The sequence below is a fragment of the Podarcis raffonei genome, chromosome 17 (assembly GCF_027172205.1).
Source record: "Podarcis raffonei isolate rPodRaf1 chromosome 17, rPodRaf1.pri, whole genome shotgun sequence".
Lineage (NCBI taxonomy): Eukaryota > Metazoa > Chordata > Lepidosauria > Squamata > Lacertidae > Podarcis > Podarcis raffonei.
The window spans coordinates 15,654,982-15,727,070 of NC_070618.1; the positions used below are offsets into that span (position 1 = coordinate 15,654,982).

General features: G+C 42.7%; 1 protein-coding gene across 1 annotated transcript; it reads right to left on the reverse strand.

Annotated features, from left to right (window-relative positions):
• Positions 1 to 14,916: 14,916 nt before the first annotated feature.
• Positions 14,917 to 50,090, reverse strand: UGCG (UDP-glucose ceramide glucosyltransferase). The gene is made up of 9 exons (XM_053371311.1): positions 49,652 to 50,090; positions 33,537 to 33,678; positions 30,809 to 30,911; positions 28,581 to 28,682; positions 26,460 to 26,572; positions 24,971 to 25,149; positions 22,831 to 22,917; positions 19,516 to 19,705; positions 14,917 to 17,497 (listed from the first exon to the last, which is right to left on the reverse strand). Exons 1-9 carry the CDS (start codon positions 49,747 to 49,749, stop codon positions 17,327 to 17,329), a joined length of 1,185 nt encoding a protein of 394 aa, XP_053227286.1. The 5' UTR covers positions 49,750 to 50,090; the 3' UTR covers positions 14,917 to 17,326.
• Positions 50,091 to 72,089: the final 21,999 nt, after the last annotated feature.

Consider the following 72,089-nt stretch of genomic DNA (forward strand, 5'->3'; position numbering starts at 1 on the left):
CTTTGCATAGGCTAGCCCAGGAATTCCTCTGCAGCCCAAATAACCAAAAGCCTACCATTTATTAATTTCTAGGGTTTAGCCACACACACACCTATAACAATACGTTCAGCAGAACCAAGCCATTAGGGGTAGGTTTTCCTGGGCAGTACCACTTCATGGATGGAGGGGGGATTTCCCATGTTTAAACACTCCTTCGTGGTTAAACCTCCCTCAGCTCATACGGTGAACTGGTGGTAGATTCCAAAGCATAATGCAACTGTAGCAACGATCTTGCGTCTGTGAAGAAGAATGTGAGTGTTGCGTTGTTCCGCGATGCACTGGACAGCACAAGAAGAGGAGGAACATGACATACCTTCTGCTCACTTTTCAATTACTGGAAAATGCAACCGACACTGTAAAATGACCCTTTCTCAGGGCTGCAATGCATTTCCACGTTGCTGTGAGGGGGAATTCAAGAGCGTTCTTTCCAGTACTGCTGACTTATTGGCCACAGGCAATTACTGGAATACAGTAAGAGCAGAAGTAATGGGATTGCTATGCACTCTCTCGCTCTCTGGTTTTCTCAGCTGGTCAGCAACAGCTGAAACACCACAGAGGTTTTCTACCAACGTTCTGGATAGGGATGAGTCACGGCGAGAGTTATCGGAGGGCTTGGTAAACAGGAATGGAGGGGGAGATGAGAGATAGCAGGGGCTAAACAAAACTTTGCTGCCACTTGACCTCTAACACTTGGCAGGAGTTGCACTTATTTTATGTAAAGTGAACCCCAAGAATTCATAGTGAACAAATCCACTTCATTGGAACTGGTGGCTGACAAATCTTTGGCATGATAACTTCAGGACTGACATCCACTTACAACATGGGATGGGGGAGAAATATGATTTGGTGCTTTCTTAAAGGCAATTCTACCTAATTTGTACTTTCCAAAACAGTATGTTAACTGAAACGCTGTTATCCCTCAAAATTTGTACTTCCATACACTAAGATAAAGTATGAATAGAAATGGGTGTGTTAGCGACGTTAACATGCAGAAATGCAATATATTGTGGGAAATATAAATATTAGAGAACTATGCTTTGTAAAGGATGTATTTATGTATATACATTTTGTATGTGTCTATGTGTATGTGTATATATATCAAAACGACAAAGGAAATGTGCATACTAGAATAAATCTGCACTAAAATGCTGGTGAATTTTGCTAAGGACTTTCATATAAGGCCCTCATCTGGAAGTATCTATTCTGATTGTGGCTACTTTTCAAGGGTGCTATCCAGCTAGCTCATTCCATCAGTGCAAAGATTTTCACTTGGGCAGCAGAATCCCCCCTCTCCTTCTCTTTCCCTGTGCACATCCTTTCCAGTCCCCTAATCTGCTGGGGGGGGGGAATCCAGAACAAATTTAGGGGGCATTGGATGCAGGAGGGAGAGGGGAGTTTCTGTTGCACAAGCAGAAATCCTTACGCTGGTGGAGCAAGTTAGTTGGCTTCCACCCCATGACTTGAGATGGAGGTCTTCTCAGCCCTTCTTCTACTTGTGATTTGCCTGACATGACATGAATTGAACCTGAGGCTTTCTAAAAGCAAAGCACGCATGATGCCACTGACCTATGACACCTCTGCTGGCAATTAAAGGATCCTTCCATTGCATTTATCTCTTTTTTATGCTGTCATAAAACACAATTTTGTTCTTTACGTCGTTTCCCATGCCGGAACACAATTTTGTTCTTTACGTCGTTTCCCATGCCAGCCTACCACGTATTGCGTGCTCAGCTCGCTGGAGGTATTTGGTGAGACTTTGACAGCCTCCGTGCATAATGAAAGCAGGTCCCATTAGCATATCAATGTTCCCATGCTGCACACTGGAAATAGTGGCTGGGGAAAGCATTGCACTCATGTTCAAAACCAGTGGCGCAAGCAGTTTCACTCATTGCAGTCGTGGATAATAAATGTCAACTGCTATTGCCCAGCTGAGCAATTTGTTGATTTATGGTTCCTGAGATAAAGACAGAGAATTAAAATTCAAAGGACATGGCGCTAGAAAGCTGCACAAATCTGCCAGTGTAGCCAAGCTAACTTTGTTGTGTAAACAAAAAGGCCAGCCTTATATTCTCTTTGCATCCTCCTCCCAGTTTCTTTTCCTACTCAAAGGATAGTCTGACTTGGAAGTCAGTTTAGCATATTGTCCTCTGTTGTCCCCTTCTCCTTTTGTCCTCAATCTTTCCCAACATTGGGGTCTTTTCCAGGGAGTCTTCTCTTCTCATGAGATGGCCAAAGTCTTGGAGCCTCAGCTTCAGGATCTGTCCTTCCAGTGAGCACTCAGGGCTGATTTCCTTCAGAATGGAGAGGTTTGATCTTCTTGCAATCCATGGGACTCTCAAGAGTCTCCTCCAGCACCAGAATTCAAAAGCATCAATTCTTTGGCGATCAACCTTCCAATCTTATCTTTCTTCTGCTTTTGCCAGGCACTGCCCATGTTTTAAAGCTCCATCTCTGAGCGCCCTTTTCTTGGCTCTGGAGCTTTCCCCAATATAGGAGTTTTTCAGACAGTAGAAAACAAGACAAACAAATTTGGTCTAACAGAATGCTTCCAGGAGGGCAAAGCAATCAACCCACATAATAAATCTATTTCCATTCTTATGAGAAGCTTATGTTACCCATACCAAGTAAAATGATTATGGGGAGGAAAGGCCTGTAAAAGTCCAATTTTTGAATTGATGGTGTTGCTTTGGCACATTATTATTATTATTATTATTATTATTATTATTATTATTAATTTAGATTTTGGCATCCTCGCAAGAAACTATTCATGCACACAATTCTTGACATCAACTGTTTTAGAGACATTATTAAAATGCATACAGCTGAGCTTTGATCCAACAGCCACCCTTGAAACAGAGCACTGAATTTTTATCTGAGGCAAGGAGTTCATAACATTGTTTCCTAACCTGGAAGTGAGTGTGATGTTTCTCCTGATTTCAAACCGGAGGCTTGCATCACTCTTCAGACCAAACTCCACTCAGTACAGGAAATCTGCAGTTGGATCGCTTGACTTGTTTTGAAACTCAAAAGCAGTCACAGACTCCCCACCTTGTCTGGCAAGGAGATGTAGCACTGCAGGATAGGCACTTAATCTTTCCCCTTTGCATTGTTTTCCTGGTTGAATTTGCCCCAGAAGCTGCAATTTAGCTCTGCGGGGGTGATGTGTGGGGAGATGCATGCATGGTGCTCAGCTTTGTAGCCCAATGCACAAGGTATCATTTTTATCACTAAGAGCATGCAGGAAAGGGGAAGACCCAGCCTCAATCTGATTCAGGGTTTGGTGTTGTTTTTAATGATAGGAGATTCAAGCCTGGCCCTCACATCTTAAATAATAATAATAATAATAATAATAATAATAATAATAATAATAATTTACTATTTATGCCCCTCCCATTCTGCTGGGTTTCCATAGCCACTCTAGGCGGCTCCCAACAGAATATTAAAAACACGCTAAAACATCAAACATTAAAATCTTCCCTAAACAGGGTTGCCTTCAGATGTTTTCTAAAAGTTAGATGGTTGTTCATTTCCTTGACATCTGCTGGGAGGGTGTTGCACAGGGAGGGAGCCACTGCTGAGAAGGACCTCTGCCTGGTTCCCTGTAACCTCACTTCTCACAGTGTGAATGGGTGAACCTGTCATTTTGCCTTTTCCTTTGCTCACATACAAGTCTCCCAGGTCAAATGCTGGATCAACCTTGCCCCTTCTTCTATGAGTGATCGCCAAAGAGAGAGATTCTTTCCTCCCTGGGCTTCATACAGAATGTCTGCCCTTTAACACACACGCACACAGTGGCAGATGCACATTTGTTCATTTATATGCAAATTCCTCATCATTTCTATTTAAAAAAAAAGACACAAGGTGCACTTCAAAGACAGTTGCAAAATTGTTCTAGGTATTGCAGGGTTTTTTGTGACATTTCAGGTGCTTCTCAATGGGCACACACCACGGTTGCCTTCCAATAAGCTGGAAATGTACAGAACTGTGTTGTCCCTCTAGAAGGCAGCGGATGTACCTCAAAATGGCATTGCTGTCATCATCCACTGCTAAACCAGTTTAAGTCTGTTTATCACACCCTCCAACCAGGATACATGTTTGCTCAACAACTTTTCTGTCTGGCTTTTCACTTGTAATATGGCAACCCTACCCTAGACCGGTGAATTTCCCACAATGACAAAAACACATAATTGGACATGTAAATGCATGCCTAAATTGTTCCTGGAACTTCTGCATCATGTAATGCAAGTAAACACCCTTCATTCAGCATTAAATTAATTCTGAGAAGTTATCAAATAACATCATCTAGCAAGCACTTTCACCTGAAAGCTGGATAGCCTAAATTTGCATCTCCACAATGGGGAAAAAAGAGTTATATCCTAACTGCATGCTGCGATTAGCCCAGAGACTTCTTGCAACCTCCTTGACACTCTCTGTTGCGTGATAACACACAGCAGCTCACTACCAGTGAGAGCCAGTGTGGTGTAGTGGTTAAGAGCGGTGGACTTGTAATCTGGTGAACCGGGTTCGTGTCCCCGCTCCTCCACATGCAGCTCCTCCACATGGGTGACCTTGGGCTAGTCACATTTCTCTGAAGTCTCTTAGCCCCACTCACCTCACAGAGTGTTTATTGTGGGGGAGGAAGGGAAAGGAGAATGTTAGCCACTTTGAGACTCGTTTTTTGACAGAATTACAAGCCTGGTAGATGAAGGGAATGCAGTGGATGTAGCCTACCTTGATTTCAGCAAGGCATTTGACAAGGTGCCCCATGATATTCTTGTAAAGAAGCTGCTAAAATGTGGTCTTGACTATGTTACCACTCAGTGGATTTGTAACTGGCTGACTGACCGAACCCAAAGGGTGCTCATCAATGGTTCCTCTTCATCCTGGAGAAGAGTGACTAGTGGGGTGCCACAGGGTTCTGTCTTGGGCCCGGTCTTATTCAACATCTTTATCAACGACTTGGATGATGGACTCAAGGGCATCCTGATCAAATTTGCAGATGACACCAAACTGGGAGGGGTGGCTAACACCCCAGAGAACAGGATCACACTTCAAAACGACCTTGACAGATTAGAGAACTGGGCCAAAACAAACAAGATGAATTTTAACAAGGAGAAATGTAAAGTATTGCACTTGGGCAAAAAAAATGAGAGGCACAAATACAAGATGGGTGACACCTGGCTTGAGAGCAGTACATGTGAAAAGGATCTAGGAGTCTTGGTTGACCACAAACTTGACATGAGCCAACAGTGTGACACGGCAGCTAAAAAAGCCAATGCAATTCTGGGCTGCATCAATAGGAGTATAGCATCTAGATCAAGGGAAGTAATAGTGCCACTGTATTCTGCTCTGGTCAGACCTCACCTGGAGTACTGTGTCCAGTTCTGGGCACCACAGTTCAAGAAGGACACTGACAAACTGGAACGTGTCCAGAGGAGGGCAACCAAAATGGTCAAAGGCCTGGAAACAATGCCTTATGAGGAACGGCTAAGGGAGCTGGGCATGTTTAGCCTGGAGAAGAGGAGGTTAAGGGGTGATATGATATCCATGTTCAAATATATAAAAGGATGTCACATAGAGGAGGGAGAAAGGTTGTTTTCTGCTGCTCCAGAGAAGCGGACACGGAGCAATGGTTCCAAACTACAAGAAAGAAGATTCCACCTAAACATTAGGAAGAACTTCCTGACAGTAAGAGCTGTTCGACAGTGGAATTTGCTGCCAAGGAGTGTGGTGGAGTCTCCTTCTTTGGAGGTCTTTAAGCAGAGGCTTGACAACCATATGTCAGGAGTGCTCTGGTGGTGTTTCCTGCTTGGCAGGGGGTTGGACTCGATGGCCCTTGTGGTCTCTTCCAACTCTAGGATTCTATGATTCTATTCTATGACTCCTTTGGGTAGTGATAAAGCGGGATATCAAATCCAAACTCTTCTTCTTCTGCCTGCCATTTATCACTATGACCCTTCTACCCATCCTGAACCAGATCACCCCATTGTTTCTGAGCCCACACCCTTCAAGAACTTGCTCTTCTTTAACTAGAAATTTCACAACCCCTCCATTGCTCAGCTATTTCACCACTAAGGCTATTCCCACCCAGTCCCTCAAGCCTTCTGCCCAGGAGATTGCTCCACACACCTCTTTTCCAAGATGCTTCACAGCCAAAGACAGTTGTGGGAGCTATTCTTGCCCCTCTTCCCTGTCCCCCTACCTCTAAATCATGCCTGTTGTTTACTATTTCTCAGGATCTTTGTGGGAAGCGCAAGCCAGCCTAACTAGAGAATATCACCCCCAACTTAGTCTTAACCGTATTAGGAGGGTGTCTAGAAACCCAAGGAAGTTAGGCTTGGCTTGTATAACCCTAAGTGAGCAAGCGAAGTCTGAAGGCTGCCTGGATGTTCTGAGCAGTAAGCAGAGAGATATTAAGCCATCTCTGCTTCAGTGTCAGGAATACCACCACCCAAAGAAACAGCCAGCCAGCAACCCAACAGTGACAATGCACCTTTAGGTCACGGTGGACACCTAAACTTAACTTCTTGTCTTTGTTCCTCCTTCCTCAGGCCAGGTAAAGAGAGAACACCACCCTCCTCACTTCTGTCTGCCTTACTTCATGAATCTCACCCAACTACAGCGATCCTGACAACTGCAACTCTGCTATTTGTATCTGAACTTGTTTATGTTATTTCCATTAATAAGTGTGTTTTCTGTTCACTTTCCCCTAATAGGCACATTTCTTGGCAAGAGAAGTGTGCTGCAAAATTCAGAAAAGTGTGAATTTCAAAGCATAACTGTGTTGGGGTGTCTTTTTTTACTCAGTGGTTCTGGAGAACAGATTCTACTTGTCCATTTCCCTTTCTATCTCTATGGGAGAAAATTTACTATCTCTATGGGAGAAAATTTACAAAATGAGACTGAAGTGTCACTGAAGTCGCCTGTCTTGTCCTAGCTATGGCAGCAGCTTTATTTCTGCACATGGCCAGCTAAGCAAAGTTCCACAAAAAGGTAACAACATCTGGCCTATGAGATTGCCAGTGAACTTTTCCGAGAGTGTTACTTAAAAGCGGACAGCTCCATTTGGTCCTGTGGTCTCCCAGAGGAAATAAGACATTAATAATGCTCCAGCCTACCGATTAAATCTCTTAACTTGCCAGGAGCCTTCACACTTCCGCCTCCAAAAATAAGTAGAGCAGCAGCGGCTGCTGCCGCCGCCACAGGATCCAAAGTTAAATTGTTACAACTCCAGATCTGAAGGGCATCGCCAGAGGCATCAGCTGCAAAGGGGAACGGTGGCATTGGCTCTGCTGCCTGCCTTTTCCCAGCTGCCTCCCCAAGGCAACACAGATTTCACAGCAAAAGCAGATTTCTGCTTCAGCTGCTAGCTCAGCTGTGGAAACCAGGAAAGGAAGGAAATGCAGAATGAGGAGTCAGAAGGGGCAAGGCGGGTAAGTGTCTGGAGAAACAAAGAACACGGCAGGAAAAAGGGCTAACACGATGGGTTGGAGTCTTTCAAACCTATGGATGGGCTCACGTATGCACATCACTTGACTGCAGGTGCATGCACATCTACATGTAATTGTTATAATTAACAAAAGGGATGCGGGTGGCGCTGTGGTCTAAACCACAGAGCCTCTTGGGCTTGCCGATCAGAAGGTCGGCAGTTCGAATCCCCACAACGGGGTGAGCTCCCGTTGCTCTGTCCCAGCTCCTGCCAACCTAGCAGTTTGAAAGCACGCCAGTGCAAGTGGATAAACGGGTACTGCTGTGGCAGGAAGGTAAACGGCATTTCCATGTGCTTTTGGTTTCTGTCACAGTGTCCCATTGCACCTGAAGCGGTTTAGTCATGCTGGCCACATGACCCGGAAAGCTGTCCGTGGACAAACGCCAGCTCCCTCGGCCTCAGATGAGCATCGCAACCCCATAGTTACCTTTGACTGGACTTAACCATCCAGGGGTCCTTTACCTTTTTTACCTATAATTAATGTTTGGATCACTAACCTCTGCATGTGTGGACAGATGCAACTGGAAAACCGTGCACAATGTGTTTTATTTACTTACTTATTGAGATGTTTCTGGATTGTCTTTCAGGATCACCCCCTCTCAAGGCAGCTCGCATATTTAAACACAGTCTATAACAAACTTTAGATCATAAAAAAAGCACAGACTTAAAAATATGCACTTATACGGTCCTTTAAAAAAAAAGAAAGCAAAAAGGTGCCCATATTCACTATGAAGTTGTTACGGTAAGTGCCACACTTTTAACGTTGGGGGGTGGGGTGGGGAAGGTGACAATACTACGTACTCTTGAGTACCCCCAGAAAAAAGCACTGCACTTCTAAAAATGTATATAGTCACAGCAGCAGGTTAAAAAAAAAAAAAGAGCGAGAAGAGTATCAGCAGAATCAAATAGTACCATTAAGAGAACATGAAAGATCTGCTTGCGATGTTATATGGGTGACGGCCTACCCACACATGAGTTTGTCAGGAAATAAAAGAGTGTGTGTGTTTATGGGTCAGGTGATGCTACTAAATTTGGGGCGCAGGCTTCCACACCACACAAATCATCAAGGTATGAGGCAGAAGCCATTTCAGTATTTACATTATAGGAGAGAACATTAGGGGGCTCTAAATGAAAGCCACGGGATGCGGGTGGCGCTGTGGTCTAAGCCACAGAGCCTAGGACTTGCCGATCAGAAGGTCGTTGGTTCGAATCCCTGCGATGGGGTGAGTTCCCATTGCTCGGTCCCTGCTCCTGCCAACCTAGCAGTTCGAAAGCACATCAATGTGCAAGTAGATAAATAGGTACCGCTCCAGTGGGAAGGTAAACAGCGTTTCTGTGCACTGCTCTGGTTCGCCAGAAGCGGCTTAGTCATGCTGGCCACATGACCCGGAAGCTGTACGCCGGCTCCCTTGGCCAATAAAGCAAGATGAGCGCCGCAACCCCAGAGTCGGCCATGACTGGAGCTAATGGTCAGGGGACCTTTTACCTTTACCTTTAATGAAAGCCACAAGCCCTACTTACCCAACTCCCCCTCTCCAATTTCAGTCAAATCATACCTTCCCTTGTAGTGTTCTAAAAATGCTGGCTAAGTTGGCCATCCCTGTAGTATCCCGTGGGAATTCCTCACTTTGTGAGGAAAACCTTACAATGGATTTGCCCTAATCTCGGGAAGTTGTATTTATTTATGAACAACGGAAAGGCAACTGAGCCTAGCAGCTAGAACTTGCTAACCAGGCAAGACTAAGGTTCCCAGCAGTTCCCCCCTGAGGTATGAAGGGAACCACACTCAAGAGAAGAGAGGGGAGTAATAAATGTATTCACAACAACACATCAGGTATGTCTCCTAAAGAGACTGCAATCACAAAAGTTAAGTCCCCACTGCTCCACTTGTCTACAGTGGATCTTCCCAAGGAACTCTGACAATTGTAGCTTTGTGAGGGGAAGCAAAAAACACGGAATTTGGGGAAGGGATAGGGCCAACCCAGACTTCTTTGCTGCACAGCAAAGGGGCATTTCCCCCTACCTGCCCCCTTAATCTTCTGCCTTGATCAGGACACTTGGGTTACAGATGCAGTGCTGGGTGTGCTGCTCTCTCAAGTCTCCCTGCTGCTGGCCAGAAGGTATTATTGCAGCATTAGACTTTTTACAGGGAAAACTGCTGGCAATAAGGCAACCTGCACATCTGTCATCACCACTCAGAAGCCAGTCCCACTCTGTTCAATTGGGCTTTTGCCCAGAAAAGCATGCGCAGGACTCTATAACCTAGGTATGTCATCGAACAGTTAAAACGAACACTCAACATTTTCCCAGGAATGTCAAGCTTTCTAGCTCCATCCTCCCTGCAGCTCAGGCTCCCTTTAGTCAAAGAGCCTATTGTTGTTTGCCATTATGAGCGAGCTCTTTCAGATAGCATCCTTTCTGAAGTCTGTGTTCTCAGTTACCTAAGATTCTTTTTGTGGCTACAACAAAGGCATATTGGAAGTGAACGATTAATATTCAGGCTTTCAATTCCTTTCCGTTTCATGCACTGAAAGCTGGAGCCTTAAGGTGCAGGAGCTGTAAATGCAACTGCTGGTAACCCTTCAATCGCCTTCCCATGGATCACTTTGCTTCACATACTGTACTTGCTAGTTATCAGTCATCTCTAAAGCCTGGCTAGCAGGATTACCTGTATCACATGGAGAAATGATAAAAAAGGTACATGGAAAAATGGTGTGTGTGGGGGGGGGATAATGGTGCACATACGATGGTCGTGCTTTTGTAGTTCAATTTGTTCTTTTCTGGCTACAATCAATACACACGTTCTTCACCTTTGGTCCTGCCTCTTCTTTAAAGAAACAGGCATGGAAAGACTGTATAAATGGCCCTTCAGGCATCTCAGGTTTAAGAAGGTTCTCATCTAACTGGAATGGGTTCAGAGGAGGGCAACAGAGATGGCCAGCAATAGGGAAAACAAGGAAAGGCTGGAGGAACTGGGCATGTTCAGCTTTGGGAAGACTGGGCAAGGAGGGGATAGCATTCTTTCAAATACCTGAGAGCTGCCATGTAGCAGAGGGCAAAGACTGGCTTTTTGCTGCCTCAAAAGTATGGGGTTAGCTCTCCATGGGTTTAAGTCACTGGAGGTTAGATTCCAGTTAAATAGGAGATGTTTGTGTTTGGCAATGGAACCAATTGCCTAGAGGGTTGGTAGGCTCTCTTCCACTGGAGACGAAAGAAAGGGGAGCCTATACCCCTCCAGCATCATAGCTAGCATGATCAAAAGCAAGAGTGCACTGGAGAGCCAGTGTGGTGTAGTGGTTAAGAGCGGTAGTCCCGTAATCTGGGGAACCGGGTTCGCGTCTCTGCTCCTCCACATGCAGCTGCTGGGTGACCTTGGGCTAGTCACACTTCTTTGAAGTCTCCCAGCCCCACTCACCTCACAGAGTGTTTGTTGTGGGAGAGGAAGGGAAAGGAGAATGTTAGCCGCTTTGAGACTCCCTAGGGTAGTGATAAAGCGGGATATCAAATCCAAATTCTTCTTCTTCTGCTTGTGGCTTCCCATAGGCCAGCCACTGTGGACTAGACGAGCCTTTGGTCTGATCAAGCAGAGATCTTTTAATGGTCTGCATCTTCTGAGGGGTTTTCTCTCTCAATTTATAGCATTAAAAAGAGGCAACGTCGGGGAAAACAACTGTGCAAAGCCAGGAACTTTTAAATAAATTTTTGTTTACACAGTGGTTACTCTCCCTTACAGGCCCCTGCTCACCCAATAGTTCATAGCTTCCTTAGCTCGGGGCAGGGTGGACAGGGAGAGAATGTCACTGAAAGCTTTCAGAGAAAGAAAATAATGCGTCTCAACAGCTGGCAGTCATAAGAGCCAGATGTGATGCATAAACTCACATTCTCTAGAAAGAGGAAAAACCAGGAAGGGTTAAACTTTCTCCAGAAGTCATTTAAGTCCCCTCAGAATTCATTATCATTTAAAAGCCATTAAGAAGAATGTTTTAAACACAACTGAAAGCTTCCAGTATCCAGAACAGTATCTTGTTTCCCTTTAAAACTTGAAGGAAAAAATTATCCCGACAGCTCTTACTGCATGTTTCCAATAAAGCGTAGCTGGCTTGCTGAATGCCCAAAATAATGACAGTCTGACTTCTATAATGCAGCCGTTCACTAGCTAGATCTAAGAACGGACACAGAAGGCCTCATTGTTATAGGCAGAATGTAACTTGGACAGATCTTAGGAGGGGTATTGTGTAAACGAAAAGCCCTACAGTACTTTAAGAGACTAGCAAATTGTATCATGGACTAGAGTCATGGAAAAGCAAGTAAGGTGGGACAAAGCTTTTAGCAGGGGAATTTTGCAAAGAGACAGACAGCCAATATCCAGAAGAGCTTAAGATCTCTCTTTTTCATGGCACCAGTCATATGATAATAGGTGCACAGGTTCCCTGTTTTTCTTTTACTAACAGATGAAATGATTTTGTATGCTTTCAGGCCATGGATGTGGATTTCTCCAAGTTGCGTCCTGCTTTATGGCCAGGGTTCTGGTCAGTCTTCACCCTGTTTCAAATTAAAAGGAAATACCAAAGATACGGCGTTTTCTTTACCTATTCCATAAGCCCTCCAAAACAACTATTGTCCTATGTCGGTTTGAATTTTGTTACTGTTCCCTATTGTTTGTAATTTGTTTTATGGCTTTCATACATTATCTGGTTTCATTACTGGTCACCAGCTTTAAGTTGCAAAGGCCTCTATGTGCTTCATAGAGATACTGGGCTCAGATCCAAACCGAGAGTGTTCTGCTCTCAGCTTTGACCTGCCAATTTACATCCAAGGCCAGCCAACCCTCTGGAGCAGCCCTGCAAGACGCAAAAAGGACCTCACGAGGAAGCACTTTCCACTCAGGCACATCAAGGTTGTATCCCAACTATATTACTGGACCCCAGCGCTGCCTCTCCTTGGCATCCTCCCAGAAACAAGTGCAAACTTTTAATTAGGTGGGCTTTTGATGCTGGGATAGCATGAAGTTGTCCCAAGTGCAGCATGGCTTTTTACGATTGCAGATTGAAGACAAGGGCCCTTGATGTACCAGGCTTTACAATATAGTAAAGGTAAAGGGACCCCTGACCATTAAGTCCAGTCGTGGCCGACTCTGGGGTTGCGGCGCTCATCTCGCTTTATTGGCCGAAACCTGGAAGTAACCCGTTCCGACACTTCTGGGTTCAGTGCAGTGCGCAACCCGGAAACACGTAACCTGAAGTATCTGTAACCCAAGGTTCCACTGTACACAACTTTTAGAAGACATCTGAAGTCAGCCCTGTATGGAGAAGTTTTTAACGTCTGACGTTTTATTATGTTTTTATATGTGCTGAATGAGACCCATAGTGACTGGGGAAATCCAGCCAGGTGGGTGGGGAATTCTTATTCTTATCATCATCATCACCACCACCATTCCGTCTCTTCCTCCCTGGTACTCTCCCCTACCCTCAATTTGCTCCAAAGGGTTGGAGGACTCCAACAGAACAGATTTTGAGGGTGCACAGTGAAGAGAGAAAGGGGAAGTCCCGTTGCTTGGGTGCAACTCTTATGAGTGCAGTGCTGGGTATAATGCACTTTAATAGATTTGCTTTGCTGCCATGAGTTGCAGCAGGCAAGTTGCAACACCATCTGCACCAGAAGCATGTCTATCCAATATGTTGCAACGCGGCATTTGATGTCTTTCACAAACACAATGCTGACTAGTCAGCATAAAGCAATTGTTAAGGAAGACAAGCCACTTAGCTGAAGGAAAATCCATCCTCTGTGCTGATGTGTGAATGTAAGTCCAGGCTGATGGAACAGAGCATGCCTTTTGTTAAAACTGTGTGTGCCCTTTCAACACGGATCAGGCCTTCTAGGCTCAGCCCCATCAGCCTCTATGAGGAGTTTTAAAATAAACAACCCTTCTCAACAGCAATAGCAATTTCAAATGTTAAAATACAATGGTGTGACTAAAGCCAAAATTGATCTGAGAGTGATCAACTGTCGTTCATTTTATATCTTTCCCAGTCACCTTTCTCCCTAGCATAGCTTCATAAAAGGAAGATGACTGGATATTCAAATACCAATTCAACCACAGCAGTCATTGAGTGGCTTTAAGCAAGGTGTCATCGTACTTTATTTAGAAATTACCTAACAGGCCTCTAGGTGCTGTGTACAACCAAAAATTAACAAAAACTATAGGACCCTGCCGGCAGGCTTACACTCTTCTCTTTGTGGCAAATCTTAGTAGAATGTTTTGCACCCTCCTCAAACCATCCCCCCCTTTAAAGATAACCATATGTTCTTCAGCCCTTATCTCTGCATCATGGACTTGTAAAGATAATACATGTTTGCTCCTTTGAAACCTGTTATGCTGCTACTTCCTTGAGATGCAACAACATAAAACCCCACAGCATTTCACCTGATGCTTAAATCAGAACGTAGATAAATGCCAAACTATGGAAGGGCACAGAATTAGAACAGGAGCTCACACGAACGCACACAAGCAATTGAAAAAGGTACAATCGTGAAAAATATCCACTATGAATCCCAATTAAGTGCAGATATATATTTAAATATAACAAATTAAATTAAATAATTGAAGGTGTGCTAATTGAAATACATCTCCCAGACAAGGTATTCAAGTGTTAGTATGGTGTAAGATGATCAAACCTCTCCATTCTGAAGGAAATCAGCCCTGAGTGCTCACTGGAAGGACAGATCCTGAAGCTGAGGCTCCAATACTTTGGCCACCTCATGAGAAGAGAAGACTCCCTGGAAAAGACCCTGATGTTGGGAAAGATGGAGGGCACAAGGAGAAGGGGACAACAGAGGACGAGATGGTTTGACAGTGTTCTCAAAACTACCAGCATGAGTTTGACCAAGCTGCGGGAGGCAGTGGAAGACAGGAGTGCCTGGTGTGCTCTGGTCCATGGGGTCACGAAGAGTCGGACACGACTAAACGACTGAACAACATGGTGTAAGAACAATAAATCATGTTTCTGTAGCAAAGCTACAGGGGTCCACCCATTCTGCAGCTGAGATGGGAAACAAGTGTACTCAGTGAAACTCCCAGAGTGCAAGACGCTTGTAGTGACGTATTTACAGGTTTCCAGCTTGTTGGGCTTCTAAGGAACTTTGAAGTTTTAGAGACAAACTCCTTGTGAATGGATATTAAAAACTCTAATTTGATATCAGAAAATGTAATTATCGGGAGTGCATTTTACAGAACAATGTAAATGATACAAGATTGGCGGGGAGGGGGGAGAGACACTAGGTTTTGGTCTTCAAATGAAACAGTCACACACATGTTGTATATGAAATGCATTTAAAAGGATGTAATGGAGAGAGAGAAAGGCGATAAATAGATTTACTTTCTCAAAACATTTGATTGTATTCAAAATTTATTTTTAAACAAAAAACAAGACAATGATTTTAAATAAACATGGTATTCTTAACATGTTGACAGACAGTTTAAATTAGCCATTGTGAACCGTTGCTCTGTTCTGTCACAGTGCCGTACTACAATATTTTCAAAGTATTTCCATTTCATAATCAACCCGGATTTCTTATATAAGAAATCAAGTTGTTCATCTGAGTGAAGCATCAGTTTCCTTTAATTATAAAGGTTTCACTAATGCAAACACACATATACACACACACCTATTTGACACAATTCTTCATAGTGACAACACACACGCGCACACACACACACTGAAGTCTGTCAGGCCTTTTTGGTTTTTCTGTTACACTGCTGACATGGTGATTAGCATCAAGCTAGACCAGCTAAGCTTCACTTTAGCAGTATAATGGATGGCATCAACCAAACTTCACACAAAATAACCCCACACAAACATTATAAGCAAAATTAATCAAGACAACAGTGATAAAACAATGAAGATGACAAAAACGCAACTTGAGTGGGTCATAACCAGACTAGTTTGCTGTGTGCAGCCTTCCTCGGGAATTTCTTCCCAATTCACATGTAAATAATGGAACACACATTAAAAAGCCTCTGTTTGTGGAAATAAGATGCCCTTCAAAACATATTCTGTAATGTCATAAGGCAAATAAAGAGAATGCAGGATGAAAGGTTTTGGTCTAGGGAATGTTTCATAGGATCTGTCTACACACAAACATGCGCGTTCACACACGCACATTATTATATTACACGGTGTGTGTACAGGACAATTAAATGGACTGGCTCAGTAAACTGGAAAAAATGTACTTCTATAAATGCTCAGAGTTATTGCTAATATGCTACAGAGTAAGCTCTTTGTCACAGAAGTACCAAAACTTAGGATTTAAAGCTGCCATACTGGAATACACATACTTTTATGGTGACAGCATGCCATGCCCATTTGGAGGAAAAAGCAACATAAATACGGTTATAAAAAGAAAACAAAGGCTTATGTTGTGCCCCTCTCCATTTTGCTTTGCAACCAGAGTCTGTTTTAAACAAGTCCAGTTCACCACATTAACAGCTACCCCACAGTGAAAAACAAGCCAACAGGAGGAAACAGGGTAAGAGACAGCATGCATTTACAACTTGCTTATAACCTAGTCTTTTCAGTTGTTACAACTTGAATATAAAAAACCCAATTGAGAGACCAGATTAACTAAAGGAAGAAAAAAAGCCTAGAGCGGACCTAGTTTGATAGTTAAAGCTTACCATTCCATATCAGTAACAGCAAACTCATCTTGCATTTTAATATACTGACAAGTATCTATTGCAATCAGAGATTTAAGGATGACTAGTGTAAGAGAGAGACCTATGCCCACTTAAAAAAAGATACTAAATACCTGCATCATGAAATTACATTCTTAAGAAGACACAGTGTGTAAGAAAATAGCTCGTATGTGAAATGTTTCTGAAATGCATTCCCCCTCTCCCCATAACTATCAAACGTTCACTCACACACACAAAAAAACACAAAACCCCCCACCCTTTTAAAAAAGTCAAAATGGGAATGAAGGAGATTAGCTTGGCTAATTACAGCACAGTGATTTAAAATGGTTCAAGACAGAACCGATTAGAGTTGGCCAAAAAATGCCCTCTAGGCATAGCTAACCATTAATTCATCCCACCCACAACATCAAACTCTGTCCACTTTTGGCTCATTGCGGCGAGACCAAAGTTCTTTAATATATATATCTATATACATACACACACATAGATACAAATTTCCAGCTTCAACTTGTAAGGCCTAGTTACCTATTTATACTTGCTCCGCAGCAATTACAAGAGGTAGGCATAGATCATCTAAAAGGCTTCTCTCCTTGTGCCCCGCCACTTGTGCTTCCCAAAGCTAACTGCACTTAAATAAAAATGCTGCTAGCCTTTCAGTGGATAAAATCCAGTGGCCAGAAGGCCCTTGGGGACAGAGTCATAGCTGCGCTCTTGCACAACTCCCTTTCATTTCCAGGGGACTAGTGTAGAACTTATTCCCAGTGGATTATGTCCTTTGATTAACAAAGAGTAGCTTTTACTATACTGAAGGATACTGTCTTTAGAACTTGCTGCAGAACATTCCCAAGAAAAATGAATCCTGAAACCAATTCTCTTGATTTGATTTTGTACATAAAAACAAGATACCATTTGGCCAAGACTACAGATGTACTTTTTCACAGATGCAAGTGCCATGCAAAATAAATTAAAGAACAGATATGAAAACATACAGGTAATAAAACTATTGAAGGTAGATTTTTTAAAAGCATTTTATATAAACATAATTTATAATACTTTCTTTTTTTCTCCTTTTTCTTTTCTCGAAATACACAGTCACAAAGCTATGGCTATACATCCAGAATTTCCTCTGCTGTGCCCCCACAGCGTAATCTGTAGCGTCCTGTCCTCCAGCTAATAGTAGGATCCCACAAGGCCGATAGGAAAATGTATATCGTCATAGACTCTCTGATGAACCATGCCACTGCATAGTCAAGTTTTGAAAAACACAGAGCACCACCCTGGGGAATAGACAAAACAGATGTTCACATTTACTGATGATGCCAACAACTAAAATAAATAATTATTTAATGAACATAACTTAATCAAAAATAACATTACTTTAACATAGAAAAACTTAAGCAATTGCTCTTTAGCTCTGCAACACTATGGTGCCACTATTCCATGCAAAACCCAAGCTAACACTTGAGAAACATAGGCTAGTTCACACATCACACTAAGCCAAACCACGGCACAGTGTGAACACATGGGCTCTGGAAGAGGAGACTACAATAATAGAATCACAGAACTGTAGAGTTGGAAGGGACCCAGAGGGTCATCTAGTGCAATGTCAGAATCTCAACTAAAGCATCCATGACAGATGGGCATCCAACCTCTGCTTAAAAATCAGAGACCACCACCTCCCGAGGGAGACCATTCCGCTGTCAAATAGCTATTACTATGAGAAGGTTCTTCCTGATGTTTAGTCAGAATCTCCTTTCTTTTAACTGGAATCCATTGGATCGGGTCCTAGCCTCCAGGGTGGAGAAAACAAGTTTGCTCCATCTTCCATGTGACAGCCCTTGAGATGTCTGAAGATGCTATCATCTCTCTTCTCAGATTCCACTTTCCCAGGCCAAACATACCAAACTCCCTCAACCATTCCTCATAAGGTTTCCAGACCCTTGATTATCTTGCTTGTCCTCCTCTGCACACATTCCAGCTTGTCAATATCCTTCTTAAATTGTGGTGCCCAAAATTGGACACAGTGCTCCAGGTGTGGTCTGACCAAGTGAAAATAGAGTGGTACTATTAATTCCCTTAACACCACACTAGACACTAGACTTCTGTTGATGAAGCCTAGAATAGCAGTAGATTTTTTCTGCATTATACCGTTGACTCATGTTAAGCCTGCTAGATTCTTTTCACATTTACTACTAGCAAGCCAGGTGTCCGTCCCCCCCATCCTATATTGGACACACTGTCTTCCCTGGCCATTCTACTGCCACACTGTTATGGCATGGCTTATTATGCTGTCTGAACTTGTCTGCCAGACAAACTATATGTCGTAACCCATACGATAAATTTTGGCTACATATCATAGTTACTCTGGAGAACAGTAAACCATGAGCTTAAATTTGGATGACACACAACAGCATCAGCACAGCAACACAACGGCACCGGAGGATAGCAGCCGCAATCTTCTCTCCCAGATCCCACACACTGACATGTTTGCAGTAAGCTATGGTTTGACTGAGCATGACATGCAAATCAGGCTAAACTCAATTTGATAAGGAATCTTTCCAAGGGCATACATGCATTTCATAATTGATGCTTACTGATTTTCCTTAGGAATAAACTATTGGTTTTTCTAGTTCAGAACTGTTCACTCTGAGTTGAGAAGGTCTTCAAAATGCTAAATACTAGTCTTTCAATCCTGCTACCAGAGATTCCTCTCAATTGGTGATAAAAAAAACTGGATTTGGGACCTTCTGCATGTATTCAGAAGTAGCAGGACTATGGCTACTCAGAGCAGCTAATCCTTCTATTGTTAGCTGAAGGTGAAGACAACAGGTGCCTGTACAGTTTTTCTAGTCAAGTAATATATAAAGCAGAGAGAAAGTAGCTGAAGAAGACATGAAGCTTCACAAAATTGTGTCAGAACTAACATCCCAGAGGGGTATTGGCATAGTTGAATCAGGTATTATGCTTTCAACAATGTTTCAGTGAGGCCTGCCAGCAAATTAATTTATCACTCTTGAAGTTTAAATATACTCTTGCCTGTCTAATGAGCATACCGTTTGGTCAGCCAGCCAATTCATTCAGTGAAAGGATTAATTACATAAGAGGCTGTCAGTGCAGTTTCCTCCAAGTGATGTCAGACTACAGCTCTCATTACCTCTATACACAGCTATTTACAATACGTCTGCTAACCAGGATGAAAAAGTTCTAACACATTTTTTAAAAGTTACGTCAATGATTTCAGTTAATTTAGAACAGTACACATGTTAAATATAATGCTCTGATCAATACAACCTACCTGGACACCCCTGAGTTGAATGTAGTCAAATATAAACCATGCCAAACAGTGACACATAAAAAACACCATTATATCCCATCTGAACACATGGTGAACTGCCCATCCAATTATCAAGCTTGCAACAAAGCACTCCGATATCGGCTCACAGATTATTGTGGCTGGAACCATGTTGATCCGTAGCTTGGCCCATCTATAATTAAAAAGGGGGAAATGTATTTTAAACCTGACAATACTTGTCAAGTTATATTAACAAGATGCTATTTTATTTAAGATCATTTATAGAATGCGTTTCCATTGCAAATACCAAGGTTGTTAACAAAATAAAATCAACACAATGCAGCGATATACAAACATATCCAAAGTTCAGTAGTGTTGGTATGAATGATCAGTGCCCGGAAATGTCTGCGTGAGGAGTTAGGTTTTTACCAGCCAGCAGAACACCTGCACCTTATTTCCCCATTGTATTTCTGTGTTTGGGGACTGAAGGCAATAGCTAACCTAGTATTTGGCATGCACAACACAAAAAATATCTGGGATGTAGAGACAAGCCAGGGAAAATGCTGGTACAGACTGCTAAACAAGTGAAGGAAAAACAGCTGGAATTCTACCACTTTGAGCATACAAAGGAATCAATATGGAAGGAGAGCTACTCAAAAAGAATGAACATTGTCTTTTTGAATGCCAATGTTACCTAGGAGGAAGTGAGAATAATAATTGAAGAACCAACAGGAGACAAATGCCCTAGTTTTGTTTGGTTTAATAACTGTTAAAAAGGACTTAGGCTACAATTATGCACACACTTTCTTGAGAAAAATTCCCACTGAACTCAGTGGGACTTGCTTTCAAGTTTATTTATTCTATTTAGAAGACTTCTCATAAAATAATTTATCCAGGAGGAGCATAAAAACCCACTATAATAAAAGCACAGTCAACATAAATACCCGAATGTAAAACTGGCACAATAAAGCCAGCAAACAATATTATATAGAAAGTACAAAGATAAAATGGCTCTCAAATACCTATGTACACTAAAACCACCAACAGTAGCAAAGGATTTAACACAGCATCAAAAAGACGTTAATGCAGGTACCAGCCAAGCTTCTCTAGAGAGAGCATTTCAGAGTTGTAAGGCCATCATCAAAATGCCTTCTTTTTTGTGTCCATCCTCTGAGCTTCAGATTGAGAGAGGATACAGAAGGGTCTTTGCACTACAGGTAGGTACATACAGGAAGTACTAAGTTCCCACACAGTGCAGGGCTTTATAGGTCCAAACCGGCACATAAACTAGGCCCAGAAATGAATCTGATGCAAGCGCAGGAAAGAAAGGACCAGTGAGTTGCATTCATCGTGCCTGCTCACAGGTAACATGCTCACTGCCATATTTTGCACCAGCCGAAGTTTCATATAATACATTACAGCAATCCAAGCCATTACCAAATCATGCATGGTGACAGGTATCCATCCCTAAATAGGCTTCAAGCCAGGATACTAGCCTAAAATGAGGATACTTGAGCCTCTAATGACAATGATGGATATTTCAGAGAGGGTGCGACTCCTCCAGAAGAGGTTGAATCCCATTCATGTTGAGTGGGAAGCCCTTAATGTAACATGGGTGAAAGCATCATTATTGATTAAGGTGTGTTTCACTCCTAAGTAGCTGCATGACCCAAACACTTTCTCAAGGTAGACATTTATAAAACAGATGCTTTCCCCATTTTGTCTTTGAAAAGCCTCATCTCTTTTGAAAAAATAAGAGGATTGAGAAGAGTGTCCTTTAATTTATTTCTCTCTCTCGGGTTTAACCTGATTCATTTCTATACAGTGACATTTTGCAATATGGCATTTTCACGTTTTTCAAGTGAAAATACCATTCTGGCTATATAAGGACTGGCACTGTCTCTTAATCAGTGGTAAAAGAGGAAATGGTCATTATGATACAGCATAACTATCTACAAATCAGGTTAAAATGGATTAAGATAGATTCATTAGTGTTACATTAGGAAATAAAGGGGGAAAGAGGCGGGGGGAATGGTGAGTGGGGGTGGGGTCGGGTGGCGGTGTTTCTATTTTACTTAATGTATGTGTGGGGTTTTGTGTCAGAGTCGCTTGTGCAGGTTCTCTTTACTATTCACCTGTGTTCCTTTGAACAAGACATCAAATGTATTTACCCAAGATCTAGTAAACTAAGAAAACTGATCACTTTGACAATGTCAGTATTAAGAGTGTGGAACAAAAACAAGGTTACTACCACTCTGTGAATCATTGTAATAGATCAGGCAGGATAAACTATTTAGAATAGATGACACCACCATCTATCAATGCACTTAGTTGAAGAAGGCAGAGTTACCTCATCAAGAAATAAGTGATTTCCTCTGTTCTAATTCTTGAGAATTGTTTACAAAATAAACTAAACAAGGGCTCATTAATGAAACTGAATTGATTTATCATTAGTTTAATGACTGCTACAATTTTAATCACACTATATTGGAAAAGGTAGAAAAAACCAGCAGGTTGGCAGTCAGAAATTGAAAACTGATCGTATTTATATGCCAATACCAAGCCTTCCCATACTCATGTAGCCGTACCACCACTAATACATAATAGAAAAGTACTAACAGACTCAAGGTAACTCTGACCTATGCCCAAGTACAGAAAAATCTGCCAGGAAAAAGCTAAGGGGAATCTCAAAGACTAGCCCCATGCCCCAATACAAGTTGTTGGGAATCACAAGTGTAGAGAGCACTGTTGCACTCAGATCCTGTTTGTGGGCCTTCCCATAGCCATCTGGGGGACCACTGTGAGAAAAGGATTATGTCAGGCTTTTGACCTGAACCAGCAGAGTTCTTATGTGTGTGGTTTTTTTGGTGGGGTGACAACTGGGTGGCTGGGAGGGGCATCAATGGAAGAATTAAATAAACATAGCCAAGATCAGACACAAGTCTTTCCACACAAACACACATCCAAAATGGATTTTAAAAATGATGACTCAACGATGACTGAGATTGCTCAGGGAGCACAGAATGCTACCTTGTTTAGGAGGAGAAGCAGGAATGTGGGGCGGGGACAAGGAAGGGGCTACAACCTCAAAGAGAAGCACTCCATGCTGCAACAGTTGCTGCAGGGCCCAGTTTGTAATTACTTTGCGTTAATGTTTCAAACAATCTCTTGTTCTATATTGCTTTTAATGCTAATTCCTGCATAAAACTTTGTGTGAAATAGTAAACTGGTATTTAGCACTGTTGCAGATTGGATCAAAACTATGATCTACAATTGAAGATACCAGAAAACGAAATAATAAAAAGTTCAAATTTTTACCTGATCATTCTGGATTGAAACTGGGAAATTGAATAGGAACCAGAGTTCTGCATTGCAACTTGTGTGGCCATACCAAATTTCCAGCCCCTGAAAATGAATGCACACCAAGAATGTAATCAAGATAACAGGCAACAGTTCTTGTGACCATTTTACTTCTGTACACTTGTCAAGGACAAACACTAAATTCGTTTACTGAATACGTCTCTTAAATGTTTATTACAGCTGTTAACAGTGCTTCTGAATGTAGCTTTTTACTCTCCTACTAGGGGTATGCAAAGATCAGAAGATTCTACTTGTATCTCTAGTTTAGGGAAGCTGTCCAATTTGTTTTGCAGTTACTCTCTGTCTTTTCAATTCAACTTATTATTTGGGACAGAATTAGATCTGTTAAAGATGAATTTGTTCTCCTTCCCATTCACTATAATGGAGAATTTATAAAACAGCTATAACTTTTCTTTTCACAGAAGCAGATATAGTTTGCAAGTGTAGCAGCCTCTCCAAAGCAGATTTAATCTGCAAAGTTGTAAGCAGATACACCCAGGAGTTTTCTGGTGAGCTCAGTTCAAAGTGCTGGTGATGGAATTGGGTTTGGCCAGGGAATCAGATGATTCTCCTCCCCCATCCTGTGGGCCAAACTTGATAGGTGGGTGAAGCCACTCACTTGCCAGTCACCTGACTATTTTGAAATCAAACAGTGTTGGTAAATGCACAGCCTCACAAACTGCTTTTCAAAGCACTCTGCAAGTTTACAACCGTCTCCGCAAGACCCAATAATTAGCTGATTGCAGTAGGTTTCGCAAGGCCCAGCAAAGTGCTCTGCAAGACTCCATTGTGGAAGGCTTTATCAAGATGTGCTATTCAGCTGATTGTTGAATGTTGTGAAACTAGTTTCAAAGCATTCTGCAAAACCAATCATCTGATTGTAGCACCTTTCACATGGGCACTTTGCACATGGCCTGGTGGGCCAAATAAGGCCTGCAGGCCAGAGGTTTCCCACCTCTACTTTAAAGACATACAGTCATACCGTGGAAATCAAACAGAATCCATTCCAGAAGTCCATTCAACTTCCAAAACGTTCAGAAACCAAAGTGCGGCTTCTGATTGGCTGCAGGAAGCTCCTGGATGTTTGGTTTCCAAAAGAACATTAGCAAACCAGAACAATCACTTCCAGGTTTGCAGCGTTCAGGAGCCAAAACGTCCAAGTTCCAGAGTGTTTGGGATCCAAGGTACGACTATATAATTTGAACTAAGTTAGAAGAAAGAGTACCTTCACCTATGTAAACTAGCCCATATGTTAATATTAGCTTTGGAGGCTCCGATTATAGGGCTGACAGCAACATCAATTTAAGCTGGCAGGCAGAAGAGAGAAAGTCTTTTCAGCTCTTGTTCCTTGGTTACAGAACTCCCTCCCTGCCAAATTATGTGGCCTCTTCTATACAACTGTTTAAATGGGCTTTAAAAACGCATTTGCTTGTTTGTCTTGAAGGTCTTAATTGCTGCTGGTTTTGAAACTGTTGATATGTTTAAATTATTTTTATATGAACCAACCAGACCATTTGCTACACTAGTCAAGAAGTTCATAGAATTATAGAATCGTAGAGTTGGAAGAGACCCAAGGGTTGTCTAGTCCAACCCCCTGCAATGCAGGAAACTCAGCTAAAGCATCCATGACAGATGGCCAGAGGGTGAACTCTTTCTTATAAATAGGTTTAGAAGAATGGTTCACTAGCTTCACTGAACATAGAATCTTTATTTAAATAGCTTACAGATTAGTTTAATCAGTTTAGCATTATATTGATGTGAGTCAATTATTACTCGTTCACTCCCTTTAACACTGGTAACTGTGCTCCATTGTACTACTTAGGCTTCAGAAGTCACTGGGTTGTATTCAAACAAATCATATTCAACAGCAGACCTGCTGAAATCAATGGCCAAGTTAATCACAGCTATTCATTTTAATGGGTCTACTCTTGAGAATGGATACAATCCAATAGGCATGAACCAATAACATGAAGGCTGTGGGTTATGGCTGAGCTTGACTACGTATGCAAAGAAATTTAAGCAAAGCATGCAGTCAGCTTGAAATAATGTACTCCAAGGAGAACTTGGATATCTGAATATCATCTGAATATCATCTTACCTGTCAGCTATCGCTTTGGCCATAAAGTAATCCTCAGCAATGTACTGTGCAAAAGCTATGAGTCCTCCAGCCTGGTCCAAGACATCTTTTCTCATCAAGCAAGACATTCCTGTTACACATTTGAAACCAGTTATATGCGCAGAAATATATGTCCTTGGATGGGAAGTGCCAAAATATACCTGTTAAAAGAAAAAGGCAGGGCTAAGTAATCATCTATGGCAGTTTTCTTTAAGACTTGCATTCTTTGCTTACCAATCATTATGAATTCTAATCAGTGCAGAGACAGATGCATAATTAGTCATCTTGAAATTCTGCAACTGTTTGTAAAGTTTTGCTCTGAAAAGAAACATCTTACCCTTATGCAACCATTTATAGCTATAGTAACATCTGCTGCAAGCACTGCAGGAATCCCAAATGCAACTTTCCTTACTCAGGAAATTTCCTTCTACGATCCATAAAGCTAGAGCATCAAAGATCTATCACATGCTAAAATGGCAGGTATAGATCTCTGAAGGTCAACATTATTCAGACAGGATAGAAGCTGTAGCACCTGCTACAGTAGCCTGAGCAAAATTTCTATAACAAGAGTTTTCTAGTAGAAAAAATGGAGAAGGATGACAAGGGATAAGATGAGGAAAAGAGGTATGACAGATAAGAGTTGGATGCAGACAAGGAAAGAAATGCCTCAAAATGTTTCTTTTCACTTAGTAACATTCATCTGAAATTACACTAAACAATACATTGTTTGACATAAAGTGTCAGGTCCGAAACAGGCTTTCCATGGCAAAAAGCGTTAAGACATAAAAGTTAGAACAGCAACACAAAAAGCAATGAAACATCAAATCAAGCAAGCAACAAATGCCCTGTGATTAGACCAGCAGCTGCTAAAGAAACTTTTGTTCCTTTACGGCTCCATGCCACTGCACATAAATTAAGTCTAGTATATTTGCCCCTGAGCAAAATCTCAGTCATGTCCGCAAATATAACAATTCACCTAAAGGAAATGTTACAGGCTTTGTTGTACTAACTACCAGTAGATCAGAATTCAAGAGTGTAGACTAATGGTCTCTCACCCCATATATTGCTTACACAAAAATACAGGGCGCAGAAGAACAAAACAAACGACATGTGGACAAGAGAAAAAAGACAAATTCTAATGTATTTCTCACTTAAATGTCATTTGAAAGCCCAGATGAAAGGGCTGCTGCTATTATCCTTTTTCTATATGGAATTGTAAGCAATAAAACATTTCAATGTGTTTATTCTTCAACGATAACAAGTAATCTGGAATTTGTTAGAATTTGGATTACAATAGAAGTGAAAGACCAAAAACCTGTTATTAGTCATGCACATTTTTCCTACTCAAATAGCAGTGCTTCTTCTATACTTTTTGAGCTTGAAAATGTGACTAACTCATGGAAATTAAGTATATAAAATAGGAGGAGTGGAACAATTTGGAAAGAAATGAAGAGGACAAAAAGAAACTCACCTGTTCTAGAGTGGCAGCAAAGCCCTGTCTATCTGCAACATAGGGCAGGCCATGGACCAGTCCAACTTTTTCAGTCATTTGATTGGCCATATCAGTTAGTGTATCTGGCGTTACTAAAAATGAAATGTGACTGTGGTTTACATCCATGGATTAATGTTTTTAAAATCTTATGGATTTACATCCCAATTGTGTCTCTTAACTGGCAGAAAGCTTCTGTCCACAGAATGGTAAAGGAAGCCATTTTCAGCTACTCCCCATCCCTAAATTTGCTCTGAAGGGCATCCAACCCTCTGCAGAAGATTTATGGGGGTGGGGAGCTCAGGGGAGAAGGGAATTGCTTAAAGTGGCTTCCCTCCCATTCTGCTGATGGAAGATTTACCATCCATTGAGCAACACCACTAGATACAATCCTTATATGTTTGGTAAAATATTGGTCTTCTCAATAATATCCAAGTTTTCAAACAGCAGTAGATTATTACATATTGTTTGCAAAATAGTAACAGGAAAGAGTGATAATTCCAAGAAATCCTTTACTCTTTGTTTATAGTTGGTGACAATATTCTGAATATGAGTATTAGGTTGAAATCACGGGGTGGGGGGGAATACTAGAATCAGGGTTGGGACCTGGATCCTTACCTCCCCCCACCCACCTGTCAGTCACCTGACATAATAAGTCAGGCAACAGCTTCAAAAGGGATCACTCTTGGCATCAACTACTGATCAGTGCTGACAGCATGCTGCTTCACAGGTATGCTGTCAGCACCAATCAGCTGACTGACAGTGCACACTTAAAGGCCCTCTTTGAAGTCCATCCTCAGGCACAGTTTGGATTCAAACTGCATCTGCAGACAGACATTTTCCTCTGTTTGCAGGCATGGTTTGAATCCAAATTACAGTTCCAAATGGACTTTAAGGCAAGCACTGATGATCAACTGATCTGTGGAACTTACAAAGCCCTGCTCTGCTTTTTGTAAGCACTGCCAATCACTGATCAGCACCGCTTTAGCCCATGTTTCCATGTCTCTATCTGCCCACACCTCAAATCCAATATGACATCAGGTGCAGGGCAGGTGAGGAGGCATGTGGGCTGGAGGTCTGTCCCCCACTGCAGTAGAAGATAAAGACAACCATTACAGACGCTTCAATTTTAAGAGTAAGAGGCAAACTCTAAAATTCAAATTCAACTGCTTAAAGTGTTGCTCAGGCCTGGAAGTGTTGGATCTAGAAGACTTTGTCAGATAGTTGGTTAAGTAATGTGTCTTCCAAAGCTCTGGCCAGCCTGCTGACACCTACCATAATGAGATCTTGATTGAAACAGCAATAGTAAGAAAGGAGGAAGCTTGCTGTTTATTTCTGAGGTGGATTTCAGTATCCCAGTAGCTACAGCAAAACACTGGGCCATAAAAAACATTTCACAAGATGCACCCGCTACACTAGATACAGCAAGCAAAAGGTGCAAGATGTTCTACTCTAATGCTGATTCAAGAAAATACAGGTTTATTACTCAAGCTTCATCCAAGTGTAATACATAAAGCAAAGCTGGCAGCAGAACTAATCCATGCTGCAAATTGAGAGAACTTATTTTCCATTTACATGCCATTCCTTATAATACCAGTTGCGGACGACTCTTCTGGCGAACCAGAGCAGTGCACGGAAACGCTGTTTACCTTCCTGCCAGAGCGGTACTATTTATCTACTTGCACTTGACATGCTTTTGAACTGCTAGGTGGGCAGGAGCTGGGACCTAACAACGGGAGCTCACCCCATCACGGAGATTCGAACTGCCGACCTTCTGATCGGCAAGCCCTAGGCTCTGTGGTTTAGACCACAGTGCCACCCGCATCCCTAAAGTCAAAATACTCTAAACTTAACAAAACTTCACTTGTTCACATTGGAACCACGCTATTCTTGCTTTTCCCTACCCCTTTCTGTCTATGCCCTACTATTGACCAGTTACTCTGAAATCTGAATTCTAAATTCTGCTGTCTTTTTTACCTGTCTTACTTTACTCTGTCAAGTGCTATGTACATGGATAGTGTTCAAACAGCAGCAAGATCTTTAAGAGCATGTAATTAGGAAACATTTTTTAAAAACCTACTACTGCTGATGGTACACACTTACCTCTTATACCACTATCACAGATCCATATGAGATCATACTTGGCAACTTCATACGCTGGCATTAAATTGTTGATCTTTGGGTTTATTCCAACCTTCTTCCCACCTGAAAAAAACAAAATTTTTGTTATTTGCACAAATCATGCATATGTTTTCAGAATATACTGCTCAGTAGTGCAGTGAGGGCTGAAAACTACGGCTCAGGTTGGGAGCCCTCCTAAATTACCACCAGTTTGGCATGTGGGGACAGCAACAAACAGGCCCTGTATCAGCAGATCCTGCATCAGCAGCTCAGCTGACACTAGGGCCCACCAGGACTACAGCATACTTTTGTTCTTTCATAGTCAGAGACAGAATTACAGGTGCTCGTTTCATTCTTTTTGGTTTAAAACATACCACCCTTTTCTGCAACAAAATGGTGCTTATTCTCAGGTAAGCATATTTAGCACCAGGCAGTGCTTTTTTTCTAAAAATAAATGTTTAGAGGTGCTCTCATTTTTCCTGCCCATATTGAAATACTGCCCCTCAATGAGGCCAAACTTAGTTTCACAAAAATGTTTAGGGGTGTGCGTACCCCTGCATCCCCCCCAGAAAAAAAGCACTGGCATCAGGGCACCAGGAGTAAGTTCCAGGGAATCAAGCAAAGGGCCTTCTCGGTAGTGGTGACTGCCCTGTGGAATGCCCTCCTATCAGATGTCAAGGAAATAAACAACTATCTGACTTTTAGAAGACATCTGAAGGCAGCCCTGTTTAGGGAAGTTTTAAATGTTTGATGGTTTATTGTGCTTTTAATTCTGTTGGGAGCCGCCCAGATGGGAGGGGTATTATTATTATTATTATTCTGTAATCAAGATGGTGCTATGATTTAAAATGTGAAACTTTTTCTTTCTTTTTACAGGGTTAGCAAACTGTTTTACATTTCTTTCTTTCCTCTAATATATGATGGTGGGGGACAGGGTGAGAACAGAAATGCTAAAATTGTGCTTCACAAGCAAACTAATTAATATGTACGGCTATCTAAACCACCACCACTCACCCAACAAAGCCATTAAGTCTTGGTTTAAAATTCCCCAGTTGCACCAGTGATACTACTTTGCAAACAAAAATGGAGATGAAAGGATACTTCTCAGCTCAACGTTAATATGCTCTGCTATCTGACCAGGTTCTCAACCTTAATGTTACATTTTGATCTAGCTGAGGAGACAATAGTAGGCCAATTCCAACCTCAGCGTAAAGATGGGTTGAGTAAGACTGGGATTGGGAATCAGTGATAGAGCTCTAGGATGTTTCTGCATAACCTGCAGACGTCTATGGATACCTGCAGCAAGCAACACAGGGACATAAGCATGGATAAGATGGCATCTCACTAAGTGCATCCACATCTCTTAAATGGTGCTGCTGTACAAATCAAGCCCATCATCTTCTATTTACTAAACAGCTCAGCTGATACTACAATAAGCAATAAGGGGCATGGTCAACTTCTCTATTTTGCCACTAAGTGTATTTTGTTGGAAAGCTGAGAATAATATCATCCTTTACAGCAAACATGCTTGCAAACACCTTTGCTGCATTTCCACAGCTGATTTCCACATATACTTGCAAGACATTTTACAAAAGGAGTGGTTAGAGAAGAGAAACTGCAGATCAGGTTCCCTTCCTTTCCCTTTACAACAGAGAACTTGCTGTTACAAAACTTAAAGAAAATTTAAAATGTAAAGAAAGCAGCCATTGTCAACACAGATCCAGAATTGTTACTGCTACATGGATGCTTTCCTGAAAACTCAATTTCTTTTAAAAATTGTTTTGTACTATTTTAATTATATAATTGTACTTTATTGTTAAATATCACTGTGAAATGTCCTGGGATAGATTGAAGGAAGGGCAGTATACACATACAAGAATGGATGGATAAATAATTAAATAAATAAATAGGGCATTCAAGCTATTTCCATTTGGAACAGTGTATGACAGAGATACATTTCAAAATGGTAGGAATCTTTTAATTCTAGATTTATATGGAAGGAGTCACCTGCACAGAAAAGTTATTTTCAGCGCTGTTTGAATTTGATTTACTGATCTTCAACTCTGCAGCAAGAATGCTTTACAAACTTCTTGACCAACAGTACTTGCATATTAACATATTAAGCTTTTTTTAAAAATCTTTTGGGTTCTGTGCCAACTGGTCCAATCTATTCAAAGGCAACAGCATGACAGAACTCTTTCCTCACTCACCTATAAATAGCCTCGCATCAACATTGGGATATTTGCCAAGGAGCTTTTTACACACATCAATGGCAGGATCATCATGATCTTGTACACAAAGAAGCACTTCAAACTGTGAAAAGAGATACAGTGCAAATTGAGATATATATATATGAGAAAACAGTTTAATGTTTAATGACAAGAATAAAAAAGGAGAAGGGTGTAAGATGTAAGATATTAGATATTACACTATCTTGTTTGTGAAAGCAATATTCTTAAGCTTTCCCCATGAGAAGATAACATTTGTTTCCTCTAGAAAACCTTAGACATGAGCTTTTCTATAAACAGAAATGGAACTTCACAGAAGGTTTACATTTCTGACAGGAGTTCTATGTGCGCTGCTGCCATAATTTGCCCAACAGTTTCCCTAGTTGAATAAAAATAAATAAATCTGTTTTCCATGAGTCCTATGCCACAGAAATCCTAGAGCAGCAGCATTCAGATAAATTGATATAAAACAGAATGTGCCAGTGCTTCCCTTTTCTTCTTGATAATCTTTTATATGATGGTTTCACAAATTCAGCCACTAATAATGCAGCCATCAAGCCCTTTCCCCTTGCCCTCCAGAAACCAATGAAATGCATTCATTCATTTCAGGATGTGACTATATCTTTTGTTCCAATTAGGAAAAATAATCAAGAGACATGGAGTAATAGTGCAGACTTAATTTTACTCAGGATATAATTCAACTACTTTCCCAGAAGAGAGCTCAGGTGAGTAAGATTTTAACATAAATATCACTATACAGTTCCTGCTTACCCAAAAAGCTGCTGAAAAAATAATAATCATACCTAAGATGGGTAAGCTAACGAGGCTAGATATATTCTACATAAAGTATATATTGCAAATTATCCTTAAGTATTTATTTTGCATAAATGTGAATGGGGATGGGGAAGGTTGATCTTAACATTCTGAATCAGCATTTTTGATAGCAGACAATAATGTTTAACTGACACACCTTTCTAAAATTCTACCATTACAATAAATGTCACCATCACTTGGATTTGAACTTAGGTCCAAAATACCATAAAGACTGCTTGGGCCCTTCTATCTTAGCTCAGTCACTGAGATTATTTGGAGGAGTGCTGTTAGTCCCCCCGCCCCCCGCCCCCCCCAATGTTACAAAGGCCCAATTAGCCTCAGCCAGAAGCCAGGAATTTAAAGTCAACAGTCCCATACTGTGGAACATTTTCCCAGGAGATTTAGGAGAAACCGTGCATTTGACTTTCAAGCTAGAAGACTTTATGCTAACAGGCAAATATAGCTGTTTTGAGTAGCCAATCGTTTTAATTACTGTTTTCCATTGCTTTTAGTGTTCTTTTAAATGTTTTTTATATAGAGGGAATTATATAAATACTTCCATTTAAAAAACAACAACCCTGAAGAATGTTGTTCTAAGAATGTTGATTCTTACATTGAGGGGGCTGGAGTAGATGACCCCTGGGGTTATCTACAATTCTATGAAGCTTGTGATGCAATAAATAAAAGTTTAGAATCTGGGCCAAATATAATACAATATCTAAAAAAGAAATAAAGTATGGCTCTTCTCATACTGCACTTATTCAAATTAGCTCTTCATGATATTAGGACTTTCCCCCTTCTCTTAGGAAACAAGCCAATCACTGCTACCGCAATTTTAATCACTAGAGAAAACCAAGAAAAATAAAATTGCAAAGAAAGGGAAAAGACAGATGAAATTAAGAACAAGACATCTGTATCCCAGAAAATGAATTGAGGGATTGTCAGATATTGCCAAGATTCCGGGTAGCACATTGTAACTTTATATGCTACAGTGCTTAGCTCATCCAGGGGAATTCCTTCAGTTCATATAGGTCAGTATCAGCTAAGACAGATGTGAGTAAGAGCACTTGGCCAGCAAATTACAGTTCAAAGCATATAGTAGGCAGATCTGAACAAGTTTTATGTAGTAAGGGAAACAACTGACCCCGCACTCACATCTCAAGTTCTGGGAAGACACTGTCAACATCTGTGAGCTTACATAATACTGTACTTATATGGAATTTATTCATCTACAACATTAGCTATCTTATCAAGCACAAATAAAAGTAAAACATGGATTACTGGTGCATAAAGTCATTAAAATTCACTGATCACTTTTGCCAGACCCACTGAAATGAACTGGAGCTGGATTGGCAAAAACTCTATTCCTAGTGCTTCTGCAAAAGATCTTTCTGAGAAACACAGTATTCTGTACTGGAGGAGAATACTGAAATGAAAGTAGCTCAAGTCCAACAAACCATGCAGGAACAAGTGTAAGCTTGTTATGCGCTCCGACTCCAAAGGCCTGTTACCCAGCGGGGGCATAGAAAACAAATCGTTCAGTCCATTTATCGGTATGGAATTAGATGCGTGCTACAACCTATTTTGGTTATCGTTACAGATGCAAAACGTCTGACAGTAATCCGCAAGGGTTACAGGACACACAAACACACACAATCTCTGAAGCAGCCATCCCTACCTAGTGTGGTGCCCTCTAGATGTTGCTGGTCTACAGTTTGCACCAGCCCAGCCCATTGGCCGCACTGTTTGGGGCTGATGGGAGCTGGAGACCAACAACCATTGGAGGGCACCAGGTTGGAGAAGGCTGCTTTGAAGTATTATGCATTTTAGTATTCCATTAGGCAAGAGAGAAGACCAAGAGGATAGCTTTAAAAAAAAGAAGACTGTTGATACATACTTTGGGATAATCCAATTCAAAGAAGGTTTCCAAATTGTTGATAAGGTTTGGATCAACACCCTTTAAAGGCTTCAGAAGTGAAACACCAGGAAGCTTGCTATATGGCTGTTTGTCTGTCGCTTTCTTGTTTAGGTGTAAGTGCCTAAAAAAAGAAAAATGCTGGTTAGGAATACTGATTATTTAAACATTCGTATTTTGCTGTTCATTTACAGTTTGATGTAAGGCTAATTACAGTTAAGTTTCTGCAGTAGAGTGCATAAATAGCTTTCTGCATGCTGGTGCGCTCTAAATAGCAGGTTAGGACGCAAGGGAAACACCACATCCAACAATTCTACAAGTTTATGTACAGCACAGACACCTGACTGCACTTATCTGAATAGGACCCCAAAGGGCAGAATGGATGCACAGGACCAGTCGAGGTCTCTCTTTTTTCAGTGCCCACCAAGCTATAGAGTCAATCAGTGCTATGGGACCATTGCTCTTCAGTCCCAACAGCTGAAACAGGAACTGTTTGCAGAAATAAGAACTGTGTTTGCAGATCACAATTGTTGTCCAAGGAGGTAAGAATTTTAAACCAATTAGATTGCTCCCATGTTGAATCCCTCTTCTGAGTTTTTTACAGCAATAGATATTTCCTCTCTATACAGTGACAAATTTCCCCCAAAAAAATTTCTACTGGTTTCAGAAAAGGGTTTTCCCTCAAGTCTTTAAGCATTGAAGAAAAGTGTTAAATTTCCTCTCCACACCTGCTCTGATAATTAATTATCAGCCCTCTCCAGCTGACAGGTTTTTTTTTTAAAAAAAATGCACACTTGGCATTTTATGTCGCATCTAGTTTGGTACAAAATCATCCTAGTGATCCTAGTAATCATGAGTTATTAATCCATATCTATACTGTACTTTAAACAGGCTCACACTAAAAAAAGGAGATGTTTGTAAGTCCTGTGTTTTTAAGTTGCATGCACAGAGGCTGGTAACTTTCTAGAACAGAGCACAAAAACATCTGGGGAGTTGCCATAAATTAGATGTCTGTACAGTTTATACTGCAAAATAACTGTTGAGGTTTCCTTATAATGTAGCAGAAGGTTAACTATGAAAGGACCCGCAAACCCAACCATTAATTTACCCCCACCCCTTTTACACACTCTCCCTGAAGTTATTTCTACAGCTAAGTCAACTTTCCAATAATATTTTCCAGCTGCTTATAGAAACTCATCTAAAAAAATGGCTTTATCACAATAATGTACACATTTATTAATGTATTTTGGTTTTTAGAACAGCTGAAATGTGGAAAACAGAATCTGAAACTGAGATACGAGTGCCATTTCCCCCCTCGTGGTCAAAAGAAGGTAATTCTGTGCCAGATTCATGAGATGGTCTGTTTTTAAAAGTATTTTATGGTCTTTCTGATACTGTTTTATGATTTTTATGATATTTTATATTACGTTATTTTTGAATACCACTTACAGATTTTTAAATAAGTGGTTTAGAAATGCCTTCAAATAAGTAAATTTGAGGCAAAACTGTTCCAGCAATTTGGGATGCGGAGAGTTGATGGAGCTTAATTAGTAGACTTGCAAGTAGGTTCACAAATAAGCTTAGGTTACAAACATTTTTAGCAGTCCTCCCACATATTTCTGCCTTAAAGGATTTGAACCAAGTTGCCTTAAAGGGAGTTGCCTTAAAGGAAAAGAACCAAGTTTCATAAAGCTTCCATCACAAATCACGAAACCCAGCAAGCCCAACATTTAAAAACCTTTAATACAGTGGTTGGAATATCAACCCTCTTTCATGCACCCTTTGTAGCAATGTCCCTGCCAGGAGTGTCTCTTTCCACAAGGCTATCCAAGAGGAAAAGAGGAGCCACATCCTTGTCCATTTAAGTCAGCACCAAGTGGCTGGTCATTTATTCAATGTGCTCAATATGTTTTGGAGTGGAATTGTAGATCAGAAATGTTTAAGAAAGAAAAAAAAGGTTGCTAAATATTGGTGACGAGAAATGAAGCATTTGTCCCTTTTGCCAATATCAAACATTCATTAACACACTTTTCCTTAAGGTCTATTGCAAGGGCCGGGAGAGAGATTAATGCCAGAAAAGAGTTTTAGAATTAACTAAAACTCCCTCATTACTAGGTTTGCCATGTCTTAATTCTATGAATGGGGTGCCTTATTTAAACTGACTATCTACTCCTAAATACAGGGTGGCCCAAAAGTAGATATGCTGCTTTAGGATCCACTTTCTTTGTTCTTGACTCAAGTTCGCTGTCATCATTCACAATATCAGTTACGAAAAATAATCATTTTATCTGACTCTACCATTCTTTGCAACTGCCAGCCTGAAATTTAACTGCCACTTTGTCGTGCGTCAGTTATGTGTACATCTTTTTAAATGCAGTTCATACTGAAGAATCTGTTTATCTTTTCTTATACAGTACAGTGGTATCTCTAGATGCGAACGGGATCTGTTCCAGAGCCCCGTTCACATCTAGAAGCAAACGTAACCCGTGTCTGCGCATCTGCTTGTCACGTTTCAGCGGTTCTGCGCATGCGTGTGACGTCATTTTGAGTGTCTGTGCATGCGCAAGTGGCGAAACCCAAAAGTAACGCGCTCCGTTATTTCCGGGTTGTCACGGAGCGCAACTCCAACGCGCTCATCCCGAAGCACATTCAACCCGAGGTATGACTGTACTGGAGGACTCTTCAGTCAAAGGGCAAGTTGCAAAATTCCTAAATGCAGCTATTTCACTTGGATAATCAAATATTCCCTTTTGATTTTGACTTTTGATCCCCACCCCCTGCCTTACAACTTTATTTTATTGGTGGTCAGCTGACCATACAGAAATTATTTTTAGATTGAAAATAAATATGGTGCTCAAATGGCCCATCACAAAGTTTAGCGTGCAGGCATGTTAAGGTACAAGAGGTTCACCTTCCTGATACATTATATAAATGGAAAGCACACCTTATGGTGAGGCAGAAAATAGCAGTAAAAATCACTTACACCTATGGAGTTTGCATTACTGTTCCAATTCTCCAAATAAGTCAGATTTGTACACAATGAGAAATGATGGAAGAAACTGAGAGAAAGCACAGGAAGACTGGCTAATACTTGGATGATGTAATGTGGATGCCTAATAAACATTAGGTGCAGCAGTTCCACACAAAACACTAATAGAAGCATAGCTACTAATGAAGTTTTGTTTAGACAGGCTGTTCTAACAACAGAACATCTCATATTTCTCTAAGGCTTGGCACATTGTTTGCACAATACTGCGCAAAGAGGGCAGTATTTCAACCAAGTTTATTTCAAGCAGATTTACTAAAATGAATGTACATGGCCAAGCTGTGTCCACTAATTCCAACAGGTCTACTCTGAGTAAAACCTATATGAAAACCATTCATGGTTTGTAACCTCGAGATTCTGCATTTTAAGCATCATCTAAATTTCCAAACATCAGCAGTTCAGCCATGTTCTGAAGAAGACAATTTTCCATTACGTGATGCATGCAGACTCCTCAACACAAAAGTTAATAGGGCAAGTCTTCCCTTGTGTCCATGCTGTACATGCCATTGCATTGGGGGTGAGTGACCAACGGACCAAACCTAACTACAGAAAGCAGCACTTAGTTACTGCTGTTCCAAACTCTGTTCAGGAGGAATTTGAAATATACCACCATTGGTGTTGGCTAAGTTCCACTGCATTGCTAAGTCACATCACAGAGCTGAAAGGGTTTAAAAACAGGTGCAAGTCGCTCCTGGCCCTACCCACAGAATGCCCTTTCAGAAATTAAGGCCATGTTCTGCTAGTGCTCAGTTCCATTGGATGAGCAAAATTGAGGGATTTATGCTATCTTAGCCCCAGTTTAGCCAGGCAAGCCCAAGACCCAAATACAAACTCACTCATCCTGGCAGAACTTGGGTTTGGATTGGACTGAAAGACTCACAAATATAGGAATGTTCAAGTCACCACCCTATACCCTATTATGGTATATTCAGAACAGCTTAATGAGACACCCAAGTACTTGCCATCATTCTGCATATTGTGATAACCACAGTCCAAAGTCAAGTGACTTTGTGAGTGTGTGCACACCTTTATGATAAGCCGGTCAGCCCACAATTAAAATTATTTTAGCAAACAATATCAGGGCCTTTTCTGCGATAGGCTTTGGATTTGAGATGGGCTCCAAGATAAAGTGCAGGGATGCACTTTTCTCATTGAAAGATATGCAAGACTTAGCTGGCCAGCTTTTCCAAGATTTGTATGGTTCGTAATGTTTAATTTTAAGCATTATGTTTGTGATTGCTTTTTATTATGTTACTGTTAATGATTTAACAAGATGCACTGAGCAGATGGAGAAGGCATTTATGATCTCATCTCACTTGCACCATATTTCACCCACTACAGAGATATAAACAATTTTAGTCCAGCTTATTTTTCTTGCTAGCAACTTTGGTTTTGCATGACTAAACTGAAATCCTGTGTATTAAGATGATGTTGCAAAGTGTACAAAGGAGGTGACTATCACATCTTTTCACCCACACAAACTTAAAACAAACCCTGTCTGGATGACAGTACATACAAAAAAGACCTATATTTTGAAAGGATTTTTTAATTACCTAACTTTACCTAAGGGTCAGCTGGAAGAGTCAGTGACCCATTCCCATAAGTAACCTCTTGAGTAACAAGGAGAGGTGGAACCAAAAAATGTTCTATATTGGGGTGGGAAATCTATAGCCTTCCAGATTATATTAACCCCATTTCTCATCAGTCTAAGCCACTGTTACCAATTGTCAGGGACGATAAGAGTTATAATTCAATAACATCTGGAGGACCACAAACTCCCCACCCATGCTCTATAGCTTGACTAAGAACCTTTGCATGAGGGACAAATGCTTATTAGTAGTAACAATATTTCTTGGCCACCCCCCTCACCAGAAAAATTCCAGGGCAGGTTACAGTTTATAAAAGTACAATAGAATTAGAACAGCAACAACCACCCCACTCAAATGTAATTCCATACGAAACATTAAAGGGAGAACACCAAAATCAATGTTTAATTCTATTCAGAGGTAAGGCCCATTAAATGGGGAAGGGCTGTGATTCAATAGTAAAGCACAAACTTTGCATTTTTCAGAAAACTGGCATTTTTTCCACCCTACAGTCAGCCTGGACTGGGAGTGAGGACAAAGGGAAGCAAACATTTTAGGCTTAGCTGAAAAGGGATTATCTTTTAAGACACCTGTCGAATGCTCCCCAAAGCTTTCTAAACTGTAAAGGACCAATCCCCTTCAAAGGTTAAGAGCATTATTGGAGATAAAGTTTTGCCATAGAGGATCAGTCCATCATAATCTGTAAACTACAGCAGGGCGTGCCCCTTTAACCAACAGGTGAGGTGGATAGCATTGATCAAAGGTGAATTTCGTCCAAGGGCAATTTCTCCCTTAACCAACGCTGTTTTCCAAGGATCCTCACTGTGTACTCAAAGCTGCCAGATATTTATAAATAGCAAAACAGACACAAGTGTACACAGGTGCACTTTTCTTAACCGCACCTATATTGGAAAAGAGAGACATGTTCAAAAGAGCCCAGGAGAGTTTCAGAAACAATTTGTGTTACAGCCTGAGGACACAGCATTCCAAAAAGGGAAGAAGTGCCTATGGGGTCATGTTAGCCCTTGATGTGATGTGATCTAATGCAACTCTCCAGTTGGTATTTAAAGACAACAGCTATTTCATGCAACTTTGGTGCATATATAAGATATAAAAGGAATGGCATAGATATAAAACATGACAAGTGGTAGAATAACAGAATCTGGCATCTCAACACACTGTCAGCCAAACTGAGCCCCCTGAAATTTTTACCCTTGCATAACACCAATAACCTAGGATGGTATTACAGAGGTTTGAAAAACCCAAAATATTGTTCTAAAGCCCCTATGCTGCTTCTTTATATTCTGGTAAGTAGATCATACTTAGGGTACTTGTGTATGAAATATGCAAGCAAAATTCCATTTTAAAAAACTTCCTAAGCAGCAGGTTTCTGTAGAAAACAAGCTCATCTTCATTATAATATTTTTCCATAGAGCTGGTGCATGCAAATGAGGAAGTCCCTAGTGAAATCACTAGGGAGCTTAGGCAAGCCACTATTCTCAACCTCCTCTCCCGATTTGCAGCATGGGGGATAGTAACAGTAATGTATCTTATGGAATTTTAGTAATGCGTGTGAAGCTATTCTGAAGGTCTGAAAGCACTATATAAATTATATTGTTATTGTATAAGTTGTTTCCAAAAGGTCTGCCAGGTTTTGAATAAATCTATATTTGAAGCTGCATATGCTAAATTATACCCACATGGAAAATTACAGCATAAAACTAATGCAGTTAGGACTGGAATCTTTTTAATTATCTCAAGAGAGAGAAAATATTACAGAATGTGGAAAGAATGGTACAATACTGGGATTTATCTAGTGGGAAAATATCTTCCCAAAAAGTATTACACTACCCAAAGGCCAAAGTTTAAAAATAGTGTTTAAAGTGTTTAGAAATATGCTAGAAACAAAGGAAGAGACTAGAGAATATACTGGATGGTTAGGTGAACTGTAGGGAGCTGAAATGCTGAAAAGAATGAACAGTGGACTCTCACCTACTTTGGTACATCCTTTACAAAAGAACACTAAGAGAGAAGCAGATGATCATGAAATGATAAGGACATTTGCATCAGGAAAATCTGAATTCGTTTAAATTGGAATCACTATTATGTATATATGATACCTTAAAGAGTCTCAGGAAAGGGTTTTAAAAACAGAAAAGCCAAAAATTGCAGACTTGGTAATTTTATTTTACTTTAGAAGATACAAGGGAAATATTAATATTCAAACACTGGATGAAACTGAATACTAGTAATCAATACCATTTGATATGACGGACTAGCCCATTTACCTTACTTGGAAAAACAATTGGTCCATTATGCAATTCAGTTCCTACAGTGTGCATAGATCCCAGTAAGTTTTTTTTTATTGCAGTTCCAGATATCATTCTCATAAGCAAGCTTGAGAAATTACAGAGCTGACCAAAATTACATGAAGATGGAAGTACAGAATGTAATACACAACAAACTGGGAAAGAGGAATGTGGGAATATTAAGGATTCAATGGTATTCAGTATCCTTACCAATAACTTGTTGAATTAATTAAATGATGCTTGCCAGACTTGCAGAGTAAAAGTTAGAAAATGAAGTGTAATATCTAAGATTATCTTTTTTTTAAAAAATTAAAAAACACCTATCTTGGATAGATTTGCAGACAGTAAAAACTATACAATGACATTAAAAGGAAAACACCAAAATGCACTAGGAGAGAACTAAAAGCCAAACTGCTCAATCTGTGGGAGCAAAATCAGCTATCTAATTTTGCATTTAGAAACAACTTTGAAAGCAGCCACAAGCGTATGAATGTGACTGGAGCAATAGTGCTGAGCAAGAGTGTTTAACCTTTCCCTGATGCTCTTTTATGGGTGTAAATAAACTCCAAAACTTCCATTAGCTCAGCAGCAGAAAAACAGAAATAACTAGAACCATAACCCTGTCTCAGAAGGAAATAGAAACTGTACAATAAAACCTGAAAATATGCTGCTCTCTTATGCCACAGCATCCTAGAAGACATGGGAAGTCGGGAAGGAATGGAAATGCCAGAAGTGCATAATCCTGCTATAGAGAGAGTGTACAGCCTTCTATTCTTACTACCAGGAAAGAGACAGAAAGCAAAACATAGCCATCCAGGCCTTTTTGTCTCTTTCACTCTAGCAGGAGGTGAGAGGCAGAAAGAAATAAAGCAGCCAGCTCCTCTGTGTCTGTCTGACTGGGTGAACAAGTGGGTCTGGCAGAAATTGCATCCTCTTTCTGTTCCTATTGCAGGGATGGAAAAGGAAGACAGCCCTGCCAGTTGGCATATTGTATGTAGAATTCTACTTAAAATGGAGCTCTATTCTGGAGGAACCATGTAAGAACATCCCCATCTTCCACAGCCCAGAATAGACAGAGGGAGCAAGCCCTTTATGCAATCTTCAGGGGGGACTCTAAAGAAAACTCACTTAGTTATTTCTCTCACACTTGCAAGGAGGGAAACATGCTCATCTACCTAATCCAGTTAAATAGGAGTAAGATTATCCTCCAGGCAGTTCCCCCATTTCTAAAAGGGGGGCTGGGAAACGGGGGGTGGGGCTGCACAAGAGCTATCTCACTTGGCCACCTAGAGAAAATTAGCAGAATCCTCAGAAGCAATATTAGAAACTAGATATATAAGCTAATCACCAAATGGCACCCTAAACAGAGTTTGTGGTTGTCACAATGAAATGTCTAGGCACCTTTTATTTTTATTGTTATTCATTTCGTTTCCATACTGCTTTATATTCTAAAGAAAAAAATCTCAAAGTGGTTTACAACACATTAAAACATCAAATAAAGCAATCCAGAATAAAACAAATTCAAGCTTCAAGAAAAAATATTTCAGATCCTTCTCCAAGGGACATTTTGCTTTCTCAATATTTATTTACCTGCTTAATTTATATAGCTGCCCCATAGCAGAAGAACCCTAGGAATCCAGTGTGGTAGAGTGGCTAGCGTGTCAGGCTAGGACCTGGAAGATCAGCCTCAACCTCACAGAGTTGTTGAGGGATTAACTGCAGAGGGGGAGGGGTGAACCATGTACTCCTTGGAGAAAAAGATGGGATATAAATGCAATAAATAAGCTCTTCTGCTTACCTGCTTAAGAAAGCTGGAGAGGCCAGCCAGATGGAGATGTCAGTTACCAACCTGGCATCCAGAGATCTCCATATGGTCGCAACTGGACCCACACTAGTCACAAAGCACACCTGGCTAATTTCTAATGCTGCTCAGAGGGCTAGGCAGTTATTTGCAAGCCTACAATACTGCTTACTCAACACAAGTTTGTTACTGAATTCAGCTCAAGGAGAGTTTATCACTGGTGGCCAAAACTGTTCAGCAATACTTTTTAGGGTGATGGGCAGGACTGCTCCTCTCAGCCCTTAGGATGCTATTCGGAGACTCTATCCACCTTCTACTTCCTCTACACCAAATAAAGCTCCTTGCATAGTATGTGTGCAATAAATGTAACTTTTATTACAATTTGGATACAATAAAGGAACTGGAGGCCTCTCGACTGTCCTCGGGTCCAGTATTGGACCACTTCGACCGGATATCCCCAGCCGATGTGGACAGACTCCTCCGAGCTGGAAAGCCCACCACCTGTCCTCTTAACCCGTGCCCGTCTTGGCTGATTAGAGCATGTCCAGACGAGGTGCGGGCCCTCCTGGGGGATATCATCAATTTGTCCATTGGCACGGGGACATTCCCAGGGGAACTGAAGGAGGCAGTGGTGCGCCCGCTCTTAAAGAAAACATCATTAGATCCTTTAGATCTATCCAATTACTGCCCGGTTTCGAATCTTCCGTTCCTGGGTAAGGTGACTGAGAGAGCGGTTGCTGAACAGCTTGGTGGGTTTCTGGATGAAACATCGGCTCTGGATCCATTCCAGTCCGGCTTCCGCGCTGGTCATGGGACCGAGACGGCTCTGGTTGCCCTAACAGATGATCTTCGTAGACAGCTGGATCGAGGCGGGTCGGGGCTGCTGATTCTTCTAGATCTGTCAGCAGCTTTCGACATGGTCAATCATGACCTTCTGGACCACCGCCTTGCCGACGTGGGGATCCAGGGCACAGTCCTTCAATGGCTGCGCTCGTTTCTCTCTGGTCGGGGACAGAGGGTGGCGCTTGGGGGGGGGATTGTCATCGCGCCACTCCTTGGTGTGTGGAGTACCTCAGGGTGCGATACTCTCCCCGATGCTTTTCAACATCTTTATGCGCCCCCTCGCCCAGCTTGTTCGGAGTTTTGGGCTGGGTTGCCATCAGTATGCCGATGACACCCAACTCTATCTGTTGATGGATGGCCATCCTGACTCGGCCCCAGACACACTGACCAGATGTTTGGAAGCTGTGGCTGGATGGTTACGTGGGAGCCGGTTGAAGCTAAATCCTTCAAAGATAGAGGTCCTGTGGCTGGGACGGGGCGATATGGGATTGGGGGGGCAACTCCCATCTCTTGCAGGGGCGCAATTAGTGCCAGCACCGTCCGTTAAGAGTTTGGGTGTAATCTTCGACACCTCCCTTTCCATGGAGGCGCAGATTGCAGCTATAACAAAGGCGGCATTTTTCCATCTCCGCCAAGCTAAGCAGTTGGCTCCTTACCTCTCTCGCCCTGACCTAGCCACTGTGATCCACGCGACGGTCACCTCCAGACTGGATTATTGTAACTCGCTCTATGTGGGGCTGCCCTTGAGACTGACCCAGAAACTCCAGCGGGTGCAGACTGCTGCAGCGAGACTCCTTACGAGGTCTTCGCTGCGAGATCACATTCACCCGGTGCTATACCAGCTGCACTGGCTCCCGGTGGAGTACAGGATCAGGTTTAAGGTGCTGGTTTTAACCTTTAAAGCCCTATACGGCCTAGGACCCTCGTACCTACGGGACCGCCTCTCCTGGTATGCCCCACAGAGAAACTTACGGTCTTCAAATAAAAACATCTTGAAGGTCCCAGGCCACAGAGAAGTTAGGCTGGCCTCAACGAGAGCCAGGGCTTTTTTGGCTGTGGCTCCGATCTGGTGAAACACTCTGTCACAAGAGACCAGGGCCCTGCGGGACTTGACATCTTTCCGCAGGGCCTGCAAGACAGAGCTGTTCCACCAGGCCTTTGGCCAGGGCACAGCCTGACTCCCTCCCTCGGCAATCTTCGCAGAGCTCTGGCCCAATGGCTGCCAGTGGCTTGAATTAATTAATTTTATAATGAATGATTTTAGAGTGTTGTTTATGCTGTACTTTTGTACTGTTTTATTGTTGTTAGCCGCCCTGAGCCCGGCTAAGGCTGGGGAGGGCAGGATATAAATTTATTATTATTATTATTATTAGCAACAACACATGCTGCTACAGAGGAACAGATCGGCTCAAAGGAAAGCAGCAAGGCACCCCCAGCACTGCAAGGTAGGCAACCAAACTCTGCTACCTTATTCATTCACTTCCATTCACTCCATTCCCACCCTCCCTTTCTCCAACACTCAGAGCAACAACTAAAAATCAGGTGCTTTAAGCCTCTAGACTGAACATAAATACCTTTATGGGGGGGGGGGGCGATTTGCTATAGAAAAAAATCAGAGGGCTGTTCACAAGTCCCACCTTAGCAAGATGTTATGCTCAGAAATATAGTTGTTTTATGAAACTAGTGATGTTGCAGTATATTACAGAAATCAACGTATTTTATGTAGGGAAGCACATTTTCCTTTCTTACAATACATTAGACATTCATTTAATGTTTCAAGAGCTTTACTGTTCAGAAGCATCTCCTGTCTGTATTAACAGCCTTTTGAGTCTGATAAATTAATATAAGTACCATTCTGGGTTTTTAAAAAATCTATTCTTCCTTAAAAACTATTCTCAAGCATTATTAATGCTAGGAGAGTTACCATTTTTATTCGGATTTCCTCCTAGATTTATATCAGCATTAACTTATTTGCCATCAGTAATTACCTCATAATGATAGAGAAATATTAACTGTAAAAGAAAACTGCAAGAGCAATCCATATGCTTTTTGACCAAATGCATATAGTGAAGCATAAACCCTCCACTTTTCTTAAATGAGAAGCTGAAGCAGGAGAATACAATCCTGAACAGAGTACCTTTGGGCAAGGGGCTCTTTCTCTCCAGGTGATTTTTTTCCTGCATAAATTGCATGCCTTTCAAGCTGCTTGTCTCCAGTCCCCACAGGGCAAAATACACTAAGATCTGTTATCTTTCTCCTACAGGGAAAAGCAACTGAGGGATAATACTGAGCATTTAAATGGCCTTAAGAGAAAGGATTAAGTAAACCACCTTCCCTTAACACTATTCTACTGTAGACAGTAATCACTACTAGCCACTTTTCATTGTTATTTTTTAAAGGGGGGGGTGCTCATTTGGAACTAGAGCTACTATCACCCCAATGTATAGTCAGCTCTGACATCAATGAAGGGGGATAAGTGGGATGCTCCTCATATCCCAAACAGATCAGTACTGCAAGCGCTTCTGATCAGCATGCATGTAGAGACCCAGAGCAAAGGAGTGTATCCATTCCTACAGAGGGACTACAGATGAGTGTTCTAATATTCAATTGTCTTTTTAGTATCCCTGTCCCATATTTTGTTTTAATTCAAGCACTTCCCCAATCTGTTATCAGTGAATCATAGTGTTAAATGGAAGGAATTCTATATAAAGACAACCCTATTTTTGCTTGCACACATCCTGTAGCTTAAAGTGCACAAAACTGTATGATGGTGGTTTTAAATGCAGCTTATAGGGCTGTGTTTATGTCATCTGCAAGCATGGTCTCCCAATTACCGGTATGCTGTTTAATGACAACACAATCCATGCACTATTAATATCAAATTAAAAGGATTCCAAAATGGGGTGACATTTAGAAAATGCAGGATCGAAAGGGTAGATAATACATCTAAATACATACAGTATAGAAAGAGTCACAATTTCGAATAGACCCACTATATAACTTAATATGTGAAAAGCATTTAAAACAAGTATTAGAAGCCAATATTTTTATTCCCTGAGCATTACATACCCATTTTAGGCCATTGTCCTACACCTGAACAACAAATTTATCCATTTTATAATAGAACCATTAGCTATTATAGTATGAGAGTGCTATGCTACAAATTATCTTAAAGATGTTCAAATAAGATACAGTTTTTGCTACAGTACTTGGCTGTATTATTGCAACAACCATTATTTCTGGAAACATTGTGCATATGTTTCTTCCTTGTAGACTTAAAGAAAATTCAGCAGAAGCAGTAGCAGATTTCAAACTGATTGGTAAACTGCTGAAGAAGTCACTGACAGGACTTTAGAACTAATAATCCTTGAAAGCAAATCATTTAACAGTAAAAGGTCAGTACTAATACTCAGACATACAGGGACATATGCATTTTCATGCACAAGTTTATTTTTGTGCATTACACAAACCTAGTATGGGATGTGGGTGGCGCTGTGGTGGGATGCGGGTGGCGCTGTGGGTAAAACCTCAGCGCCTAGGACTTGCCGATCGCATGGTCGGCAGTTCGAATCCCCGCGGCGGGGTGCGCTCCCATCATTCGGTCCCAGCGCCTGCCAACCTAGCAGTTTGAAAGCACCCCCGGGTGCAAGTAGATAAATAGGGACCGCTTACCAGCGGGAAGGTAAACGGCGTTCCATGTGCTGCGCTGGCTCGCCAGATTCAGCTTGTCACGCTGGACACGTGACCCGGAAGTGTCTGCGGACAGCGCTGGCTCCCGGCCTATAGAGTGAGATGAGCGCACAACCCTAGAGTCTGGCAAGACTGGCCAGTACGGGCAGGGGTACCTTTACCTTTACCTTTAGTATGCTAGCAGCTACCTGCCCTCATATGACCACCATGCATAGGTTGCTATATACATGCTGCTCAAGGAAATTTCAAGCATGCTAAAGAGGGAGTAACAAACCCACTGGAATAGTTGCTTGTATGGCAATTCCTCAACTGCTTTCTGCAGCCGTATTCATATATACACTGCATGATAATTGGAGTCATCCAAGATGTTTGATGGTTATGGATATTTTTGTTCACAGTGCATTAACTTTTATTAGTGTGTCATACACACCAAATGAAAAGGTACATTTCCTTCCTATGAACACCACACCAAAAAAAAGTTCATAATTAGCAGATCTGTTTAATGACACCCTGTTGCAATTTTGCAGCTTAAGTCCTATTGCCTTTCACAGCAGTTTTTAGCAAACCAAAAGGGAAAAAAGAGAGAAAGCTTCGGCAGCACTTTTAAGGTAAATTTTATTGCACAGGCAGAATTCTGTTGCACAATAAGGATGACACTCCTTACGCTAAAGTTTATGACAGAGTACAGAGGAGTGTGGTGTATTGCATTTACATCTGGAGGCTTCCTGGGAAACCAGAGAGATCTGTCACAATCACAGTATTAAGGCTCATAAATAGGCTTACAGTTCCAAACTAATTATTGCTTTATTATCAAATCATTACTACTTCAGTCTTGTAAACACACACATACAGCCATATAATTTTTCAACAGAGTCCCCAAAAAGGTCAAACAAGAGAACTTTAGTGACACTGGATTCACTACAATACATCATGTGTAAGTCAGGAATCCATCTGTAATAATTAGTGGCAGGCATGAGAAATCCAGTGCTTCATTCAGGTAAGAATCAACACTAACAAATAGTAATCTCTCAATCTTTTTTCCTATATGCTATTTTCTTCCTCAAACACACCACCAAATCAGTTTCTCAAGAAGAAAACATATTTTACCTCATAAAATATTCTAGCCACTTTTTCTCTCAATACAAAATTAATTCCATAATGTATCAATATTCCAACATTTGCTTACACCTCCACTGAAACATAGTTAAGAGTAGCAATCTCTTCGGTGATAAGCCGTCACATCTTTTTGGCTCCTCACTGAGAAGCAGAACATGTCCTACTTTGAAATCATTTGTTCTATTTCACACTTTGCTTGTACAAGCTGAAGTAAGAATCGAAGGACAATGAACACCTGTCTTCACAGAATACCCTTAAACGTATGTATGCACAATGAATCCATGCAAGGTTGCAGTGAACATTAGGAGCATTATATTACTATAATGAAGAGTGAAGAACACACACATGCCTGCAATATTAGCACTAACAAGGAAACCAGAAACAAATTGTCAGCTATAGCCTTTACTGCAAGGGGGGGTGAATACAGGCACTGCCTTGAGCATCTAGGAGGAAAGACAGGCTACCGATACAATGACAACATAAAATTCCACTGAACAGCATAGGTATTTTGAAATGGGAGTTAAGAGGTAGGCTTGCAGTTGAGCACTGATCATCAAAGTCTGCCATGGTGGCTCCATAGCCATTGCCTCTAAATAGGTAAGACAGGTGAACAACAACAAAGCACAGTATCATAAAATTGTTTGTTAAGAATTCATATGCATAGACCACCTACACTGCAATAAAGGCAACTGTGTAGGTGGCCATCTGGACAGACGCCATAAGGAACAAGTTCAAATAACTATGTACATTGTGATACAGGCATGAGCTGAGCTGGCAAACAAGACGAATTGAAAGGGACTATGATTATGACTATCACCATCAACTCTGTAGCTGGCACTCCACTTGTTCCTCTGCTCTTGCTTAGCACAGGCTACGTTAATCCAAAGGGACAGCGCGACTACAGATACACTGAGCACAAGCGAGGTTCATTGGTGTGTGCAAAGCATGCGTGTGAAGGTGGGAGGAGAAAGGCGGCTTGAGGTATGTGGCACTTTAGGGGGACAGCCATAGGACCCAACTCCTAGGGCCCCAAGGTCCTTTTGGCCCACCTCCCAATAAAATTGTTGATGGGTGTTGTCGTTCAAAAGGTGTGCATGCGCCACATCAGTTATGCAGGCGGAGCTTACCTCCCCCCTACATTTCATTCAAGTTGCCCCCCCCCACCCTGCACCCCAGGACCCACATGAAAGGAGCGGGTGACTTTCGGCAATAGCCAAAAACACGAAAGACTGGCAAGGCAAGGGGACATGCCTATGGTTACAGGGCAACATTCATGCCCTTATCAGTATTATGGGCTGGGCTGGGCAGGGCAGGGCGAAGCAGGTGCCTCAGCTATGTAACCAGAGAGGGAGGAAGAATGCATGGAGGTTTCTGCAGAGGGAGGGGGAGAGGGGGGGGCAAGCACACCGAGATCCAGAAACCTCAATGCCCCCCATAGGAGCCTGGGGGCAGAGTTCCACCTTCGCCCACCCCCCAAATAAAATATTTGAAGGAGCAAGAGAGCCCTCCCCGCCACACACACAAGGGGATGACCATTGCCATTCAAATGGTGTGTGGCCTTGTGATCGATTATGCAGGGCGGGACTTACCTGGGCGACCCCCCCCTCAATATTTTGGCACCACCCCAAATTCCCCCCTTCCTTCCTTCCCACCTTTTGTGGAAACGGAGGAGAGACCCTCACACAGGGGAGGGAGGCCTCACTTACGTGTAGATGATGGACATGAAGTGCATGAGCCACAGCACCAGGAAGAGGATAAGCCCGAAGATGGCGAGTCCCTCCAGGGCCAGATCCAGCACCGCCATCCCCGCCGTGGGCCACGCGCGGGAGGAGGAGGAGGAAGAAGGAGAGGGAGTCGGTCCTCCTCAACACGAGCAGCGGAAGAATCGGCAGCGAGGAGGCCCCTCCCACTCGCCGGCTGCCCTCACGTAGCCCCTCAGGCGGACGCCCACCCGCCTCCTTCCCCCTCTCCCTCGCTCCTTTCCCCCGCTCCTCCTCCTGCTGCTGCTGCTTCTTCGCCTGCCAGGCCGCTTCCTCCCCTGACGGCGGCCGCTTCTCCCTTCCTCTCTCCCCCTCCCTTCGGGCTCGCTCGCTCTCGCCCCGCCGCCGCCGCCGCCGCCGCCCGCTTAGCACTGCTACTCTGGCTACCGCTGCTGCAGCCCGCTCGCTCCCGCGCGCAACTGACTGCCTCCCCGCTGAGCCAAACGGACTTGCCTCGCGCCCTTCGCCCCGCCCCGATGCTGTCAGCCTCCGAAGCCACGCCCCCTCCCACCCGCCCCTCCCTTTCTTTCCTTTCCCCCCTCACTCCGTTTAAGTTTCTCTTCCCCGGGGCTGCTGACGTCATCGCCGTCAGCTTCAAGGGAAGCCCCGCCCTCTGCCGCGTCACAGGGAGGGGCGGGGAAAGGCCTCAGAGAGAGAGTGAGTGAGGGTGAGTCACCGTGGGCGGGAAAGGGGGCGGTGATGTCATCCGCCGCCGGACTGGGCGGCATTCAGCCCCGCTTGCGTGGGGAGGAGAGAGGGGCGCGCGCTGGAGGGGAAGGACAAGCAGGAAGGGCTTTGGTGTGGGTTTTTTTGTCCTTTCCGTCCGTCACAGTGCCAGGTCTCCACCGCCCCACCTTCCCCAGATTTTACACACATTTTAATATATCTCTACGCAATCACGTACATGCACACGTGTGTATATGCACACATGAGTACATATACTCGTGGGAGTAGCCAGGGGTCGGGAGGGGTCAGCTGCGCCCCTGAATCAAGTAGATAAATAAAAATACTTGTGAAAAGATTTGGGCAGATTTTTTCTGCGCACTTGGCGTCAAAAGCGTATGGAAGGAAGCACTTTTCTTTTTTTTCCCTGTCCGTCACAGCGTCAGGTCTCCGCGTCCAACCTTTCCTTGATTTTACACACATAAACGGGCATAACGGGGGGGGGAGATGCCGACCCCCCAAATTCAGTACAAATCAATACAAATCTGAGGTTCTCTCCCCCCCCCACACACAGAAAGCCTGGTCCTCCCTAATAAAAATCCTGGCTATGCCCCCCCCCCACACACACGTATTTTATATATACCCACACAAACACATTCTCTTGATGGCTGTAGTAACACAACCCTCTCTGTTGTAGCAAGAGAGCAAAGAGCAAAAGGAAGCACCTGTGCCGTTCCATAAATTAACAGAAATCCCACAAATCAATTAAAGGAGAAACCTCATATAGCACTGTAAAAAGTCTTGAAGGGGGCAGACAGAAAGGTGAGTTGGTGGGTAGTTTTTAAAGCAGGAAACCCCACACCACACATGCAAATCCCTCATTATATCCTCTGTAAGGGAACCCTTTCCAGCGCAGAGCCTCCGACAAAGAAAAAGTGGATCATTTGCTGTAGCAAAACTCATGGTGTTGCAATGGCACATTTAAGCTTAGTGATTAATATGGGTGAGATGCTTTTCTGGAACTCCTACTTCTTCAAAAGATGTGGTAAATGGGATAGGTTGGTAGATAAACCTGGTGAACTTAAGACAAGCCTGCTGGCTTCGGTCAATGGCTTGTCTGGTTCAGTTCCCCTATACATCAGGCTGTGAGGGGTGTATGTGGATTAGGTGTCCTTTCATCCAGCTTAGCCAATCTCCTTCTGGCTGCCAGACATGCAGGCAGAAGGCCCACTGGTGCAGTGATTGCTTCCAGATAGGGTTCGATCCTACTGCCGTCTTGTCTTTTTTTGCCATGGCTGCCATGAGCAGCAGGCCAGTGGATGGAGAAGTGTTTTTTCCAGCAGGAATGGGAGTTAGAATCGCTTCCTTGGTCATGCTTAGCACAGACCCACTGAAATCAATGGAACTTAAGACTGAAACCCTAAGCCCGCTCGCTAGAGAGAAAGTTCCACAGAAGACATGCCTAGGATTGCGCTATAAATTGGTCATTCTAAGCATAACGATAAATCTAGATTCAACCCGCTGAACCCAAGCTGTTTCTTTATCATTGTGTTTCAAAATCAAAATTTGTCTGAAATATCCTTTGTGGTTGAAACAGAGAGGAAGTACATCATCAGTTTCAGACTCCCACGTTAGGCAATAGCTTGCTTCTAAAAGGACAGAAGAGAAGAAAACCCCTTTAGAGGCAAGGTGATAAACTGGCATTTTAAGAGTGATATAAGGAGACACCTAGCGGAGCTTCTGAGGGTAATCCCTAGCTCTATTGACCTGAAGCATACTGACCATATTAGCAGCAGACCTCAGAGGCAGAGAGTGCTGCTCTCCTTTAAAACCAAAAAGCTCCCTGCACTTATTATGTCCTCAAGAAGCCTTCTAATTAACTATGGAATCCTTGCTACAAGAGTCTTTACCAATACCAAGATCTGCCCCCTCTTACCAAACTGCTTGTTCAAAAAGAAAGCAGACAAGTCTGAGGGTCCACCAATTGCCACGACCCCAACTCCCCTGGCCGCAGATCTAATCAGCTGGATTGACGCCCCCCCTGCCTCCACTGACAAAGGCTATACATCTGGAGAATTCTACGGAGCGTGAGTTACTTCTATCCTTCTCCCAATTGCCAAAACTGGAGCGAACAGAGATAACGGACCGATTGGATGAGTTGCTACTCTGTCTCCGTAACTCAGAAGATCATGCTCATGCAAATAAGATGAATTCCTCACCAATTGTAGATCAGTCTACACAAGCCCAAGTGGTACCTGTTTTAACGACCTCTGATCTGCAACCTGGCTGTACACGGCCTCGGGATGTCAAGCCCGGGCAGGATACAGTGGAAGATTCGACAACCCTCTGGTCAAACTCGGAAGCTGTGGCAAGACTGAATGCTCTTTTGGAGGCAAACCAAAAAGGATGCCTCCCACCTGCTTTACACTGCATGTTCCCTACAGCAACCGCAGATCCAAAAGGCCCACCCCCCTCAATCTTAGAGCATACTTTAAATGCAGAGTCTATGGACCTGTCGTTAAGAGACACTCCCGTTCACCAGAATCCATCCCTGCAGCTACCAATAATTAAGCCTCAATCCATGGCTGCTGCTGCGGTAAGTGGTGCTCGGAAATTGCCTGGTAAGCAAGCTACAATTACTTCCTTCTTCCAGCCTATTGCCCCCCCTCGCCGCATGCATTCCCAGGTGGATTCTGCCGTGTTGGTTCCGCAAGGCCCAGCATGACTCGAAGGGGTGACCAGGAGATTACTTACTTTCTTATCCTGGAATGTAGCTGGCATTAAACCTAAGCTGATGGATCCATCCTTTGTCGCCTACATAAAAGGCAGTCATATTCTTTTGCTGCAAGAGACCTGGGCTTGTGAGGGCTTCTCCTTATCAGGGTATAAGGGCTTCTACCTGAATGCACAACAGAATTCACTATCACCTGGTAGACCACTTGCTTTTGGGCTTCCCATAGGGATCTGGTTGGCTATCTAACATCATTTATACTCCCGATACTGAAATCAATTATAAAACTTATAAAGAAAGAAATTAAAAATGACTTCCAATTAATCTCACTGTATTTTATATTTGGTTATACTAATTTTGTTGTTTCTTATATTGTGGTTGTTTGTTTGACTTCATTATTTGTTTGTTTGTCAGTTTTCCCATAAATGTATTTATTTTAAATCAATAAAGATATACTTTACAAAGGGGGGGGGATCTGGTTGGCTATCATGAGACCACGATGCTGGCTCAATTCAGCAGGGCTTTTCTTATGTTTTTAAGAGAGGAGAAACAGTTCTGGGCTGGGGAACTTTGTTCATTCTTGATGGGAAATCTAAAGCCAGTGTCACAGATATATCAGGAATAGCCACCGACTTACTGATATATCCGAATTGCATGTCCAACTGCATACCATTTTTGTGACTGTGACAGATGCCAATCTGTAGCTGGTAGAGATGTCTTAAAATAGAACACTCTTTGAGCCTCATGTTGTTACCAAGCTGACGTACTGCTTCATAAAATAGCTGTCTTCTAGGCCTGTCCTGCTGCATGGCTCAAGGAAGGGTCACCTGACCACCAACCCTTATGGATGAATCCATGCAATCTAGATCTCAGGTTGGGAGGGGGGAACAAGAAGGCATTATGTTCTTGCCAACTCAAGCAAGCCAGCAAGCCAACGTATTTCACTACGCAAAGCACACCCCTCTGCCTACCTAGGATGAATTAATTCGTAAATCATCTAGAATGCAATTCTTTCCATCAATGAATACCAGCATCGCTTTATTTGTATGCTACCTTTTCCATACACACAAAAATTCGGCTCAAGCGGCTTACAACACTGAGACCGATACATCACAAAATCTACTGTGAAGAATTTCATAGTAACAGCAGTAATAAGCAGCAATATATTCAAAATGTAACAGCATACAACAACAGCATTTCAAGACTAAAATGTAGCAACGTTATACCTCCTGGCAGTAGCAAAAATAATAGGAGAGGTTCAGCAGTTGTACCTGAGTTCTAAACATCCTAGTGTATAGTCTACAAGCCTTCTGAGCGCAGTCAAAATTCATCAAGCCTTTTCTTCTTCATCATCATCATCTTCTTCTTCATTTAGTATATTTGCATCTTATCTAAAATTGTTTCAAAAATGAAAAGGGAGGCAAAGTATCCCTAAAAGCAGCTAGCTCACTATAATTTATTCACAAACTAGTTCAAGAGTGCTTTTGGTCTTCTTAGCTAATTTTGTTTTTAGTTCAAAAGGGGAGAGAGGGAGATAAAAACCCCACCCACCCCTTCACTATCTGTGTCCTCCTGGCAGTAGGGGCACTCATACTTCCCATTTTTACTGGGTGCTAATTCCCCCATTCCCCTTATTTTTTTTATGGAAGATGCAACAATGAGGGTGGGAAACACTGAAGGCATCTTCTGGATAAATACATAAATAAAAAGAAAAATGGCAGTCGCCGCTAACATGATTGCCAGCACAGGAAATGGATGCAAACGCTTCGCCTCTGTTCTTGTTCACACATGAAACATTGTCTGTTAGTGGTAAGTGTGGTGAAGTGTGTGTTTGTGGCAGGCGGAGGTTGACAGCAATTTTTAAAAGGCAGGGTGACCTTCCCTGCTTTGAAGGGCCCCAGACAGAGGCATTTGCCAACGATCAAAACTGTTCACATTAAGAGAAAAGTTTGAATGCCAGGACACATAATGTGCAGAAGTAATTCCACTATATTTTGTGTTGCATTTGCAGAGCACTTAGATCAGTGAAGATTCAGAGACTGGAAAGCAGGAAAGAGCCTGAGAACTAGAGTATTTGTTTTCAGGTCCATATACAAATTTAAAATATGAATGCAGTGCATTCATATTTGCAAACACAATGCACTCTTCAGAGATCCAGAATTAATTGCAGTTCTCTGTAAAAACTTGCTGCTATATCATGTAGGAAACTGCCCTCGATTGTTCAAACTTTGGGGCTTTCCAAACAAAGATAATTTTTCTATAGAGATCATTATGTTTTCTCATTTTACTGATAGCACCATATAATGGAATTATTTTGTCCCTACATAACAGAGGAGGACGAATATTTTAGACGAGAGCCTCATGTTTTACAAGATTGTAGATGGCATCAGGTTATGGTGAGCATAAGACAAGGTTAGGCAATATGGTGCCCTCCATACATGGTTGAACTACAACTTCCATCAGCCCCAATCCAATCAGCATAGCAAATGGTCAGGAAAGATAGGAATTGTAGTCCATTGACATATGGAAGGCACCAGCTTGGCAGATCTGTGGGGAAAGGAAGGACAAAAGAGGTTATCATTTCAGAACCATTCACATTGGTGTGGGGAGGGCAAGGGTTACTTTACAGTGATGGGTAGATTAGAAATATTTTTTACCTTGCTTCCCTCTGTTCAAAATGCCTTGCAAATGGATAAAAAGCCAAGATAGGTATGCAAGTTAGCAACAAAAAATGGCAGTGCATGGTGTTGATTGGCTGGCTCCTGCTTCTTCATCAATACACCCCTACCCAATCCATAACAGCATAGGCTCCAACTGCCCCTTGCAGGACCAGGCATTGGACTTTCCATAGCCCAACCCAAATACAGTCATACCTCATGGTACATCCACTTCATGTTACGTTCTTTCAGGTTACGTCCCGTGGCGACCCGGAAGTACAGGAAAGGGTCACGCATGCACAGACGCACAAAATGATGTCAAGCGCATGCGTAGAAGCGGAGAATCGCAACCCGCGCATGCGCAGATGCGCCATTGTGGGTTGTGTTCTTTTCATGTTGTGAATGGGCCTCCGGAACGGATCCCATTTGCAACCAGAGGTACCACTGTAACAAGAGACCAATGAGACTGGTTTTGGGTCAAAACAGGCCACAACTTTATTGAATACAGATGAAAGAGGTTTGGCTTGGGCATGGGGCACTCCCGCCCGCCGGAAGTGACGCGTGGTCAATCCAGGTGGGGGTTCCTAAGACCCAATAGGGAGACCCCCGCAGGGACCGCCGTCTGGGGGAGTGCCTTTGGCCCTGGCCCCCCTGGGCATGCGGACATGGCCACTCCCCCAGGATCCCTTTAACGGGATACCCCAGCATTTGGAGGGGTAGGCGGAGACTACAACCTTCCCTCCGTCCAAAACAAAGGTTTACCCCAACGCCCAGCCGCCAACTGAGCAAATGCTTGACAGGCTGGGCCCCAAGTGCTGGCTGCTTAAATGGGCAAGGGGTGAATCTGAGGGAAGTCCACCGTCAGCTCCGTCGGCTCCGCCCCTGGCACAGCCCAAGCCCCGGCCTGCACCCCCATTTGCCAAAGCAGGGAGCAGGCCAGGATATGGTTCCTGATAGGCCAATCAGGAAGGGCACAGCCCAGGGTGGATAAAAATAATGATTTTTAAAATTGGATTTTTAAATTTTAAATCGGATTTTAAAAACATTTAAATCAGATTTTTAAAATAAAATGCTTTTGGAGGAAAAATAACGACAGTTTTCTATTTTGGTTACAGTATAGTCCAAAGGCTATTCATCAGGAAATAAGGATTTGATTTAAGTTTTTCATGTGTGCTAAAACTCAGTCTAAGGTTGTTGGGGTTTTTTTTAAAAAAAACAACGTTTAACCACATCAGATAGATCTGCTATAATGTTATTGTTTTATTTAAATAAATTGTTTACATTATTATTAAGGAAATGATTATTTTTCTCCTTCCAATAAAGTACAGCAGAAAAGTTGTGCAAATACAAACAGTTAACTTCTTAAACATTGCAATAATTTCATAATTATCTGTCAATGTATTTCTAATTGTATAATCAAATCAGTAATTTTTTATATAACTGTAAAAACTACTCTGAAAATTTATTATTCCAAAAATGAAACCTTCATCTGGTTGTAAATATTAAGATTATACCAGCAAGAATGAGTCTTTCTGTAAAATAAAAAATAAAAAAATTTAAATCAAGTCTTACTGACTAGTGATTTAAATTGATTTGTTTTAAATCTAATCCACCCTGGCACAGCCAGTTTGAATTCCCTCATCAGGGCCCCAGTGAAGCCTCCTCCGTCCTGCAATGCCGCCCGCATGAAAAAGGTGAGCTGGCTTCTTGCATTGCCTGGTCCTTCATCCCTGGCTAAACCACTGTCCTTGTTTTACCCCTATTTTGTCTCTTTGGAGAAGACTTAGGGGAAAAGATGTGTGGCCACTGCACTAGAGCAGTGTTTCCCAAACTTAAGTCTCCAGCTATTTTGGACTTCAACACCCATTGGCCATGGATGATGGGAATTGTAGTCCAAAAACAGCTGGAGACCCAAGTTTAGGAAGCACTGCTCTAGAGCTCACTTGCTTCCCTTTCATCATCATCCCATAACCACCTATCAAGACAGGAAACATTGCTGAGCTTGTGAGCTATAGCTATTCTGTAATAGCACAGGTTCAGTCTCTAGCCTAGCATCTTCAGTTAAAAGTAGCAGCCGATGGGAAACTGTGGCTCAGACCCTGGACAATAACTGCCAGAGTTGACAGAGCTGGACTAGATGGGCATCGTTTGACCTGGTTTAAGTCAGCTTCCTATGTTCCCTTTGCATCGTTGGTGGTGGGGCAATGGCATTACTTCACACAGTGTTTATGTCTAAGGGAAGGAACACAGAGAGAACATATATGGCGCAACAGCAGCTTTCTGCTTCTGATAGGAACTAGTTTAGCTCTGAGTTAGCAGCCTGAGTAAACTTGCTTGGGTGATGTCATCTTAATGGTTCAGTGGCAGCTATGCAATCCGTTCAAGGAAAATACAGTTTCTGGAAAGGCCCTTAGACCTTTCCCCCAACCTTATTTTTGAATTAACTGGGTACTAGAGATTGGAAAGGGACGCGGGTGGTGCTGTGGGTTAAACCACAGAGCTAGGACTTGCCGATCAGAAGGTCGGCGGTTCGAATCCCCATGACGGGGTGAGCTCCCGTTGCTTGGTCCCAGCTCCTGCAACCTAGCAGTTTGAAAGCACGTCAAAGTGCAAGTAGATAAATAGGTGCCGCTCCAGAGAGAAGGTAAACGGCGTTTCCGTGCGCTGCTCTGGTTCGCCAGAAGCGGCTTAGTCATGCTGGCCACATGACCCGGAAGCTGTACGCCGGCTCCCTCGGCCAATAAAGCGAGATGAGCACCGCAACCCCAGAGTCGGTCACATCTAGACCTAATGGTCAGGGGTCCCTTTACCTTACCTAGAGATTGGAAAGCGTTTTTCATTCTGAATGTGTTTGAATAGTTCACAAACTAGTCGCAGATTATGCAAAACCCAGACTTTGATTATTTATAAACACCTTGGTCTTATTAAAAAGAACTCCGTTTTTGCTTCTAGTTGGAATAACTAAACGTTTGAAATTAATGGGGGAGGATGAAATCAAAGAACGATTTAGGTAAGTTTTGAGATTACCTTTTCCTTAAAAAGCATGCTAATGGGAATGAAGGTTCTCTTTCATCAAAATTGTGCATGCAGGGGAAAAATAAATATTAAACACAAGTGTATGCAAGACCCTCCTTCCTCCTCTGCAACCCCCACCTGTAATAGTTGTACAGGGCTGTGATAATAGCAAAGCAAATGTATAGTCTTTCTAAAAACCAAATGCAGTACATCAAGTACATTTGATTTCAAAATCTGACTCTACTCTTGTTTTCACCCTTTCTGATTTTTGAAATGCTTTTTGTTACGGCCTTTCGAGAATCAAAGTCATATGAATATATTGAGTTTCCAGTGGAAAAATCTAAACCACAAACTCTTAATGCCTTTCCTTTCTCAAAGTCTGCCTAGCAGTTCTAAAAGGCAACAAACTCGCTCAGTTTCCACCTAACCCTCTCACATCACACATATTTCTGGTGCTGCTCTTCCAACGGTTTCTACTCATCAACAGCACAGTTAGGAGGAACTGTGAGATCACCTCAGGAAAAAATAACTGCCACAACAACACAAAAAATGATGCTCTGAGCCCTGGTGCCCACTTTCTTTCCAGAGCTTTTGTTTTAGTGCACAGCTTCTAGAGTTAGCATACCCGTGTGAGTGTGTGGAAATGCCATGCAGGTATCACGGCAGAGGAATGGAAAAGCACAAACCAGAGGAGATTCTTAGAACAAAAATACTTAGATAATGCCGCTGCTATGAAGTATGATGTCATGTGGTTGGTCAAAAGGTAACGTTATCTTAGGTAACATTATCTTAGAGACCAATGAGTAGCTTTGTGGGACATCCTTTATCTTATGGGCAGGAAAACTGTTGCCCTCCAGAGCTTGTTATAAAAGGTAAAGGACCCCTGGACGGTGAAGTCCAGTCAAAGGCGACTATGGGGTTGCGGCTCTCATCTTGCTTTCAGGCCGAGGGAGCCGGCTTTTGTCCGCAGACAGCTTTCTGGGTCATGTGGCCAGCATGACTAAACCACTTCTGGCACAATGGGACATCGTGATGGAAACCAGAGCGCACGGAAGCGCCGTTTATCTTCCCGCCGCAGCGGTACCTATTTATCTACTTGCACTGGCGTGCTTTTGAACTGCTAGGTTGGCAGGAGCTGGGACAGAGCAACGGAAGCTCACCTAGTTGCATGGATTTGAACTACCAACTTTCTGTTTGGCATGCCCAAGGGGCTCCGTGGTTTAGACCACAGCGCCACCCGCCTTGTTATATTACAATTCCCATCACCCTTGACTATTGGTCATGCTGGCGGAGTCTGACAGTGTGGAAAGGGAGGGTTTTCTAGAAATCAGAGAGAGAGAGAGAGAGAGAGAGAGAGAGAGAGAGAGAGAACACTTGATCCTTTCAATAGATTTGCATATCAACACCTGTGGTCCGGAGAACTGAAATTTCAGAAAGTTTTGAGTATGTGGTAACTTTCCACTGTGTATCTGTGACGCAAAGGAAATGTTACTTCACTTTATATATATAAAAGACACAACTTGATGATGCTAATTTCATCACATCCATTAGAATGTCAAATCTGATGTGTGAACCTGAGACCTGCTCTCAGTCACCAGTGTGACTCACAACTAAGATGGTGCTATTTCTTCATCAGGGTGACTTTGTATTGCACACCTGTCTCTCTTTTTAATTTCTGCTTGTGTATTGAGTAACATAGATTTCTCCTTGGATATACAGTGGTGCCCCACAAGACGAATGCCTCGCAAAACGAAAAACGCGCAAGACGAAAGGGTTTTTCGGTTTTTGCGTCGCTTCGCTAGACGAATTTCCCTATGGGCTTGCTTCGCAAGACGAAACGCCTTGTGAGTTCTTGCGAGTTCTTTTCCTTTTTCTTAAAGCCGCTAAGCCGCTAATAGCCGTGCTTCGCAAGACGAAAAAACCGCAAGACGAAGAGACTCGCGGAACGGATTAATTTCGTCTTGCGAGGCACCACTGTATACGTGCCTTTCTGACTTTGAGATTATCATAGAAACGTATTGTAATTGTACAATCACAGCACGTAGGTGACAAACCAAGGCTGCGTCCACATTAAGCTGATAGTGTGTACGTGGGTCAATTTTTCACGTGCACCTTTGTGCGCTAATTTTATGCCTCCGAAATCTATTTCAATGTTTTCTGTCTGTGCTAGTGTTCGCACTGTGTCTTACTGTCCCCTCTCGTCAGATAGTACTTCTTCATCCTCTGGAAGTTCTAGAAAACCAATCTCCTTCATGAGCCTGTACAAAGATATTTGTTTACCTGTGCACGTGACCCTTTTAAAAAAAATGTCAATGGATTTGCACAACAGTGAACTTCAAACAAAGCAAACATTTCAAGAATGTTTCAAGGTGTACAAAACAGTGGATTTTCTCTCTCTTTTTTTAACAAACATGTTTTTCAGTTTGCTGGTTCCATACAAAACAACAGTTTCAAAAGTAAAACTCTGTGTTACAGCTGGCTGAACAGCAACAGAGAGGCAAAGAACAGCCAGTCAAGAGTAGGCATGACTCCAATTTCTACACACTCACCCAGCACCAACAGCTTAGAGAAGAAAATCAAAAGTACATTTCTGTCAGGGACTGGGTAGAGGAGGAATGGTGGAGACCACCTCCACATTCTGACACTTCCAGGGAGGAGGAAGAGGAAGACAGGACAGTGGTACCTCGGGTTAAGTACTTAATTCGTTCTGGAGGTCCGTTCTTAACCTGAAACTGTTCTTAACCTGAAGCACCACTTTAGCTAATGGGGCCTCCCGCTGCTGCTGTGCCGATTTCTGTTCTTATCCTGAAGCAAAGTTCTTAACCTGAAGCACTATTTCTGGGTTAGCGGAGTCTGTAACCTGAAGCGTATGTAACCCGAGGTACCACTCTATATATTTACAACAGGGGTTTGTGGGAGGTCATAGCTCAGGGGCAGATGAGGGGGAAAGTTGGGAAATAATGGGAGAAGAGGAGAAGGAGGGGTGACAGCTGACAGATATGGTGTCTTTAGATAGCATTCCAGACCTTCCTCCCCCAGAACCTGGCAAGCCTTGGAAGTAGGAAAGCAAAGAGCTCAAAGACAGAGGGCATGTAGCTGAACCCATAGAAGTGACGATTGAGGAAGTGGGAGAGACAGAGGGGGTGGAGATTCACTTGGGACAAGGCCATTATTCCAAGAGGCTGTATCCCCAAGCCTCTCTCTGTAAAGAATGAAATAAAAAGAGGACAGTAAGAAACCTTCCCTTGTCTTTATACTTTCCTGGGCAACCAGCCGGGAGCCACTGACAGCATCCTGACAATTTCTCACATAGCACGCATGTCCAAGGCAGGGCAGGGAGAGCAAATGAGATGGGGGACAGGGGGGTGAGGGAGAGTTTCTTTTCCCACCTCCTATACCAGCTGATTCGTCCTGAAGTGTCAGTTTTATTTCCCGACTAATTGAAACGGAAAGCAGGGGGCTTGGTGATAGACAGTACCCAATGAAAGATTGCCACATGTAAAAAAAAAGACAGCCCACGAGATTTGAAAGGGGCTCTCTGTAGGTGATCGGTAGTCACAGGGGTCCTTCTTGACGGTGTGCCCCCAGTGCCAACCAGCTTATTGGTGCTGAAAGCATATCTGCAAAGAAGGTTGCTGTAACCTCGGCGGAACTTTGCCAGGTATCAGTCACTTGGTGTGATTGACGGGCCAGGGGTCCCACCCAGTGGCATCACAATGGGGAGGCAGTGCGCCCCGGGTGCCATGCCTCGGGGGTGACAAGAAGGCACTCTGCGGTGGCTTGCTGTGGCAATCAGGCTGCCGCAGCTGCATGTGGAGGATCCTCTGTTCGCAGCTGTAGCCGTGAGCAGAGGATCCTGGCACTGGCAGCAAACCACTATGTACAGCACATGTGCAGCGTCGCACACATGCACTGTACATAACAATGCAGCATATGCGCTGTACATAGCGGTTTGCCGCCGGCGCCACTCGAGTGCCGAACAGACAGCGGTGGGATCCCTCCGTCGTCGCTACAGCCGCATGTAGAGGATCCTCCGTTTGCAGCTGTTACGGCGACCGAGGGATCCCGGCACCGTCCGTACGGCTCTGGAGCAGCACCACCGGCAAACCGTTATGTACAGCGCATGTACAGCGTCGCTACGTACGGTGCATGCGTTGTACGCAGCGCCACAGCACATGCGCCCTACATAGCGACGCCCTGCCCCGGGTGTCATGATGCCTTTGTTCACCCCTGGTCTCACCCATCTGTCAACTGTGGGAGGTAGAGAAGATAAGTTTCGCACCGCTGGATTAGGTAGAATGAGGCAGCTGCCTTAGGCGGCAGATGCTGGAGGAAGTGCAAGTGTAAGCTGGAGTGCAGAGCTGCCCAGCCTGTGGCGTGTCTCCAAAGCTTGACACCTGCTCTCAGATTTTGTGGAAGACACTGTTCTCTCCCCATTGTTTAATTCCAGTCTAATTTACTTAAGGACATGGAACGGGAGAAAGTGATGTCCTGTACTTTTCCTCGGGCAGCAGAGTGCCTTGAGCTGGCTGGCCCTGAATTTCCTTTCAACTTTCTCAGAGCGTAAGGAAAGCCATGGTGGATCAAACCCAAGGCCCGCCATGGTCCAACATTCTGTTCTCATTAGGTGCCTATAGGAAGCCTCTAAGCAGGACCTGAGTGCAACAGAATCTGGTATTCAGAGACATACCACCTCCAACTGTGAAGCTAGAGCAAAGCCAGCAAGGTTGTGTGCATGTGCAAGAGACTGCACACTGGCCATGCCCCCGAGCTGAAAATGGTTTCATTTAGCTTCCTTAATTTCCCTTGTGGAGCTTTCCTGCTTCACTGAAATAACTCCACAGCTTCATTCTTGGTCCTTTTGGAGTTTCTCATTATCCCTTTTTGTTTTAACTGTCCTGAACAATTCAGTATCCGGAGCACACTTAGCCAGCTCACTGCTCAGCCCTAACTCTAGGCCATTTATGAATCACACCCCAAAATAGGAATAGTTTGGAAGTGCCCTGAAAGCCAATAAAAGGAATCATCTTGGTTCTTTCGTCCTCCTTATTCCCTGGAGCCAATGCTACAGAGGCTATTCAAACACATGGAAAAGGTCACTCGACTTATTGCTTCTCGCTGCTCTTTTCCAGGAGCAAACTGCAATGAACACCTTAATTAAAGTGTCTTGACTGATGGCTCCTTAATTAAGCTGCTATATTAAGACTTAATTGTATAGGTAGGTAACTCACAATTTCAGAAAGTCCTCTATGCCTGGCAGTATGCATGACTTTGAATGCAACATTAATGTTACACGGCGTGAAACATTAATTGAAACCCAGTGTTCTTTATAGTACATTCCAGTGTACACATCATGCAATCAGGTCTTTATATATGCATACAACTGGCGCACATATTGGAGTGGCCCTGTTCTGTGTGCCAGCTAGCCAGCCAGCGGCCAGCCAGCCAAGCCTTCTTTCAAGATACTCCATTGCATTCCTTTTCTCCCCGTAGTTTTCCAGGCCCCCCCCCATTGAAGACTCAGCATTCTTTGGCCACTGAACAAATTCAGCTCTTATTAGACTGCTTTTTGGGGGCTGGAGTTGCTCCCTTGGGGTGGTTTTTTTTTTACTCAAACTTTTCAACTTCTGCAGGTAGAATGGCTTTGTTTTTTTGTTTTTTTTTAAATTATGTTTATTAAAACTTTCAAAAAGATATAAAAGAAAAACAGAAAAGAAAAAAAAGAAAGAAAAGAAAAAGAAAAAACAACAGGTGAAAAAGTTTACATTACTTACATTCCGTGCCCAATTTCCTTGACTTCCCCACACCTGCCCTTCTTGTATTCCAATTCCAATTTTTAGCTCAGCAATTTTTGTCCCCACACTTTACCTTGTTTCCTCTAATTCAATTTACTTAATCAATTTTAACTTCTAAACCTCAGTCTTTATATTTCAAAACTTATTCTTAGAATACTTTTCCTAAATTCCCCCCATCAATTTAATTAACCTATTTTAACTTAAAAACCTCAGTCTTTATACACCAACACTTATTCTTAACAATCTTTTGCTAAGGTCGGCCCCAAATCCCTCCCCAAAATCCCCATTTTTATGTTAGTAGCAAAACCAACTTAATTAAAACAGAATATATTTGTACACCCTTTGGATTCCCGAAGCCCTACCACCCCCTTTCCCGGTTTCGATCCCCAACCAAAGTCCATCAGTCCATCCGAAATCAGCCTGGCGATCTCACATCCGAGGCACTTAACCCTATCTCAATTTCTCTCTGCCGGTTTTTTTGATAGTCCTTTATTTTAAATTCCGAATCTCGAAGAAGCTCTGTTCCAATAAGGCCCATATTTCTTCCAGCCAGACCTCCATATTTAACAATGGAGCCAAAATCTTGTTTCTTACTTCTCATAAGTCCAAATGTCCCAAAGGCTCCAAATTCTACATTAGCCAAATTTGTATTCCATATGTCTTCAGATCCCCATAAGAGGAGATCTCTCCAATTTCCATTCTTCACTTCCAACCAAATTTTCATCATCATGTTCTTATTTTCCTTTATGTCCAACTTAACAGGCCTCTGGCTCTCTTTAGTCGTCTGCAGCATCACAGCGACTCCTTCTTTCTCATGTTCCTCTTTAAACGCCTCCTCAAATGACTCAGATTCCTTCTCCTGTTTGGCTGTAAGGATTTTTGGATCAACAACAACACTTCCCTGTTCATCTGCAGGAACTTGAATCATATCCTTTCCAGGCTCAGCAACTTTATTTACTGTTCCCTTCATTGTTATTACATTCACAGTCAAAACATTTGTCTGCTCCTGTAGTTTTCCCAGGAGAAAGAAGGTCTTTTCCAATTCAGCCAGTATTTTCCCACTTACAGCCATTTTTGTAATGTCCTGAACCCCCTCTAGAGGGATTCTAGTTACTTAATGTCTTCCAATTGCCACCCAAAAGACAAGTTAACCTTTTCTTCTTTATTTTTAACAATTTGTTACCAAATTGTATCAAATGTAACCAGCAAAGACAGCAGAAACAAAGTTCTCCTCCCCCCCCCCACTTTGACAGCTAATTTGACAGCTGTCAAAATCTATATACCTCTTCTGCAGGCTCTCTCCCCGATCGCTCCCGGGTTTTGGGGGAGGGGTGAATTCCGTTCTCAATGTTAGCTCTTATCCTCCAGCACAGTCACTTAAATTGGCCCAATATAAAGTTAATTGCTTTTTTCCACAAAAAGAAAGGTATTCTCACAACCTTAGTAATAAAATCCTTGCTTTACGATGTTTACAAGGCGGGTAGGCAGACTTCCTTTTAAACACCTTGCCCGATCGTGCCGAATTCCCAGAAATAAATTTCCCTTTTAAGTCCAATTACCGTGTTACTCACGGGTCGTTACTTTTGATCCAAATGTTCAAAGGAAGAAGTTAACGCTCTCCGTCCATGGCATGCGGCTTCACTCAGCAGGGGAAGCAGTCGAACTCTCAGCACCACGCCTCTCTCCGTCCCCCGTTCCAGAGCCTTTAAAAAGGCTCCTTTACGGGTCGGGGGGGCGCAAATGGTGCCCGCCGAGTCACCAGGTCCACAGGCTTCAGCGCCTGTGGTTTCTAAGGGTCCCCGCATCGCCGCCGCGGCAGAACCCGACCCCTGTTGAGCAGATTCCCTCCGGAGCTCGGAGGGAATCCGCCATTAGATGATGGCGCCAACCCGGAAGTCTGCAGGTAGAATGGCTTTGACTCATCCCCCAGGACAGAATGTAGCAGTTGTAGGTGGGAGAAACAGCAGTCTGTCCCACCCTTGCAACCAGAGCTTGACACTGCAAACAATGGACCGTCTCATTCTCACGCAGGGATAGGGAACCTGTGGCCCTATGGAAGCGCTTGGACTCCAATTCCCATCCTCTCTGGCCAGCATAGCCAATGGTTAGGGATGATGGGAGTTGGAGTCAAACAGCATCTAGGGCCACAGGTTCTTCTAAGATGAGGTGGGCAACCTTTTCTCGGCACACAGCCAGGCTATTTCAATTCTCAGTCACAAATCAAATTTAAGAAGCCTAACTGGAAGCAAGATTCTAGCCAAATAATGTACAGTGGTACCTCAGGTTACATATGCTTCAGGTTACATACACTTCAAGTTACAGACTCTGCTAACCCAGAAATAGTACTTCAGGTTAAGAACTTTGCTTCAGGATGAGAACAGAAATCGTGCTCCGGCAGCGCAGTAGCAGCTGGAGGCCCCATTAGCTAAAGTGGTGCTTCAGGTTAAGAACAGTTTCAGGCTAAGAATGGACCTCCGGAACGAATTAAGTACTTAACCCGAGGTACCACTATACAGAAATTATGGAAATATACCAGGAAGGATACTTGACAATCATGTGATTTGCATAACATGCTGATCTGAAGCCTATTTGCTCAGAAGTGTCTCATTGTTTTCAGTAGAATTTCCACATGAGTGCTCTTGGAGTCACTGTGTTTCATTGCTGGCATAAGCAATGAATAAGTCTCCATGGGACATAAGCAACACACATCGAGTGCATCATCTTAGACGAGAGCCAAGTATTTCAGACTGTATCTGTTAGCGTCAAAGATTGAAAGCAATCACGGGCACATGTTACAACAGCGATGGATAACACACAATCGATTCCCATCACGAGGACATGCAAAAGCATCGTGAGAAGGAGAAATTAAAAACTGACTATGCTAAAACACGGACTTGGATGCATCAGGCAAACAGGGATGCCTGTAAGGGTTTGGGCTGGTTGCTCTTGTATCTTTTAATCTATCACAACAGCAATCTAGTTCACTCCCTGCCCAAGGCAGAACTGTGTTACCCACAGGCTCCTCCCGCCATCAGCTGCTTGCCATCCAAACCACAGCATCCCATAAGGGAAGAGCAGGAGCTTTGCAGAAGGATCTCTCCCAGAGCAAATGGCTCAGGGTATTTAAAGTACCGGTAACTGCTTTTCCTTATTGGGATGTCCCCATATGCCACCATCCGCTTTCAGGCATGATAGCGCCCCCCCCCCCAATCTAGCTGCACCACTCTGAATTTTTTTCTTGGCTTGTGCTTGTTTCAGCTACCTTCTCCAGTGCTCAAACATATGTGTCCCCATAGTTTTAAGTGAAGTTCTGGGTTTTAAAGGGGGGGGGGAGCTGGAATATCTGAGCACATCTCTCATCTTACTTCTTTTTCGGCCTTGAAAAAAGTTCAGAACTAGGAATTGATTCCAGTTGTCTCCTGTACTGTTCTGTTCAGCAGGTGCTACTGCCCAGCTGATTTGTTGCAGGGTAGCAGTAGTTGTCTGCTGCAAATTTGTACATGTAACTCACAGTATATACATAAAACTATTGCAAGGGGGCTGGGGTGGATAGAGGAATATTGGCAGCAAACAGAAAATAAAGACAAGAGGACCTTCGTTCACACCCAGAGGTACCATTCGGCCAGGGCAGGATTTGTTAATTATTTAGTCATACTATTGAAATCAACAGACTTATCTATCAGTATTAGTGGGTGTACTCTGAGCACGACTGCCTGTAGTACCACAGAGTTGGGGGGGGCGTAATCTCCAAGCCTGATGCAGCAACAGGCTAGTTCCACAATGGCTAGGGCCACTTGAGAGAGGTCATGTTTCCTGCCTTGGACATCCTGCCTTCCTCACACCCCGTTCCAGATGTTTGGGGAGGTAGGTGTCACTCAGCCTGTGACGGAAGGACACTTTGCATATCCTGAGATCCCCATTCTCAAAACACATTCCAGTCACATTCTGTTGGGAGCCGCCCAGAGTGGCTGGGGAAACCCAGCCAGATGGGTGAGGTATGTATAAACAAACAAACAAACAAACAAACAAATTTGTTGTTGTTCTTTAGTCGTTTAGTCATGTCTGACTCTTCGTGACGCCATGGACCAGAGCACGCCAGGCACTCCTGCCTTCCACTGCCTCCCGCAGTTTAGTCAAACTCATGCTTGTAGCTTTGAGAACACTGTCCAACCATCTCGTCCTCTGTTGTCCCCTTCTATTTGTGCCCTCCATCTTTCCCAACATCAGGGTCTTTTCCAGGGAGTCTTCTCTTCTCATGAGGTGGCCAAAGTATTGGAGTCTCAGCTTCAGGATCTGTCCTTCCAGTGAGCACTCAGGGCTGATTTCCTTCAGAATGGAGAGGTATGTATAAACAAACAAACAAATACTAGAACCAAATTCCAGTGAGGAACTCCAGAACAAAGTAATTAAGCCTTTCTTCCTATCTCTTTCAGATTCATCCCTTGCTGCACCTTGCAACATCGGCTTCTGAAATAATAGTCTGCTTTGGAAAGCAAACCCTCTGTTAAATGAGCACATGAAACAGGAATGATTGCAACTCTCTTGCTAACAGTTGCACAAGGGAGGGGAGTTTTGCAGCATCCTTCCCGTACATGATACTTCATACCCTGATGCACCAGAAGGCTTTTGGAAACAGTTGTTGCAAGAGTCTTAAGTCACTTTGTGTATCTAAGAGTGAGTTGTACAGACTTGTTCAAAATACCAGAGATGACAATTACGATTGTCCTGTCTCTGGAAGCAGCACAAACACAAATATTGATTCAACACCAGGATGTGTCTAATCTAATGAAACATGAGTGCTCCTCCGCATGGTGCAAGGAAGCTTGTTGTCTTGACCCCTGCTGCCGGACAAAGAACTCGGACTCCTGTACTCCCCCCCAACCCCAACCCCCCAAAAACAACAACCCCAGAGTCCTTTCTGATGGGGATAATTCAAATGGAAATTCCCAGGTGTCAAAAAAGGTTATTTATGCATGCCACTACTGCGGCCCGAGTTTCGTTAGCCCCCAAATGGAAAACGAGTGAGGTCCCAACTAAAGAAGAATGGCAACTTAAGCTGATGGAATATGTGCAGTCTGCGGACTTACCATTTAGAATAAGGGGGGAGGACATTCATTTAAAGGAGATTGGAAAATGTTTATTGTATATATGGGGGGGACTGTGTACACTTGAAAATGTTGGCAGAATTAAGTTAAATTCAACAGTGTAAATAGGTCTTGATGGATATAATAATGGAATACCGAATGGTTTAGTTTATGTAAAATATGCAGGGATTTATGATATGCAAAATGAACCATAGAAGAAGGGAAGTCATTGATATTTTAAGGATGTTTAAATGAATATTCTAAATTGTAAAACAGAAAATTTAATTTGAGAGCGAGAGAGAGACAGAGACAGAGAGAGGGAGGGAGAGAATGAACTCGGACTCCCAGTTTGGTTTCTGCCCAAGCCTTTAATGCCCAAATCATATCAGTACATAGACAAGGTGCAAGTTACAAGGTGCAGCAGATACCATACGTAAGAAGCACAATTTCCCCAGGGCAGACATTAAGCTTGGTAATTTCCCTGGGTCCCATGAAAAAAAAATGGTGCTATTCTGGCTATTTTCCTTCCATGCCATCAGGACCTAGTGTATTGTCAGTATTTATTTTATCTATCAGGCCTAGAATTTCACCTCCTGTCACCACTATGGTTCATCAGACTCCCTTTCTGCAAATGTTAGTTCAGCCACTGGGATCTGCCTTGTATCTTCTACTGTGAACAAAGATGCAGAGAATTCATTCAGCTTCTCTGCAATCTCCTTATCCTCCTTTAGCATACCTTTGACTCCCTTGTCATCTAAGGGTTCCACAGCCTCCCTAGATGATCTCCTGCTACTAAGATATTTGAAGAACTTCTTAGAATCACAGAGTTGGAAGGATCATCTTGCCCAACCCCCTTCAATGCAGGAATATGCTGCTGCCCCATATGGAGATCAAACCCACAACCTTGATGTTATCAGCACCACACTTTAACCAACTGAGCTTGTCGTTGGTCTTAATGTTTTTAGCAATTTGCTCCTCAAATTCTGTTTCAGCATCTCTCATTACCCTGCAGTGTGTCCATTTGAAACAGATGTAGGTGGCTCAGGCAATGTCAGGTGTATCCACACCTGCCCAATAACACTGCAGGTGGACATACGGTATACCAGGACCCCAATGACCACTTCCTTATTCATTCCCCCTGGGTATGTGCAGGGAGAGAAAGGCATGGATAGCCTAATCGAGCGGAGGGTTTTCACACACATATCAAGTACCCGCACCCATCCTTGTGGACAGCAGGATCCAGTATCAATCTAGATTAAAAGTAGCATGTTGAGAACAAGCATGGGTGATTCCAGATTGAGAAAGGCTACATTTTTGTGCTACAAATGAATTAGTTTGTATGCAGCCCTGGACCCCAAAGCTATTAAGTCCTTCTGAACCTCAGTTGGTCATCATTCTTTGTCTAAAGATATAGAGAGCTTAAGCATTTGTGGCAGGACACGTTGCAGTGTCTATATAATATGCATTAAAATCAAGGCTGAGGATCAGGCTGGGCCTCTAATGAGATTGAAGTAACAAGCATCTAGTTTTCACTGAAGAGGCAAACATGCCTCTCCATAGTCCCACTTCAGATTGAAGGTATAAATAAGTATATACGAATATTTAGCAGGGGAAAGGGGTAGGGAGCAGCCCCCATATATTCTGTAAACTGCCCAAAGTGGCTGTGGAAACCCAGCCAGATGGGCAGGGTATTCTTCTTCATCATAATCATAATCATCACCACTGAGCTACAGTCCCCCACAACAGATTCAATTTAATATTTGGGTCTGATCTGTCTATTCCCCCATCCGCCGCAAAAAAAGTTTAGAGTGCTGTAGTCTGGAAATCACAACCAAGATATGGAATCTATTTCCCAGAAAGTACACTGTCAGCATTGTGAGACTTTGCAAAGATCTACCAGTCAGCCACTGCAAGTGCTTAGGAAGTAGGCGGCTGAATTTTGAAACGGCTGATGTTATCCCACAGCTGGAAGTGTGTTATTTAAGTAAACAAACAACTGAATTGTCACAACCAAGTTTGACTCCCGAAAGATTGTTCACTACTTCCCAGCCCCCTAAAGACTGACTACGATTTGTATGTAAAATTTTTATTAGGGTTTTTACATTGCAAAATAGAAAAAGAAAAAAGAAAAAATACAAAATAAAAATAAAAATAAAAATAATTAAAAACAATCGATCTTTTCATCATGTTATTTTTCATTAACTTATTTCCCGGACCTCCTCTTACTTCCCTTTTTTGTATTCCAGTTCAATTTATTAACTTAGCAGTTTCTTTCCCTCTTTATTCTACCCAGATCTTTAATCTTAAGTTATTATAACATTAGATTTTTACTTATAAAAAACCGTTTTTTTCATGTTCTTTTATACCATTACAGCTAGAAACCACTTAATTTCAATCCAACATCATTCTAACATTCATTAATTTTACAATATTTCTGTA

What these genes read in the sequence shown, in the direction of transcription:
- UGCG (XM_053371311.1), bottom strand. Translation starts at nt 49,749, where the DNA reads ATGGCGGTGCTGGATCTGGCCCTGGAGGGACTCGCCATCTTCGGGCTT. An exon ending in TTCATGTCCATCATCTACAC is followed by an intron (nt 33,679 to 49,651) that starts GTAAGTGAGGCC and finishes TTCTTTTTTTAG; the next exon opens with GCACTTACACCTAAACAAGA. An exon ending in TTGCTGCCACTCTAGAACAG is followed by an intron (nt 25,150 to 26,459) that starts GTGAGTTTCTTT and finishes TTCTTTTAACAG; the next exon opens with GTATATTTTGGCACTTCCCA.